Source organism: Diabrotica virgifera, chromosome 5 (assembly GCF_917563875.1).
Source record: "Diabrotica virgifera virgifera chromosome 5, PGI_DIABVI_V3a".
NCBI lineage: Eukaryota > Metazoa > Arthropoda > Insecta > Coleoptera > Chrysomelidae > Diabrotica > Diabrotica virgifera.
Genome location: NC_065447.1, coordinates 129,526,899 through 129,598,987, shown reverse-complemented (window position 1 = coordinate 129,598,987; position 72,089 = coordinate 129,526,899). Strand labels below are relative to the sequence as shown.

General features: G+C 32.0%; 6 protein-coding genes and 1 long non-coding RNA gene across 7 annotated transcripts; 4 read left to right on the top strand and 3 right to left on the bottom strand.

Annotated features, from left to right (window-relative positions):
* The first annotated feature begins 29,023 nt into the window (after window positions 1-29,023).
* Window positions 29,024-32,102, top strand: LOC114335064 (uncharacterized). Its single transcript, XM_028285219.2, has 2 exons — window positions 29,024-29,558; window positions 29,700-32,102. The coding sequence occupies exons 1-2, from the start codon at window positions 29,238-29,240 to the stop codon at window positions 30,783-30,785; spliced, it is 1,407 nt and encodes a 468-aa protein (XP_028141020.2). The 5' UTR covers window positions 29,024-29,237; the 3' UTR covers window positions 30,786-32,102.
* On the bottom strand, window positions 31,599-36,315 carry LOC126884392 (uncharacterized). The gene is made up of 4 exons (XM_050650310.1): window positions 36,077-36,315; window positions 35,746-35,982; window positions 35,363-35,532; window positions 31,599-34,019 (listed from the first exon to the last, which is right to left on the bottom strand). Exons 2-4 carry the CDS (start codon window positions 35,963-35,965, stop codon window positions 32,952-32,954), a joined length of 1,458 nt encoding a protein of 485 aa, XP_050506267.1. The 5' UTR covers window positions 35,966-35,982; window positions 36,077-36,315; the 3' UTR covers window positions 31,599-32,951.
* A 7,631-nt stretch (window positions 36,316-43,946) lies between these two features.
* LOC126884411 (uncharacterized) lies at window positions 43,947-46,077 on the top strand. The gene is made up of 2 exons (XR_007698017.1): window positions 43,947-45,397; window positions 45,887-46,077. It is a non-coding gene; the product is annotated as an uncharacterized LOC126884411 (long non-coding RNA).
* A 6,646-nt stretch (window positions 46,078-52,723) lies between these two features.
* Window positions 52,724-57,279, top strand: LOC126884397 (uncharacterized). Its single transcript, XM_050650317.1, has 4 exons — window positions 52,724-52,829; window positions 52,924-53,160; window positions 53,374-53,543; window positions 54,860-57,279. Exons 2-4 carry the CDS (start codon window positions 52,941-52,943, stop codon window positions 55,718-55,720), a joined length of 1,251 nt encoding a protein of 416 aa, XP_050506274.1. The 5' UTR covers window positions 52,724-52,829; window positions 52,924-52,940; the 3' UTR covers window positions 55,721-57,279.
* LOC126884394 (uncharacterized) lies at window positions 56,776-59,340 on the bottom strand. Its single transcript, XM_050650313.1, has 2 exons — window positions 59,322-59,340; window positions 56,776-59,180 (listed from the first exon to the last, which is right to left on the bottom strand). The coding sequence occupies exon 2, from the start codon at window positions 59,166-59,168 to the stop codon at window positions 57,765-57,767; it is 1,404 nt and encodes a 467-aa protein (XP_050506270.1). The 5' UTR covers window positions 59,169-59,180; window positions 59,322-59,340; the 3' UTR covers window positions 56,776-57,764.
* Window positions 59,341-60,102: 762 nt separating this feature from the next.
* On the top strand, window positions 60,103-64,666 carry LOC126884393 (uncharacterized). Its single transcript, XM_050650312.1, has 4 exons — window positions 60,103-60,271; window positions 60,366-60,602; window positions 60,816-60,985; window positions 62,303-64,666. Exons 2-4 carry the CDS (start codon window positions 60,383-60,385, stop codon window positions 63,368-63,370), a joined length of 1,458 nt encoding a protein of 485 aa, XP_050506269.1. The 5' UTR covers window positions 60,103-60,271; window positions 60,366-60,382; the 3' UTR covers window positions 63,371-64,666.
* On the bottom strand, window positions 64,163-66,955 carry LOC126884390 (uncharacterized). Its single transcript, XM_050650308.1, has 2 exons — window positions 66,710-66,955; window positions 64,163-66,568 (listed from the first exon to the last, which is right to left on the bottom strand). Exons 1-2 carry the CDS (start codon window positions 66,812-66,814, stop codon window positions 65,153-65,155), a joined length of 1,521 nt encoding a protein of 506 aa, XP_050506265.1. The 5' UTR covers window positions 66,815-66,955; the 3' UTR covers window positions 64,163-65,152.
* Window positions 66,956-72,089: the final 5,134 nt, after the last annotated feature.

The following is a 72,089-nucleotide window of genomic DNA, read 5'->3' as shown; positions in this document are numbered from 1 at the left end:
GCAGCCTATACCTGAAAAAACTTCTTTAAATATTTTTTTCACATCAGAGTAATCATTTTTAAATGTAACTTCTCTAGAATTCAAATTATTTTCAATTTTTTCTATAGTATTGATTCTTTTTAAAATATTTAAAGCTTTACATGTAGGAAGACCTAATACCGTTGGTGAATTAATTTCTACCACATAAAACATTATGTTGTACATGTTATCTTTATACTTGCATTCTAAACTACATTTTCCAATGACCCTAAGTGTTTCATCCGAAAATGTCGTTAACCTGCAGTTTGTTTTCTGTAGTTCAACATTAACTTCTAGAGAATTTAACTTATTTATTGATATTACGTTTGCCATTGCCCCTGTATCTAATCTACAGCTTAATTTACGCTTGTTAACTTCAAAATTTATCATGAAATCATCATCAAAACTGCTATTTTTAGTATTTACCAAGCCTATAAACAAATCATCTGATTCTGAATCATCTACATCTACATACTTAATTTGTTTTTGAAAACATTTTTTTGCATAATGCCCTATTTTATTACATAAATTACACTTAGCTTTATATGCTTTGCATGGTTGGCCTCTGTGCTCCATTCCGCACCTACTGCACCCTGAACTGCTTCCAGATTTACCATTGAACTGGCCGTCTTGGGACTTTGAATGAGTTGGATTCACTCTTCTGTCTTCCCACTGTTCTCTATTTACATATTTCTTATTGAAGTTTCTTTCCTTTAAGGCCCCGTCTCACCATCAAATAATTGACAGTTATTTGATCAAACTTGACAGTTAGTGACACAAAGTGACAGTTAGTATGTATAGTTTGTGTCACTAGTCAAGTTTGATCAAATAACTGTCAATTATTTGATGGTGAGACGGGGCCTTTATGTAGTGCACCTCCTCTGACTTCATTTTTTCAGACTGGATTTTCGAACTTTCTATACTTTTACACAGATTGATTGCTTTTTCCAAGCTCATCTCATCTTCTTCTAATAGTCTCTGTCTCATCGTTTCATCTGCTACCCCACAAGTTATGCAAGTCTTAATCAGACTGTCCTCCAAATTCTCTAGCTCACAATTTTTTGCCTTGTTTATAATATCTGTTATAAATTTGTCTACTGACTCACCTTCTTCTTGTTTTCTGGTGAACAGGCAATACCTTGCATTTGACACGTTGCTTTTTGGCCTGAAATGTGCTTCAAATTTTTTTATTAACAGTTCTAACTTGTCTTTTTCTTCTGTTGAGAACTTAAACGTGTTATATATTTTGAATCCTTCGTCCCCTATTAACTGTAATAGATGTGCACACTGGGTTATTTCAGGTTTCTTTGTTAATTCTGTAGCTTGTAAATAGTTTTTGAATCTTTGTATGAAGAATTTCCAATTTTCATACAAGTTACCTGACATTTGCATCGAGTTTATAGCTGCCTTGAATTCCATTGCACTTATATCTTTTCTTAACGTATTCGATCCCTGGTTTCGGCACCATGTAATGTTATAATGTAACACGTGGTAGGGTTCCTAGGTTAACTTTGGAGGATAGGTTATAATGAAACAACTTGTATCTATCGTGTCTAGATTCAGAATGGTTTTATTTCCGTTTCACTGTCCTTGTCACTGTCACGTCACTCTTACAATATTACCAACTTGAGTGCGTTCCGAATACTACCTATTTACATACATCACATACACCATTGACCTCAAGTGTTATTATCCTTATAATACCCTTGGTACCTTAACTATAATCTCACAATCAGCCCATAGAAGGTATCAAACAAATAAAATATTTGGGAATCATACTTGATAATTTATTAACAATTAAACGATTACTTTATTGATTACAGTTAATTTATTAAGTCAAGTCATTTATTCATGTCAATATAACAAAAGTACTTACATACGTCGAAAAATAGTATACAACTTTGGTTCACAGATATAAAATGCAAATATAAAAACACAAGATATAAAACACAAGGCATAATATGAAATAATACACACATCAATTAAGACAGACACTTTCTGGGTTCCTAAGAATAAACAAAGTACAATTCAACAATTCACAACCCAGTTCCAAACATTAAAGTTAAAATTTAAAAATTCATCACTGCTGTAAAATGCCTGGCCTATGAGAAAATTCTTTAGTTGTTTTCTAAATTGTAAAGTTGGCAATTCAGTAATTTCAGTAGGCAACTTGTTGTAGAATGTTAAACCATATGAGTTTGGTCCGTCTCTACTTCTTTGGAGCCTGGTGTAGGGCAGTATTAAGGCATGCTTATTTCTGGTTTCATATTGGTGTACATCCTCATGTCTTTGATGACAATCTATATTTTGTTTCACATGAACAAGACTCTCCAGAATAAATAGCGAAGGCAGAGTCAGTATGTGCAGTGCAACAAATGCTTGCCGACATTCTTTCTGATAGGACAGGCCAGCAATTATCCTTACTATTCTTCTCTGAATACGAAAGACATCTTTGGCTCCAGCACTGTGACCCCATGCCAAAATTGCATAGCTGATGTGTGAATGACACAGTGCAAAATAGGCCTGTTGTAAAGTGAACTGAGATACACACTCGGAAAGTCTTCTAATCAGAAAAGTTGTAGTTCCTAACTTAGCAACAAGGGACCGTGTATGAGCCTTCCAACATAATCCTGCATCCAAGTAAACTCCCAAAAATTTTATTTGTTTGTCTGCATCTCCGGATGGAAGCTGTCTTGTTGAAAAAATCAAAGACTGGGTTTTATTGATGTTTAGAAGCAACATATTTGCTGCAAACCATTGTTCTGCATTATCTTGTGCCTGCTTTGATGCCTCTATTGCTGCCTTACAATCCCAATCTTTGCAGGTAATAGTAGTATCATCAGCAAAAAGAGTAAATGAACTGGTAAGGTCCATCTGTGGAAGATCATTAATATAAATTAGAAACAAAAGTGGTCCCAATATTGAGCCTTGAGGTAATCCAATATTTATAGCTCTCTCTGCCGACCTCACTCTACCCACCTGCACACTCTGCTTTCTATCGGAGAGATAGCTGGAGATCATTGCAATGCTACTATCTCCAAACCCATATCTCTCCAATTTCCTGAGAAGCAGTTCATGTGAAACACAATCAAAAGCTTTGCTCAGGGGCCTGATTCTAATTCATTTCGACAGTCGCAATTTCATTTCGACACCGCCATGACAGCAACTGGGGATATTAACCTTATCATGTTGAGACTGCTCAGAATTTGGGTTGGCGCTTCGGTTTCTTGGATTTTGTTGATAGTCTGGGAAAATTATCGAAAAAATACCATTTTTGGGAAAAATTATTTACCAGCTATTTTATTGCTAAAATCGAATCTTAAGATTGCATATATTAGTAATAAGGGGTATGACAAGTCCGCAGAAAGTGTGTTATTTTATTTAAAAACATATTTAAGTGTATAATTAATAAGAATTAACATAGGAAGCCACAAGGAAGTAAATCTGCACGTAGCTATAGCCCAAAGTAACTCCTGTTATTTATCCAAATCTTTACTAGTCAAACACATTTGTTTTGAAGTTCCAGCAGTTTCTTCTTTTTATACCTTTTAAATATCTGGTGGTTGTTCCTAAAACAAAGACATAAATAAAAATTCTACATTGTGTACCATAAAAAAATCATAAAAATGTGGAAAGTATCACAAGAATAAAGAAAATATATAATTCACTATTAAAATAAAAATAGTAAATAATTATTTAAATCTGACACTTTTCTTATTGGAACTTCTTTCTGGTAACATCCTTAATCTCTGACTTTTACAATTTATAAGACAAGAGATGATGAATAAAGAAAGGGAAAAGGACTCTGCAGTATACAGTTACATTCTGCTTTCATTAATCTAGAAAAAAGATCAGAAAGATAATTCAAAGTCCGAAATTGTAAAAGTCAAAAAGAGATTAAGGATGTTACCAGAAAGGGGTTCCAATAAGAAAAGTTGCAGATTTAAATAATTATTTACTATTTTAATAGTGAATTTTGTATCTGGGACTTTTCTCTATTCTTTAAGAGATATCGCTGAAGCATCCTAATAGTAGATAACTATTTTTGAAATTCCACTTAAATAGACAATTTGATTTCGTTTTGATTCAGAGGTGTGCAGGCAGCTCCACTGGGGATGCCGTAAGGCAGAAACAGCTGTCTGGAGATTGTGTATCGCCTCTGGATCGAAAGGAAACATAAACTGTCTCTTCACTATCACAAGAGTATTTTAATATCTTTATTGAATAAAAGTAGTCAAAAAAAGGACTAGTTGGTGGAGCGAAGAGATAAAAATAGCTGTGAAAGAAAAGAAAGTACCATGGAGAGCTTATCTAGAAAATAACAGTTAATAAGCAAGGAAGCTTGTGAAAGAAAAAGTTAAAAAAGCTAAATTGGAACAGTGGGAGAGATTTGGAGAAAAGATGGAGCAAGACAGTAGTAGGACAAACCAAAAATTGTTCTATAAAGGTCTGAAAAAATGAGAAGTAAATCAGGTAGTACTGTCGTGCAAATAAAAAAAATAAAAATGGAGAAACACTTACCCAACCACAAGATATAGTTAATAGATGGAGTAAATATTTCAAAGAGTTGAGTAATGAAATAACAATGGAAGAATTAACGGAAGCCATTGCAAAAATGAAAAATGGTAAAGTGGCAGGAGTAGATAATATCAAAACACGATTGTTGAAATATATGGGGGAATCTGCATTACACTACTTACACAAATTACTGATAACAATTTGGAAACAGAAACGCATCCCAGAAGATTGGGCAACAGCAGTAATGGCTCTTCTGGTAAAGAAGGGAGGTAAAAAAGTAATGTTCAAATTATCGAGGTATTTTCATGCTAAGTGTACTGGCTAAGATTTATGAATGAACACTGGAGATGAGACTGAGAAAGAAAGTGAAACATCAACTAGACGATGCACAAAAAGGTTTCTGACCGGGCACAGTGTCCAAGATCATATCTTTACTATAAGACAATGGAAAAAGCCTTTGACAAGGTACCCGGACATCACATTTGGAAAGGGCTTGAACTGTTCGATGTTGGAGGAGAACGAGAACTAATTGATGCAAGTAAAATTTATGTACTGGAACATTGTGCGAGCATTAAACTGTGAATCGAACAAATTTGCTAATACACAAGGAGTAAGGCAAGGTGGAGTTTTAAGCTCACTGCTATTCATTATATTATATATATGAATGAACCAATAAAAAAATGCAGTAGAGTCCCGAAAATTAGATTTAGGTTACCATTGATTAAAAATTAAAAAGTATAACTCTGAGTAAATGTGTATTTGCAGATGACATTGCATTGATACCAAGTTCAGAGAAATCTTTACAAAGCAACCTAAATTTATAGACGAGAGAACTTGCAGACAAAGGAATGAAAATAAAATTAGCAAAGACCAAAACTTATTTCCAAGACACTGAGAGAAATCCATATAAACCTAGACGGAAATTTAGTAGAACATATGAACGATTTTGAATATTTATAAACTATAATAGACAAAAAATGCAAAAAAAAAATGAACAACAGAATTGCTAAAACATCACGATTATATCACTCCCTCACTACAGGTTTCATTAGCCAAAGAGAAATTAGTGAGAAGACAAAAGCGACAGTATATTATATACCTCCCTTCTCTGCTTCATGGAAGTGAAACATGGCTGGTTTTCCTAATAATTAAGCTTGAATTATCACATCTTTATTATTATTGTAGACATTTAAAATCCTTATTAATTGAATTACATTAAACTTACCACTTGCAAAATGTTTACTTTTCATATTTTAATTTTAGTTCTGTCATATCTGTTCTTCTTGTGGCTTTTATCCATTGTCCCCGGCTTTGTTTGGATAATTCATTTAAATGTATTGCATCGGGAGCCTTGGGAACAGTACAAAATAAGACGTTTCCCTGTCTGCCCTACTCCCACAATTTACAACAATACAAGTTACATGTATAAGCTTCTCAAGAAAGCCCTTGCTACTTGCAAACTGATAACTGCTATGGACTAATTCAGTTCTGTAGGCGATAAACTACTTTATATTTGATTTGATATCACAATTTCGCTGCACAATCGACAATAAAAAATAAAAACAAACAGGATAATCTTTACAAATGTAAATATTAGGATTAGGTTATGTCGTTATGTTATGTGCCCCCAGTTAGGCCATATTCGGACGAGCCGTTAAATACCGCTATGAATTCCACGATTTTATTGGTTAGAACTACCCACGTGATATCTGTGTTCGTATTGGTCAGAGTGACAATCAGCTGTTAGACATCATTATGTGATGGAATTTTTATTTTAACGTAAATAAATATATTTATTACTGATAATTTGTATAAGTAAAATTATTGTACTGCACCTACAGTGACTCACAGCCTCAATTCTGAAATTATACAGTCGCTACTCAATAAAACTGTAGCTTGTGTCAGTGACTCAATATTAGAAAAAATTACATACTGAAAGTAAGTTTCTAAATAAGTCCTCTAAAATAGCATAAGCTATGTTTTGGGTTTCAGATATACCATATACTTAAATAACAATAATCCTTTAATTATTTTGTGTATGATTTTGATATCAGCTAAAATTAATAAGGAAAACAAAGCTCCTTGTTGCTTATTTCTTTGGCTGATAGATTTATTTCTTGCAGTTCAGCTATGTCGATTATATTATTTTGTAATATCCGTCTAATTGTTTCAGGGTTACATCTTTTTCCAAACTGTCTTTCCACATCATCTCTCAATTTTGGTGCACTTTTTTGGGATTATATGCTATTTCTCTGACAATACATCTTATTGTTCGTCCGCTATAACTTTTCCCATGCGTCACGATTCATTTTCAAGCAAATTAAGTCAAAACATTAAGTGAAACGAATGTCGATGTGTATATACATTTTGTATACTGTATTGGCTCCGTGCGTCTCCCCTCTACGTACAGTCACGTGATACGCTGTCAGATTTTGTAAGGACGTTTTAACATTGAGTCTTATGGGATTATTTTGTTAAACTTGAATATTTTATTTTGTAGTGATAATAACCGAATACAATTGTTAGAATTCATTAGTTATTAATTTATACTGTAATTTATAGTGCAACAAAATATTTTCTTTTTCGTTAATAAATATTTATTGACATAAACTGCAATAGTGAGGTTATGCATACAAAATCAAACTGATAATCAATATTGGAAAGTGAAGAATTTATAGTGCGTTTTTATTTTCTGTTTATATTAATACATAATATCACTAGCGTGACACGACATTTTTTTAAATGTCTCATTTAAACATACACAAAGCGTCCTTATAAAATTTCAAAAAACCGCCACCATGAGCAGGTCGGTCGATTTTGCTTTGACACTTTGTTAACGCTCGGAGCGAATACTATATATTACACACATCAGCGTACGTTTCACTTTATGTTTTGACTTAATTTGTTTGAAAATGAATCATGACACATGGGAAAAGTTGTAACGGACGAACTATAGCTATTAGGACTTTGGAGACGGGTGCTCTGAAAAGTTCGTTTGATGTACATCCGTGCAGCTTATAGCATCTCCCTATGCTTCATTTTCCTTGAATCTTTCCCTGCATAATGAGTTGGAGCAAGTTGTTTTGGCCCATACATGGCAACATTTTTCTTACGAATTTCTAGTTACATACAACCTATCTTTTCATGTTGTAAGGCCAAACCCAGTTATACCAGGAAATTGGCTCAGGCCATAGCATTATTTTCTACATATAAAAACTTAAGAAAGTGTGTCCTTTTACGTGACACAACAGATCAAACACAACAAGCCATGTGTATCTTTTTCGGTACACAGTGTTGAGGACAGTGTGTATCTAAAAGGATACACTGGCACTGGGAGTGTTAATTATTGCATATTTGAAACCCAAAACATAGCTTATGCTATTTTAGAAGACTCATACTAACTTACCTACTTTCAGTATGTAAGTTTTTTCTAATAAATATTGAGCCACTGACACAAGCTAGCTTTATTGAGTAGCGACTGCATCATTTAAGCTGTGAGCCCCTGTATATGTTTATCAGTCGTGGCCTAGCTACACATTAAGGGCCGGTTGTTCGAACGCTAATCAACAATGATCATTATTAAATATTTAATTACTGTCACCAAAACTGTCAATGTCAACTTTGTTTGGGTTACAATTATGAGATTTATTATTAATTATGTTAATAATTATTGTTATATTAATTGATTATAGTCTCAGAATTGTGATTAATTATGTTTTAACAATTGACATTGACACTAATTAATTATTTGATAATGATCATTGTTGATTAGCGTTCGAACAACCGGCCCTAAAATTGTTTCGTTGATCATTCCCTGCTTTGCTTTCTTCAGCGTGCACACTGATTTTTGTACAGCAGCTTTTGTAGCCAATAGTTACTCTTGTTTGTTTTCTAGATTTTTCCTAATCCGGACTTGATTTCTTTTTGGTTAGTTACTGTCTCCCTTCTACAATAGAGAGTTTGGGGCTTATTATTCGTTACAGTGTTGGAATGCTTGTGGGTTTTGATTTTGATATATGTACATACTAATACCACAACTCTCAATACAAAATTTGATCAAACTAAACTGATAGTGTGACCACTAGATTTTTATAATTTGAACAAACTGCAGTTGTGACGTCACTTCCTGAGTTTGCTCAAACTGTTTGATCAAATTATTTGATAGTGAAACCACGACTTTAAGGATTTAAGTAACATCAATTTAATTTGCAATAAAAAAGATCATGAAGATTTGACGATGCTTGTAAATACATACACCCGATTTAAATAATTTAAGTGACAGCAATGTTTAGATTGTCTTGTCAAATGCAACAAATACATGCAACAAAAAGTTTAATCAAAATTTGCATAAAAAAAATTGATGTGTTTTAAAAGTTTCAATATGTAAAAACATTGAACCACAGAAACGGTTTTTCTCCACAAAGAAACAAAAATCGTAGCAACATATTAATAAGTGATACCTTTAAAAATCCAAATGTAAATGAAATATGAAATTTCAGACATTTTAAAAGGACACAAGACACAACATGCCCTATATTTCACAAAATGCCTAAGAAAATCATAATTATATAATATAACATATAATTTCCCCTAAATTACTTTTCCCCATATCCAGTATATTTACTTTTATGTAAATTATCTGTTTTTAATTTTCATGCATTTATAATTTAATTTATAAGATCTATTCTAGTGCTGCTGTGTTTGTATTGAACAACTGAACTTACTATACAATAATTGTTTATATTTTTTATGAGATAAAAGAAATATTTTATTAGACTAGGTACAGTCTAGAAAGAAGACTAGTAGAAACGAATAAATAGTGTTTTTTTAATCAATACTGTTTTTCAATTGATTTTCTACCACACTTTTATTTCTATCACAAAAATTGTCAATTGTAAGATAAACAAGAAATATTTATCCGTTATCCTCGGTCAGCAGACTTGTTTTCTTGAAACGACACTTTGCATACAATATTGGTATTTAAATATCCCGCTCTGTCATTCTTAGGCCCGGTCTTTTCACCTCCGAATAAATATGTATTAGGAAGTTTATCCAACAGATTACATGTAAATCTGTCAAATAAACATCCGAATAACTTTTATTCGGAGGTGAAAAGACCGGGCCTTAATCATTTGACCAATACGAACACAGATATCACGTGGGTAGTTCTAACCAATAAAATCTTGGAATTCATAGCGGCTATTAATATTCGTAAGTTCCTTGTCCCTTTGTTTGATTGGCACACCGATAATTTTCGTTTACTACTGTCCGCCGTCCGCTGTCATGAGCCGCTGTCACATCCGGGGCCTGCGGTGGGATCACGATCAGTAGAATGGTAGAATGCTGACGTCACAAAAATAATTCTACAATCGACAATTTTGGTATCACGTTAACACGCTTGGGAAAGTAGAATGGGTGCTCGGCAATATGGGGGCTATGCTGTATCATTTACGTAAACCGATTACGTACGGTAAACTCGAATTACAGGCTGTAATCTTGTGTGTAAAATCGGTATGCTGTGGGTGCATTCAGCAGACTCAATCGATGACTAATCGCTTAGTGATTTTCTGCTGAATGCCACATAAATTGTCGATTAGTTATCATTCGATGACTTATCGGTCGCCATTTTAAACATCGGTTTTGAAATATGATTACTTAGCAAATCAAAATAAGATTGACGTATGACGTGTGTGTAACACGTATTTTTAAGTTAGGTATCTTTAAAAAAAACATGAATTGAAGGCTGAAAGGCATATAAATCACGCTGATAAATATCTGAGCTGCTTTGTTGGATTATTCGTATGTACCTATGGTTTACCTATGTCGCAAGAAATTCAAGAATTTGAAACTATGTATGAATTAAACGGGGTTATCGATAAATTACCATTTCATAATAATTTTCATTTCTGTTCTTGAGGTGTCTTTCACGTATTTGCAAATCATTTTGAAAAATGTGACAGTTGTCATAACCTATTTCGTATGTACATGAAAGTATACCATTCAGAAGAATCGTTAGCGATTACACATCGCTAAGTAATCGATTAGTCATCGCAGTTTTCTGCTGAATGCAGCCAGATATCCAAGGGGTTGCCTATCTTCGTATGTAATTTCTTTTAGGTAAACGCACGCGTAAACGTAATTTTAAACTTTTCTAAACAAAAATTACTTGCCGTTTAGTTTGGTTATGTGAAAATGTTTATGTTATATTAATAAATATTGTTATTTTTATTTGTGAAACAAAGTTGTTTGTGTGATAGACTTGTATTTGATATTTAGTTTAATTGGTTTAGTGTTTAATTTTTAAGTGATTTTATAGTTGTTTAGTACTTCAATATATTATATCATAAAATGAATTTTTGTTTTTGTTCTAAGTAGCTTTGACTATTTCCTACTAACACTACATCATCAGGATACAGTAAGTACCAGGGAATGTAAAGTTGTGCTCACAACGAGGCGCCGACCCTCGCTCCCTGGTATCCCTCATACCATATCATGGATCGCCAGATGCATTATGTTAAATGCGATGAGATCGTTCACGAAAATGAAGAGTAGTAGAATACTCTGTTCTAGGCGAGGATACCATCCTTTGGTCTCCTTAGTGAGTGCACCCTTACCCTGCTAGGCCTGGATCCCACGTACCAAAAAAAAGTTGATTAATAGCAAGCTGAAAATTTGCTAATAGGGCTTTTCATCAATTGTCATTTGTTTCGAGTTCCTGTCATATGTTATATAATATTAATATAGGGCTTTTCATTCAGTCATTTGTTTCGAGCTTCTGTCATATGTCACATAATATATCTATGTCATCATTATTGGCATATACCAATGATACAAAGACGTAGATATATTAATATAATATGACACATGACAGAAGCTCGAAACAAATGACAATCGATGAAAAGCCCTATACACGGATTATACGGCATATGACAGAAGCTCGAAACAAATGACTGTGAATGAAAAGCCCTATAGCTTAACAAACTTTGATGTACGCAAACACTGGAAGTTTTAATTGTGGAACAGTTTACAAATTTGGAACGTAGATTACTAAAACTCTCGTGTATTTTGTCAGACAGAACATCCAATTGATTTGTTACCCTTTCATTAAACTCTCATGCAAAAATCAGACTGATATTACTAACCAACATGATTCCTGTCATTTGACATGTTCTTCTTGTTCCACTCATTAAAATGCCCAGTTGGTGATAAACACCAGTCTGATTTTTGCATGAGAGTAATGAAATGGAAATAAATCAATTGGAAGTTCTGTCTGACAAAATACATGGAACGTTTTCAAAGTCTGACGTTCCAAATTTTTAACTTATTCCACAATTAATACTTCCCCTGTTCCCATACATCAAAGTTTGTCCGACTAGACACTGTTAATCTATTAACAAATAATTTTCAGCTAGCTATTAATCAACTTTTTTTTGGTATGCATTATCCAGGTCTTTGCAGTTCCCTTGTTTACTGATCCAAAACTAATGAGTATAAATAAGAACTGAGTACTTACTGTGCCTCTCCCATATTTTCATGAAGTGTCTAAGTAGTTTTATGACTCTGTAGTTTGTTCATTATTGTATTTTTGTTTTGTTTTTATAAACGGGTACAAATATACTGCTTCTCCATTCGTTTAGCATTTGTCCAACTTCCATAATTCTATTAAATAAACGTATTAGCCAACTTATTCCTGCCTCTCCTAATGGCTTCCACATTTCCCCAGGAATATCCTCTGATTCCTTTATTTTTTGAAGTGCTTGAACCACTTCCTCATGGTCAGTGCGAGTTGACAGTAAAATCAAGTAGGAAGTATATATCAGCACGTCTCGCAACAAGGATGGAAAAAATACAGTATGTTTAAGATATACTATGTGAAGACAGACACATGTCTCTGACTCATTAGCTATCATCAGTACAGTATAGCCAAGTTAGAATAGGTCTGCGTTAACCTTTCCTTGTTTGAAAAACTCTAAACATTGTTTGAAACATTCCGCATTCCTTTCCTCGGGTAGCTGTAGCTTCCTCCTTGGATGTGTTAGTTGTTGCTCTGGAATCGTTAGGATCTTCTAACATTATTGTCACAAATTGGTTGCATTGCTTCTGTAGTGATCTTTTCCCAAGCTAGCATACACCTCTAGTAAATATAGCGGTATAGCATACAGAAATGTAGATAAACTGATAATGTTGATTTGTAAACAAAACATCTTCACTAAATGGGTGAAAAAGCTGAATTCTTAGTGTTTGTTATCTGTATTTTGATGTTGCAGTCATTAAGTTAAGGGGCAGAATAAAAAAAAACTCTGTAGACACATTAACGGACACACTTCACATGTAGTCACATCTTCTTAAGGAGTGACTTCATATGCAGTTGTGTCAGTGAATGTATTAATATCAAGCTTTCGCAAAATTTATTTGTTTCATCAAGTCTAAAATAAATTTATAATTCTTTTCTCAGTAAATACAATGAAATTAAGACAAAAAAGCATTGTATTAAAGAAGCATAAAAACTTACAACATGAGCTTAGTCCATTAAATTTTAAACATTATCACTAAACATAAAAAATATAAGATTGTTAATCTAGTAGTAATTACAATGTTTTATTTAATTTTATATCACAGTAATAGTTTTTGGCACTGAAATATCTCATAAAAACGGATTACTGGTTGTCTCGTAATCCATCTCGCAACTGAAGTCACTCTAGATTTAAATTATGTCTTTCTGCCACAGCATTTAAGTACATAAATAACCGATTTACAAAATTCATCTTTTCAAAATATAAACATTAAACTTAAAAACAAACAAAAAGTTGGGTTAACATGAATTAACTGACAGTCAGGACAGAACCCTAAATAACATGATACGTAATTTTTTTGATACATCATACCACTTTATACACTTATGTTTTGACGACTGTAATCTGATGTACAGTCCACTTTACATCAACAATAAATTGGACAAGAAATTGACCAAGTTATTCAAGGCCAAATTTGACGTGTAAAAGCACACTTTGACATCTAAGTTTGTTCGTTATAAACTTCACGTGAAGAAATTGACGAAAAAGAAAATTGTTCTATTTTTTCATTTATTTGGCGTGAATTCAGTGTCACCAACCTGTGTCCATTTGGCGGGAAGTGGAAGTAGAGCTGTAGAGCTTTTTGTTTATTATTATTTGTTGAGGTTGAGTCTTTCATGTTCATGACAACCTAAAAATTTTGATTGGAAAATGCATATAAGATAAGGGGGTGGGAAAATGGAAATTAGTGGCTTTTTTGCAGTTCTGTCTGTTAGTTTTGCTCTGGCTGGGTCTCTTTTGTTTAAACAATTATGTAAGTATTATAAAAACGTTTTCAATTTTCTGTATTCTTTAGGAAACGAATTATTTATGCATATTATTACCTGTAAATAGTAGTACCTATTTCCTATTTCTTTTGATTTTTAATTGTAAAGAATAGAAAAATTACCATTCATTTTAATTTTTTAGAATCAGCTGAAAGTGGTCTACAAAAAAACCAGGAAGGAAACGTATTATAGCCTTGTTGTGGCTATGAAAGGCAAAAGAAAGATACCTATAAAAAGTGTATTGACTAGTTGGAAGAAACTCCACATTGTCGATGCATAATAAGATATTACTTTATAAACAAATATCAAGACCTAGGAATGGAACGTGGATAATATAGTCATCAAGAAGATAGCAGGAGGTCATGAGCAACAACAACTTCATAAGTATGAGAATATTGAGGAAATCCAGCTCCTCGATATCTACTACTGGACAAACTAGAAGATTGAAGAGGACAAAGCCTTTTGAACTAGTTTGAGTGATAGGTGATAGTGAAAAGCAGAGCGTAGTGCTTGTGTGCCTGTGTATGTTAGAATAGTGCACGATCTTGTTAGATTAGATAAGAGACGCTATAGGGTAAGCTCTTCATTTTAAGGAACAGTAGTAATTTAGGTTAAATTAAAATTGCTCATTGGTCAGTTATGACCAGATTGTAATTCTCTGATGTTTGGCAAAAAGGGCTGAAGTCAGAATTGCACATCAATAATGTTTTGATGATTTCTGGACCATAAAAAAAGTGTTGCAGACTTAAACTGTATGTACCAATAAAAAGAGCCGATTTTTCTAGTCCAGAAATCATCAAAACATTATCGATGTGCAATTCTGACTTAAGCCCTTTTTCCCAAACATCAGAGAATTGCAATGTACAATTCAATACAAATGAATCATCATCGTAGTGATGATTATGGAAAAAAATATATATATATAGAAATATATATATTTTGTGCAATAAAAATGTTTATATTTATCAAGGATGTATTATTTGGTATGGCCACATATACTTCTGGTATATCGTCGGTGATGTGACAATACCTCCTATCTGCTTTTTCATGAATTTTGTAGGAGACGAAAAACCATTTTTAGGGTCATCTGTTTTCACATGTAAATTTTGACATGTTTTGTAGTAAATAGATAATTGAATTTACTACAAAACATGTCAAAAAATATCATATGAAAACAGGAGGTGACTGTAAAAAAAGTTTTTAGTCTCTCTTACAAAATGGTTAACAGTTAATAGAGAGACAGATAATCGAGGTTCCACTGTATAGTGAAATTTGGACACCCGACACCCCATACAAATTTTATGGGGGTTTTGTTCGTTTAACCCCCCCCCCCCCAAACTTTTGTGTAAGTTACAATTGAATTATTATTGTGGTACTATTAAACACAATGTTTTTAAAACTTTTTTGCCTCTTAGTACTTTTTTGAAGTCAGTTTTTATCGTGATATTTTGAATATTTGTCAAATCCACCACATATTTGTATATGGTTAAGTACGATTGTAGAGACTAATAATATGAAAATTTATTTATGATTTACATTTTTAGGTATATTTTGAACCATTTTAAAAAGAAGCCATATCTTGATAAAAAGAGCTTTATCGAAAAAATAGAAAGAGGTAAAAAAGTTTTAAAAACACAGTGTTTAACTAATGGTACCGCAGAAATAATTTAATTGGAACGTACCCAAAAGTTTGGGGGGGTTAAAGGGAACAAAACCCCCATAAAATTTTTATGGGGTGCACAAATTTCACTATAATTTTTCTTTAAGATGTTACTGCAATAATATTGCTTCATGTCCATTTTCAATAAAAAATCTTTAATAGTTTTCGATATATTCGAAAAAATCGAATTTTCATTTTGTATCTTCAAAGGGCTGTAACTTTTTTTGTGTGCATATTTGTACTAAGGTAAGTTAGGTTCATTCAAATTATTTTTGGTCCCAGAATATGTGATTTAATTTACGACCAATCTTTTCGGGACACCCTGTATAATAAATGGGATTAGCTGGCTTAAAAATTCATAATCTACGTTCTGTAGAAAATATACAGTTTTTGGTTTCTTTTTAACTAGATCTTAATATCTAACCAAGCATTTTAAGACCTTTTTATTATTTTTTCGATGATATATTCATGTTTTTAGTTTGTTCAAAATATTCTAGATGATTGTACACTATAATAGATAGCCAACTAAATAAACACAAAAATTTTATTTTTGTTACAGCCTGTATATAAGTTTACCTATATATACAGTGCATTACGCACCACCTTAAAAATTGGGCATTTTTGATGTCTCGAATTTCCTAAACCTGTTGTCCCATCTAAGTGATTTTTTTATAATAATATAGCCTGAGGCTATAGGTTACTGCCTTATGCTTGTCATGCACGGGGAGCTATACTGTAATATATATTATATCACGTCGCTCTCTATAGTAATGAGTGAGCCTGCACATACGGAACCATTAGTTCCCTGTCTGCAGGCTCACTCATTACTATAGAGAGCGATATGATATACATATATTACAGTATAGCTACCAGTGCATGACAAGCTTAAGGATGTAACCTATAGCCTAGGCTATATTATAAAAAAATCACTCAGATGAGACAACAGGTTTAGAAAATTCGAGACATCAAAAATGCCCTATTTTTAAGGTGGTGCGTTAATTTCTTGGAGAAGTGTATTGTAATTTAATGTAAATAATGTAATATCCAATAATTGTAATTTAATATAAGATGTAATATAAGTTCCTTAAAAATATATTTTTTATTTCCCACCATACATTCTCCACAGGTCTAAATATCGATGCTAGACGTCCACCGGAGGTCCTCTCAGGACGTTAGATGGACGTTCGGCAGCAAGACATTGGACCAAACTGGGACATCCTATGAAGGTCCAATTGACATTCACTGAACGTCCCCTCGGACGTTAGGTGGACGTCCATTGGACGTTTGGCAACGTGGCATTTGGACGTTTGGCAACGTGGCATTTGGACCAAAATAGGACGTCCTGTTAAGGTCCAATTTACGTCCCCTAGGACGTCCGATTAAGGTCCAATGTACGTCCCTTCGGACCTTAAGTGGACGTCCAACAGACATTCGGTAGCGCGACATTTGGACCAAAATAGGACGTTCCTTGGACGAAAACGGACCTCCCTAAAGTCTGTGAAGGACATCCTTGTGCTATTAGGGATGTAGGTATATCTTTATTCTATTATATTCTACTCTATTTCAAACCTATTCTATATAAGTATCTACACATTACACCTATTATCATCATCATCATTCTCTTTGCCTTATCCCTATGCAGTGTCGGCTTCCCTAATTGCATTTCTCCACACAATTCTATCTTGGGTCATATCAATGTTAATCCCCTTTACCAACATGTCCTGCCTTATCGTCTTCTTTGGTCTTCCTCTCCTACTCCTTCCAGGAATCTGCACTTCAGCTATTCTTCGTATTGGGTGATTAACGTCTCGACGTTGAACATGACCAAACCATCTTAACCTATGCTCTCTCATTTTGGCATCAATTGGTGCCACACCTAGACTTCCCCTAATATACTCATTTCTAATTTTATCCTTCTTTGTCACTCCACTCATCCATCTAAGCATTCTCATTTCCGCCACATGCATTCGTTGTTCCGCTTTCTTTTTCACTGCCCAACATTCAGTTCCGTGCATCATAGCCGGTCTTATGGCTGTTTTATAGAATTTTCCCTTCAGCTTCATTGGAATTTTTCTGTCACACAACACACCACTCGCTTCTTTCCACTTCATCCATCCAACCCTAATTCTACTGCATGCGTCTCCATCTATCTCTCCATTACTCTGTAATACCGATCCTAGGTACTTAAAACTATTGCTTTTCACAATCATTTCACCTATTATATTATATTTTACTTTATTCTATACTATATATCTATTCTAATCTATCTATATATTTCATTTAATCTGTTACATTCTACTCTATTCTGTTTTAAATCAAATACTTTATTAGTAAGTATCTACATATATATTACATCTATTCTATTATATTCTACTCTATTCTATTTCAGTTTATTTTATACTATATATCTATTCTAATCTATCTCTCTATTTTATTTATTTTATTAATCTGTTCTATTCTATTCTGTTTCAAATCAAACACTTTACTCAAACAAAGAAACAAACGACATTCAAAAGCTTCTAATAAAAAAATCATTGCATTGGTACTACTGAAAATATTGACATTTTTACAACATTTATTCCAAGTTCCTTCAATTTTTTTGAGGACAAGAAAATTTTGCTTTCAAGAAATTCACGAATTTATTGGCGTCAAGTTAATAACGAACAAACTTGGATGTCAAATTGTGCTTTGAGAACATGTCAAATTTGGCCTTGAATAACTTGGTCAATTTATTGTTCAATTTATTGTTGATGTAAAGTGCACTTACGTAATTCTGAACTTTAAGTGCACTTTACATCAACAATAAATTGAACAATAAATTGACCAAGTTATTCAAGGCCAAATTTGACGTGTTCTCAAAGCACAATTTGACATCCATAATTGTTCGTTATTAACTTGACGTCAATAAATTCGTGAATTTCTTGAAAGCAAAATTTTCTTGTCCTCAAAAAAATTGAAGGAACTTGGAATAAATGTTGTAAAAATGTCAATATTTTCAGTAGTACCAATGCAATGATTTTTTTATTAGAAGCTTTTGAATGTCGTTAGTTTCTTTGTTTGAGTAAAGTGTTTGATTTGAAACAGAATAGAATAGAACAGATTAATAAAATAGAGAGATAGATTAGAATAGATATATAGTATAGAATAAACTTGAAATAGAATAGAGTAGAATATAATAGAATAGATGTAATATATATGTAGATACTTACTAATAAAGTATTTGATTTAAAACAGAATACAGTAGAATGTAACAGATTAAATGAAATATATAGATAGATTAGAATAGATATATAGTATAGAATAAAGTAAAATATAATATAATAGGTGAAATGATTGTGAAAGGCAATAGTTTTAAGTACCTACTATCGGTATTACAGAGTAATGGAGAAATAGATGGAGATGCATGCAGTAGAATTAGGGCTGGATGGATGAAGTGGAAAGAAGCGAGTGGTGTGTTGTGTGACAGAAAAATTCCAATGAAGCTGAAGGGAAAATTCTATAAAACAGCCATAAGACCGGCTATGATGCACGGAACTGAATATGTTGGGCAGTGAAAAAGAAAGCGGAACAACGAATGCATGTGGTGGAAATGAGAATGCTTAGATGGATGAGTGGAGTGACAAAGAAGGATAAAATTAGAAATGAGTATATTAGGGGAAGTCTAGGTGTGGCACCAATTGATGCCAAAATGAGAGAGCATAGGTTAAGATGGTTTGGTCATGTTCAACATCGAGACGTTAATCACCCAATACGAAGAATAGCTGAAGTGCAGATTCCTGGAAGGAGTAGGAGAGGAAGACCAAAGAAGACGATAAGGCAGGACATGTTGGTAAAGGGGATTAACATTGATATGACTCAAGATAGAATTGTGTGGAGAAATGCAATTAGGGAAGCCGACACTGCATAGGGATAAGGCAAAGAGAATGATGATGATGATAATAGGTGTAATGTGTAGATACTTATATAGAATAGGTTTGAAATAGAGTAGAATATAATAGAATAAAGAGACTATATACATCCCTAATAGCACAAGGATGTCCTTCACGGACTTTAGGGAGGTCCGTTTTCGTCCAAGGAACGTCCTATTTTGGTCCAAATGTCGTGCTACCGAATGTCCGTTGGACGTCCACTTAAGGTCCGAAGGGACGTACTTTGGACCTTAACAGGACGTTCTATTTTGGTCCAAATGCCACGTTGCCAAACGTCCAATGGACGTCCACCTAACGTCCGAGGGGACGTTCAGTGAACGTCAATTGGACCTTCATAGGACGTCCCAGTTTGGTCCAATGTCTTGCTGCCGAACGTCCATCTAACGTCCTGAGAGGACCTCCGGTGGACGTCTAGCATCGATATTTAGACCTGTGGAGAATGTATGGTGGGAAATAAAAAATAAATTTTTAAGGAACTTATCCCTAATAGCACACGACGTCCAATGGACGTCCAAAATAGGTCCATTTTTGGTCCTAACGTCCATGGACTATAAATGGACGTCCTTTGGACGTCCCATGTTGGACGTCCTTCGGAAGGAATAAATATGGACGTCCTTTGGACGTCCGACGTTGGACGTCCTTCGGACGGAATAAAAATGGACGTCCTTTGGACGTCCGACGTTGGACGTCCTTCGGAAGGAATAAATATGGACGTCCTTTGGACGTCCGACGTTGGACGTCCTTCGGACGGAATAAAAATGGACGTCCTTTGGACGTCCGACGTTGGACGTCCTTCGGAAGGAATAAATATGGACGTCCGACGTTGGACGTCCTTCGGAAGGAATAAATATGGACGTCCTTTGGACGTCCGACGTTGGACATTCTTCGGACGGAATAAAAATGGACGTCCTTTGGACGTCCGACGTTGGACGTCCTTCGGATGGAATAAATATGGACGTATATATACTGGACGAAATACGGACAATTTATGAACGCTTCTATTGGACACATTATACCAATTACGGGATCAAATAGCAAAATAATTCAATAAAATATTAACTTATTTACGTTAATGAAATACAGTAAAACCTGTCAGTAACGGACACCTGCCAAAATTGGTCACATGTACTAACGGCCAGTTTAAAAATTCCCCAAACCATATCTAGACTACAAAAACTGGCAATACCGGCCACCTTTCTATATCGGCCAATAGTTTTTTCATTTTTAGTGGCCGTTACTGTAAATGGTTTGGGGAATTTTTAAACTGGCCGTTAGTCAGGGACGTCATTTGATAGGGGGCAGGGGGGCATTTGCCCCCCCCCTAACCCTGAAAATTACTGAAATTTACAAAAAATAGATCAATTTTGTATTATGTTTGCATATAAATGTATTGTATATATAATGCTTGCCCCCCCTATCAAAATTTCAAATGACGCTCCTGCCGTTAGTACAGGTGGCCTATGTTGGCAAGTGGCCGGAAACACAGGTTTTGCTTTAGTTTCCCTAATAGCACACGACGTCCTTTGGACGTCCAAAATAGGTCCATTTTTGGTCCTAACGTCCATGGACTATAAACGGACGTCCCATGTTGGACGTCCTTCGGAAGGAATAAAAATGGACGTCCTTTGGACGTCCGACGTTGGACGTCCTTCGGACGGAATAAATATGGACGTCCTTTGGACGTCCGACGTTGAACGTCCTTTGGACGTCCATACTGGACGAAATACGGACGTTTTATGAACGCTTATATTGGACACATTATACCAATTACGGGATCAAATAGCAAAATAATTCAATAAAATATTAACTTGCGTTAACTTTACGTTAATGAAATACAGTCAAACCTGTCACTAACGGCCACTAAAATGAAAGAACTATTGGCCGATATAGAAAAGTGGTCGTTATTGCCAGTTTTTGTAGCCTAGATATACAGTACATTCTGTGTTACTGGCCACCTGTACTAACGGCCAGTTTAAAAATTCCCCAAACCAATTATATCTAGACTACAAAAACTGGCAATACTGGTCACCTTTCTATATCATCCAATAGCTTTTTCATTTTTAGCGGCCGTTACTGACAGGTTTTACTGTAATTAGTGTGGGGAATTTTTAAACTGGCCGTTAGTACAGGTGGCCGGTGTTGGCAGGGGGCCGGTAACACAAGTTTTACTGTAGTTTAAATCGAAAAGATTAAATCTTAATTCAAAATTGTATATTAAATTATTACAATTATAAACTATATAGTTTAATATCCAAAACATGTTTTGATTTCATGTAATGTAATGAAAATCTTATTTGTAAATTATTGGTTACAATGTTTAACAACAGGAAATATTCAAGAATAAATAAAATAAAAGTTTCCCCTAACAACAAAACATTCCAGGAATTCTACTATCAAAGTTCTATTCCGTGAACATCTGATTAAATTATGGCTGGAAAGTTACCACAAGATATTCTATGAAAAGAGTACAATGTCCTCCTGGAGGGGTAAAATTTTCCATACTCTAAAGAGAGGCCATTTACTATTCAATTTGCGTTCATTTTCAAATTTGCCGCGCGAGTATCTATGTAGCGTCGCGTGGTCATTGGTCATCAAGTCATCTTATTTCATTTTCATCATAAGATAACCTAAAAATTTAGTAAAAATTTTGATTGGAAAAAAATGCATCGATAAGGGGGTGAAAAATGGAAATTAGTGGCTTTTTTTTGCTGTACTCAACTGTACTGTTTAGTATGCTAGTTTTGGCTATGGCTGGATCTCTTAAACAATTATGTAAGTATTATAAAATCCGTTTTCAATTTTCTTTATGAAACGAATCATTTATGCATGTATTACCTGTAAATATTTTGATTTTTAATTGTAAAGAATAGAAAAATTACCGTTCATTTTAATTTTTTTTAGAATCAGCTGAAAGTGGTCTACAAAAAACCAGATATAACCAAAATAAAGATATAAAAAGTGTATTGGCTAATTGGAAGAAACTCAACATTGTCCATGCATAATAAGTTATTACTTTATAAACAAATATTAAGACCTAGGAATGGAACCTGGATATAATCATCAAGAAGATAGCAGGAATCCCGACAAACAACAGGAAATCCAGCTCCTGGATACTACTGGGCAAACTAGAAGATTGAAGAGGACAAAGCCTTTTGAACTAGTTTGAGTGATAGGTGATAGTGAAAAGCAGAGCATAGTGCGTGATGTGGCTGTGTATGTTAGAATAGTGCACGATCTTGTTAGATTAGATAAGAGACGCTATCGGGTAAGCTCTTCATTTTAAGAAACAGTAGTAATTTAGGTTAAATTAAAATTGCTCATTGGTCAGTTATGACCAGATTGCTTTTTTTTATGTTTGACAAAAAGGGTGTAAGTCAGAATTGCACATTGCTAATGTTTTGATGATTTCTGGACCAGCAAAAAACTGTTGTAGACGTAAACTGTATGTACCAATAAAAAGAGCCGATTTTTCTGGTCCAGAAATCATCAAAACATTATCGATGTGCATTTCTGACTTAAGCCCTTTTTCCCAAACATCAGAGAATTGCAATGTACAAATTCTCCTATCTGATTTTTCATGAATTTTGTAGGAGACGAAAAACCATTTTTAGGATCATCTCCTGCTTTCACATGTAAATTTTGACATGTCTTTTAGTAAATAGATAGATTTACTACAAAACATGTCAAAAAATATATGAAAACAGGAGGTGACCATAAAAAAAGTTTTTAGTCTCTCTTAAAAAAATTCATGAAAAAACAAATCGGAGGTATGTCACATCAGTGACTATATCCAGGGAATGTCTAAAAAATATACTTTGATGTCCCAAGAACCAAATATAACCTTTATATATATATACAGGGTGTATAACAAAAATACAGGTCATAAATTTAATCCCATATCCTGGGACCAAAAATAGTTTGATTGGACCTAACTTACCTTAGTACAAATGTGCACAAAAGAAAAGTTACAGCCCTTTGAAGTTATATATTAATAGCACCAAGGGCCTTAGAGGCCCATGGCTTGAAAAGTTTGTTTTTTTCTTCATTTTCACGTTTCTTTATGTACTGAGATCTTCTCTGGCTTGATATGTGATTTTTCTCCATTCCTTCCTCTTATTCATTTTTCTTTTCTGACCCTGTAACACCATTCTTTCCAAATCTTTTTCGACCTCTTGCTTCCATCTATTTTCCGGTCTTCCTCTTCTCTTTCTTGAAGCTATAGTGTAGTTTAGTACCCTTTTCGGAGTCCTCGTTTTTGGCATCCTTTCAATGTGACCTCGTGATCTAAGTCTCTGTGCCTTTATCACTCATTTGAAGTTACAAAATGAAAAGTGATTTTTTCCAATGTATCGAAAACAAAGTGCTTTTGTGCACGTTTCAATTTAATTATTATTGTAGTACCTACCATTTAAACAATGTTTTAAAAACTTTTTTGCCTCTTATTGCTTTTTCAAAAAGTCAATTTTTATCGAAATATTTTGAATATTTGTCAAATCCACCACATATTTGTATATGGTTAAGTACGATTATGGAGACTTGGTAATAATATGCAAACTTATTTATGCTTTACATTTTTAGGTATATTTTGAACCATATTAAAAAAGAAGCCAGACTCGATAAAACGTGCCTTATCGAAAAAATACAAAGAGGCAAAAAAGTTTTGAAAACACTCTGTTTAACTAATGGTAGCTCAGTAATAGTTTAATTGGAACATACACAAACATTTGGGGGGTTTAAAGGAACAAAACCCCCATAAAATTTTTATGTGGACATATTAAAAAAGAAGTCGCAACTCGATAAAAACTGCCTTATCTGAAAAATACTAAGAAACAAAAATATTGAATTTAACTGATGGTACCACAATAATAAAATTGAATTGGAACATACACAAAAGTTTGGGAAGATTTAAGGGATCAAAACCCCTATAAAATTTTTATGGGGTGCACAAATTTCACCATAATTTTTCTTTAAGATATTCCTGCCATAATAATGCCACATGTCACATGTCCATTTTCAATAAAAAATCGCTAATAGTTTTCGATATAATCGAAAAAATCGATTTTCATTTTGTAATTTCAAAGGGCTGTAACTTTTTTTTATGTGCATATTTGTACAAGGTAAGTTAGGTTCATTTGAACTATTTTTGGTCCCAGAATATGTGATTTAATTTATGACCTGTATTTTTGTTACACCCTGTAAATACAGCCCATTACGCACCACCTTAAAAATTGGGCATTTTTGATGTCTCGAATTTCCTAAACCTGTTGTTGCATCTAAGTGATTTTTTTATAATATTCTAGCCTAGGCCCTAGAATATGTTACCTCCTTATGCTTGTCATGCACAGGGAGCTATACTGTAATATATATTATATCACATTACTATAGAGAGCGATATGATATAATATACATATATTACAGCATAGCTCCCTGTGCATGACAAGCTTAAGGAGGTAACCTATAGCCTAGGCTATAATATTATAAAAACATCACTTAGATGGGACAACAGGTTTAGGAAATACGAGACATCAAATATACCCCATATTTAAGGTGGTGCGTTAATTTCTTGGAGAAGTGTATTGTAATTTAATGTAAATAATGTAATATCCAATAATTGTAATTTGATATAAGATGAAATATAAGTTCCTTAAAAAATATATTTTTTATTTCCCACAATACATTCTCCACAGGTCTAAATATCGTCGCTAGACGTCCACCGAATGACCTTCCAGGACGTTAGATGGATGTTCAGCAGCAAGACATTGGACCAAACTGGGACATCCTATGAATGCCCAAATGACGTCCACCGAACGTCCCCTCCGACGTTAGGTGGACCTCCATTGGACGTTTGGCAACTTGGCCTTTGGACCAAAATTGGACGTCCTGTTAAGGTCCAATTCACGTCCCCTAGGACGTCCGATTAAGGTCCAATTTACGTCCGATTAAGGTACAATTTACGTCCGCTTAAGGTCCCATTTACGTCCGATTAAGGTCCAATTTACGTCCGATTAAGGTCCAATTTACGTCCGATTAAGGTCCAATTTACGTCCGATTAAGGTCCAATTTACGTCCGATTAAGGTCCAATTTACGTCCGATTAAGGTCCAATTTACGTCCTATTAAGGTCCAATTTATGTCCGATTAAGGTCCAATTTACGTCCGATTAAGGTCCAATTTACGTCCGATTAAGGTCCAATTTACGTCCCCTAGGACGTCCGATTAAGGTCCAATTTATGTCCGATTAAGGTCCAATTTACGTCCGATTAAGGTCCAATTTACGTCCAATTAAGGTCCAATTTACGTCCCCTAGGACGTCCGATTAAGGTCCAATTTACGTCCGATTAAGTTCCAATATACGTCCCCTCGGACCTTAGATGGACGTCCAATGGACGTTCGGTAGCGCGACATTTGGACCAAAATAGGACGTATAAAGGACGTTCCTCGGACGAAAACGGACGTCCAAAGGACGTCCCTAAAGTCCGTGAAGGACGTCCAATGGACGTCCATTGGACGTCCTTGTGCTATTAGGGATATTACATCTTATATTAAATTACAATTATTGGATATTACATTATTTACATTAAATTACAATACACTTCTCCAAGAAATTAACGCACCACCTTAAAAATAGGGCATTTTTGATGTCTCGAATTTTCTAAACCTGTTGTCCCATCTGAGTGATTTTTTTATAATATAGCCTAGGCTATAGTTTACATCCTTAAGCTTGTCATGCACTGGGAGCTATACTGTAATATATGTATATTATATCATATCGCTCTCTATAGTAATGAGTGAGCCTGCAGACAGGGAACTAATGGTTCCGTATGTGCAGGCTCACTCATTACTTATTACTATAGAGAGCGATGTGATATAATATATATTACAGTATAGCTCCCCGTGCATGACAAGCATAAGGCAGTAACCTAAAGCCTCAGGCTATATTATTATAAAAAATCACTTAGATGGGACAACAGGTTTAGGAAATTCGAGACATCAAAAATGCCCAATTTTTAAGGTGGTGCGTAATGCACTGTATATATAGGTAAACTTATATACAGGCTGTAACAAAAATAAAATTTTTGTGTTTATTTAGTTGGCTATCTATTATAGTGTACAATCATCTAGAATATTTTGAACAAACTAAAAACACGAATATATCATCGAAAAATTAATAAAAAGGTCTTAAAATGCTTGGTTAGATATTAAGATCTAGTTAAAAAGAAACCAAAAACTGGATATTTTGTACAGAACGTAGATTATGAATTTTTAAGCCAGCTAATCCCATTTATTATACAGGGTGTCCCGAAAAGATTGGTCGTAAATTAAATCACATATTCTGGGACCAAAAATAATTTGAATGAACCTAACTTACCTTAGTACAAATATGCACACAAAAAAAGTTACAGCCCTTTGAAGATACAAAATAAAAATTGATTTTTTCGAATATATTGAAAACTATTAAAGATTTTTTATTGAAAATGGACATGAAGCAATATTATTGCAGTAACATCTTAAAGAAAAATTATAGTGAAATTTGTGCACCCCATAAAAATTTTATGGGGGTTTTGTTCCCTTTAACCCCCCCAAACTTTTGGGTACGTTCCAATTAAATTATTTCTGTGGTACCATTAGTTAAACACTGTGTTTTTAAAACTTTTTTACCTCTTTCTATTTTTTCGATAAAGCTCTTTTTATCAAGATATGGCTTCTTTTTAAAATGGTTCAAAATATACCTAAAAATGTAAATCATAAATAAATTTTCATATTATTAGTCTCTACAATCGTACTTAACCATATACAAATATGTGGTGGATTTGACGAATATTCAAAATATCACGATAAAAACTGACTTCAAAAAAGTACTAAGAGGCAAAAAAGTTTTAAAAACATTGTGTTTAATAGTACCACAATAATAATTCAATTGTAACTTACACAAAAGTTTGGGGGGGTTTAAACGAACAAAACCCCCATAAAATTTGTATGGGGTGTCGGGTGTCCAAATTTTACTATACAGTGGAACCTTGATTATCTGTCTCTCTATTAACTGTCACCTCTGTTAACCGTTTTGTAAGAGAGACTAAAAACTTTTTTTACAGTCACCTCCTGTTTTCATATGATATTTTTTGACATGTTTTGTAGTAAATTCAATTATCTATTTACTACAAAACATGTCAAAATTTACATGTGAAAACAGAGATGACCCTAAAAATGGTTTTTCGTCTCCTACAAAATTCATGAAAAAGCAGATAGGAGGTATTGTCACATCACCGACGATATACCAGAAGTATATGTGGCCATACCAAATAATACATCCTTGATAAATATAAACATTTTTATTGCACAAAATCTTGTCATATATTTTTTCCATAATCATCACTACGATGATGATTCATTTGTATTGAATTGTACATTGCAATTCTCTGATGTTTGGGAAAAAGGGCTTGAGTCAGAATTGCACATCGATAATGTTTTGATGATTTCTGGACCAGAAAAATCGGCTCTTTTTATTGGTACATACAGTTTAAGTCTGCAACACTTTTTTTATGGTCCAGAAATCATCAAAACATTATTGATGTGCAATTCTGACTTAAGCCCTTTTTGCCAAACATCAGAGAATTACAATCTGGTCATAACTGACCAATGAGCAATTTTAATTTAACCTAAATTACTACTGTTCCTTAAAATGAAGAGCTTACCCCATAGCGTCTCTTATCTAATCTAACAAGATCGTGCACTATTCTAACATACACAGGCACACAAGCACTACGCTCTGCTTTTCACTATCACCTATCACTCAAACTAGTTCAAAAGGCTTTGTCCTCTTCAATCTTCTAGTTTGTCCAGTAGTAGATATGAGGAGCTGGATTTCCTCAATATTCTCATACTTATGAAGTTGTTGTTGCTCATGACTTCCTGCTATCTTCTTGATGACTATATTATCCAGGTTCCATTCCTAGGTCTTGATATTTGTTTATAAAGTAATATCTTATTATGCATCGACAATGTGGAGTTTCTTCCAACTAGTCAATACACTTTTTATAGGTATCTCTCTTTTGCCTTTCATAGCCACAACAAGGCTATAATACGTTTCCTTCCTGGTTTTTTGTAGACCACTTTCAGCTGATTCTAAAAAATTAAAATGAATGGTAATTTTTCTATTCTTTACAATTAAAAATCAAAAGAAATAGGTACTACTATTTACAGGTAATAATATGCATAAATAATTCGTTTCCTAAAGAATACAGAAAATTGAAAACGTTTTTATAATACTTACATAATTGTTTAAACAAAAGAGACCCAGCCAGAGCAAAACGCAAAACTAACAGACAGAACTGCAAAAAAAGCCACTAATTTCCATTTTTCCACCCCCTTATCTTATATGCATTTTCCAATCAAAATTTTTAGGTTGTCATGAACATGAAAGACTCAACCTCAACAAATAATAATAAACAAAAAGCTCTACTTCCACTTCCCGCCAAATGGACACAGGTTGGTGACACTGAATTCACGCCAAATAAAATGAAAAAATAGAACAATTTTCTTTTTCATCAATTAGGCAATCCAAACCACGTGACTATTTTGACGTTTAAATGGCGGTCGTATGGCATGCAGTCGATTTTGCTGGTTTACTTGCATTGTTGCACTTGTGCTTTTCGTTGTAGAGTTGGTGTTAAAATTGTTTTATTTAGTTACTTGTACCCTTTGAAAAACTGTCTTTTTCAAGACAACATTGCAATATTATTTGTGAGAGTCGGACTTTTGTTTTTATTACAAATATGGCTTTAAAAGAAAGTTCGTATTTGGACCAACTAAGAATAAGCTCTCCTGAAGCCGCAGATAGATATTTGGACAAAATCAAACAACTTAACTGTGATCCATATGCTCTAAGTGAAGTCGATTTTGATTATGGACTTACCTATGTGCCACCAATAGCTTCCATGGACATTCTGACCTATATTGTTTTTACTCACAGCTTTTATACCCATGAACAAATGAGAGCTTATAAAAGTTTAGCAGCTTACAAATATTTCAAGTCTGGCTTTGTAGAAAAAGTGGGTTTTAAAGTTATTAATGATCTGGTGCTTTTAATAGGCAAGGTAAGAGTAGTACCTGTATTTCAAATTTTTTAAGAAAAAATACCTGATTTGTTAATAATCAATATTAAAGAGATTACTTTTTAGTCTTAGGGTTTAATATAATTGATTGCCTTGATAATTGATTTAATTTTTTTGTTTCAGGTGCAGCATTCAATGAGAGCTAGAGAAACCAAATTAAGAGTTTGGATTATCGCTGAAACAGGTGGTAGTATTTGTACTGCGCATTGTACTTGCATGGCAGGTCTTGGGGAAGTATGTAGCCATGTTACAGCAGTTTTGTACGCTGCAGAGCATGCAGCATATTTGAAGCAGCAGAAAAATGAAAAGAATGTAGCGTGTACAGATGTCAAATCAACTTGGCCAGTTCCAACGCAAAGTGGTACACATCCAATAGAAGCTGCTTCACTAGACTGGGGGAAAGTGATAGAAGAAAAAAATTATAAGGAAATTCCTCCAATGGATGATAGCGAAATGTTGGACTTGCTGCAAGAATTGCAAAATTCCAATTGTGACGCTGTTTTGATGAGGCATGTAGAGCCATTTGCGTCACAACTGTCAGATGAAAATAATGAAAAAGTTAGTATACCAGTCCTTTTTAATGTGTACCATAAAAAATATGAAAAAATGCCTCTAGATGATCTCATTCAACTAGGTATGAAATGTAAAATGGAGGTAACCCAGAATATACGAAGAGAAATAGAAGATAAGACACAGGACCAAAGGAAATGTGCAGAGTGGTATAGACAAAGGACTGGTAGAGTAACAGCTTCAATTTTTAAAGATGTCTGTAGAACCAATGTGGAGAAACCATCCCTATCTTTGATCAAATCAATATGTTACCCTCGCAAAATTTCTACAAGGGCAATAAGATGGGGGATAAATCACGAACAGCTGGCAATTGATGCTTATAAAAAAGAAACTAGCAGGAATCATAGAGACTTTATAGTGAATACAATTGGCTTGGTAGTGTGCATGAAATGGCCTCAGTTAGGTGCCTCACCTGATGGATTTGTGTATTGTGACTGTTGTGCTGCGGGTACCTTAGAAGTAAAGTGTCCATTTTCTCTTCGAGAAAATGGAAATTTACAGGAGTATGCAAGTCGAAAGGACTCCTGTCTTGAATGTGATAAAACTGGTACAGTAAAAATGAATAAAAAACATAAGTACTATTACCAGGTGCAAGCACAAATATTTATTTGTAAACTTAATTATTGTGACTTTGTCTAGTGTCCTAATTTTATATTTATCGAAAGAGTTTTACCAGACATAAAATTTTGGGAAGAAATTAAAGATAAAGTCCTAAATTTTCATGCAAAAGTAATTATGCCTGAACTTTTAGGACGTTATTACACTTCCAGAGTACCAGGTGGCAATATAACAAAGTGGTGTTTTTGCAATAATGTCGATGATGGCCAACCTATGGTTCAATGCTCATATGAGAATTGTAATATTTTCTGGTTCCATATTGGGTGTGTAAATTTATTAGAAAAACCCAAAACTAGGTGGACATGTTCAATATGCAACCAGAAACTATTTCATGATTATGCCACATAAAATTTTAATGGTTCATGTTTCCATTATTTTCATAATCATTATTGAGTCCATTCACTCTCTTCTTCCATTTCGCACTTTCTGCACCATGGTTCATTCACCTTACTTGTCACCATTTCAGTGACCGTTTTCATCTCTCGTTTATTGAGGTTCATGAAACTGTTTGAGTTTTTTATTAATATTCTTGATTATTTTTTTTTATTTAGTCTAGACTTGAACTTGAGTGGTTCTCCTTTTCTATTGATGATTCTTTATCAGCCATTTCTGAACCTCATTTTTCGTAGCATCATTAGTGATGCCACAGAAAGGTTCTGGACCTTCAAAAGTTTCCCTCGAGCCATGTTTATTCCATATATACATACAAAAGTACAGTGTACCATAGTATACATATACTTTTAAGAGGAAATTTTGAAACTTTGTTTCCTTAATATTTTTACAATTCATTCTACGGTTGATATAGGTCAGTCTCCGAAACATCAAATAAATACATTCTTTTCAGTTTTCATATGATTTATTTTCATTAAAATTGTCACAAATTTTTTATTAATATCAAAATACAAAAACAACCAATGAGGTGTACATAAATAATATACGCTAGCCACAGTCATTATTGTAAGAATGCTACTTAAAGTTAAAATTAAATCATTTGAATGCAAATTATTGTCTGGAATTGTTGAATTCTGGACATTATTTTCGTTCTAGTTGAACACATTTTTTGCAATTTTTTTATGCAATCATTATGTTACTACATGATCTCTTGCTCTTGTATTGGCTTTTAAATTGTTAACTGTACTTAGTTTTTTACAAACTTAATGTCTGTATTTTACATTTCTCAATGGTTCGTTTCACTAGCTGCTTTACTTACAACTTGCTAGTTGCATTGCTTTTTTTCTATGGATGTTTGTTATTTATCAAACTCATTTGTAGATGAACTGGTAATGTTCACTAATTAGTGAACAAAAATGTCTTCAATAAATAGATGAAGTAGCCGAAGTCTTTGTCTTTTATTCTCCACCTTTTGACCAATAAACCTACCACTTTCGAATGATAATATTATGATTTACTATCTTTTAGTAAAGTCGTCCCAGGAACGCAACTCATCAATATTGGCAATATCATTTTAAAGTCTTCTTCATTAAAATGTATAATCCATGTCTGAATTGCTGATATAAATGAGTCAGATTAAATAAATTATTAGAAGAATTTTTTACTAAGCAATAACATTTTTGTTTAATTTAATATTTTGTATTTTGACGACACCCGACTTGGGCGTCGAAACGTTAATAAAATCATTTTTTTGGTAAAATTGTGGCTTATTTCCCATTGAAAATAGTTGATTATAAAGTACTTTACAACATAAAGCAAAATGTTTATTTATTTATAAATCAAACAGACAAAAATGCCCAATTTTGTTTATATTATACCGATTTAACAACAATAGATCATCAGAACTGCAAGCTTCCCCACAACAAAGATTTGTAAAATGATGAATTCAATATTTTTAAAATTATTTAAGTATACAAAAGAGTTTTAATTCTTTAAACAATTAGCGGCCAAATCTGTGAGTAGAACTTTTTACTTTAACATATTTAAAAACCAACAAAAAAAGTTTTAGAAAAATATAAGCTTGTTTGATTTTGTCTGAAACAATGCAAGTTTTCTTGCTGTAGCTATTTATAATTCAAAACTAACTGACAACCTCGACAACATGGCATATATATATCCTAGTTTTGGCCAAAGGTGTCATTGATTGTTTTTCGTAGTGACACTTCAGATGTGTACCAAAAATTATTAAAAGAAATACTAAAAAGGCGACAATCTGGTGAAATAGGTTAAATTTAATTAAATTGGAACAATAGGAGGGCATAAATTAATCAAAACACATGCTATAAAAATTATCTTATCAACTATATTTATACCATCAGTAACATGGGTTAACATAGAAATCGGAAGTGGCTCTGAAAAAATATTAAATTTATTTTTAATGGAGCCAATAACTCTTTCTACGTGGATTCTAACCTGTGCAATGTTTCTAGTTTCTTCCAGCTCTAGTGGAAGCAATTGTTTTTTCCCCTTGGTAAAAGCTGGAATTACTAGCTTTGCTTGTAACACATCTAAAAATTCTTTTATTAAAAAACCTCGATCTGCTATCACAATATCTTGGGGTTCTATTTTATCCAAAAAACCAGAGAGCTCTACTATTTGTTTATCTGATGTTCTTCCTCCCCATGCTTTACTGATATATGAAATACAGCCTTGGGGAGTAATTCCAATAAGGAATTTAACTGTGTTATGATGTTTATAGTTTGACCATGTTTGCTGCTGGGTTAAATAACTAGCTGGTTTTTGGATAAACACCTCAAAGCAATCAATGATAATTGTGGTCTTATCATGAAAGACTTCTCTAAAGCAAGAAGGCATGTTTTTTTTAATAATTTCCCGATCTGGCCATTTTATGCTATTTTTAAATCTTTGATACATTATTGAGATGATGGTATTAAAATAGGTGGAACATGTTGATTGAGAAATGCCAAATTGGTAGGCCAAATATTTAAAATCTAGATTAAGTCTCATTTTCATCAATGTCAACAAATATTGTTGAGAGGGATCTAAAACAGTTACTGAGGATGATGGAATAAATGGTTTAATTCTGTCAAATACTGACTTCAAAACAGAAAAATTTAAACCGGTATAATATAAACATTTCGGATTGTCCGTTTCTAGTGACTCGAAACTTAAAATGGTCTTATTAATTCTGCGAGTCAACTCGTCAATTTTTTTATTTGCAAATTTTAATTGTTGAGCCATCTGTTCAATATCATCTGAGGTTAACTCAGTTTGAGTTTCGGTTCCAGTACTGTCTTCATACATTGCTGTAGTGTTACTTTCACTTACTGTATTGTTTTCATTCTGTAACAAACATAATTGATTATAAATTGGGATCCTTATAGTGGAACCATATGCAAGCTTTAACAGAATTAAGCAAAAATACAACAGTTTTAATTTCAAAATATCAAACTTATGACAGTTTCTTATTATAAAATCATATACTTTACATTTATACGAATCTTGAAGGTTAGTTGTGAGTCAAACTGAATACCTAGATCTTTTATAATGTCTTCACAATCCGATACAACATTGGTAACAGAGTAATTAAGGTTTTTACATGTACTGTCGACTATTATACACTGATCTCTATAATTAAAATTCCCTTTAAGAGTGTAAGCGCAAATATTTTACTGCTATCCCTACCTTTTCTGTCTTTACATGACAAATTATGTGTAGTAAAATTCTCACTGGTATGGATATGTAAACATTAGTTGACAATGTCATCATTAACTTTAAAAATATGGCTTTTGAAAGTTCTTGGATAACTGTTACTTGCATAATGGCTTAAATTATTAATTCAGTTAATTAATATGATAATTTTTTCACTAGCTATGTATTCAGTGATTGTAATAATTTATATATTGTACAACAAAAACTAACACCCAATCGAGCAAAAGTGATTTTTTAATAATATATTGTTACTATAGAACGCTTACAATTTTGAACATCTGTAACAACAAAATACTTGGATCACAGAATATATACTGGTGTATTCCCCGCCTGGATCTTCCATAAATAATAAACAATAAATAACTTTTTATTAAGTTCACGTCTTCAATCAATTATTCATCAAATACACTATCAATATTATTTAATCAATAACTCAAAATATTCCTGATGCCATGTCAAATATTTAAAATTGTCACTGTCTTATCACCATATTCTATTCGACTCAGTGCGTTGTATGATAAAGATAACGAATGTTCGATTTGGAAAATATCACCATTTTTAATCCTGAAAAAACAAATAAATATTATATATTACAAATAAATATTATAAATAAAAAAAAATTTAAACGCAGAATGAAAGACTAAATTGTTATCAAGGGCCGAAAGTCCCTTAGAATAAATAAAAAGTTTTCTTTTGAATGAGATATTTTAAAATAAAAAACACACTACATTTTCTCTTAGTTTTTCACCCCTGTAACTTATTAAAATAAACATAAAAGTTTTCAGGGACTTTCGCCCTCGGTAATAAAGTAATCTTTCATTCTGCATTTAAATTTTTCAAAAATACTTATTAGTTTTCTCAGGTTTTGAAAAGAATGAATCCGATTTAAATAGCATTGTAGCCGAAACTTTGTACGGATCCCCTTAATTCCAAATCAATTTAAAGTTAATGACATTCTCTTTTAATTAGTATACCTCAATAAATGTATCATTGTCCTCTTGTGAAACCTTTGTGGAAGATCTTTTCTTTACTCTTTCCAGTCTTTCAAGGTCCTGCTTTCGTTTTACAGGTCCCCTAGAGTAACCCATATTTTGGGTTGGTATCCAATCAGGATCATTTACATCTTCAAGTTTTGCAGGTTGTCCTAAAACAAAATTATATAACGTAGATACACAGTTAGTAGGCATTCGCATCGGGTAAAATTTTTTGGGAAAATAGCTTAAAACAATGTATATTTTCATATTTTCCAAAAAATTTTACCCGATGCGAATGCCTACTAACTGCCACGGCACCTACAATATTTTATTGAAATATATTAAGATTAATATTATTTCTTTATAGAAAATTATTGACAAACCTTGAATAAAATGTTTGGAACACACTTTTTGATATTTTAATTTTGATTCTGTCAGGTCTGCTCTTCGTATGGCCCTTATCCATTTTTTTCTGCGTTTAACAGTTAATTCATTCAAGTGGATAGCATGTTTAAACTTCAGTGGTTTGGGAATAGCAAAAAAAGATACTTTATCCCTTTTCGACCTGCTTCCACAGTTCACTACAATACATGTTAGTGGCATAGCTGTTACTAACTAACCTAAAATAATAAAATACATAAGTAAAAAATCTATTTTAGGGATGCTTAATATAATTTATTATTAAACTTTGAAATATAAAATTTGTTAACCTACCTTTCTTCAACCTTCCAAATTACTTAGTTAAATAAAACTTTTTAAGTACTTATTCTAGTTTATTGATGTAAACAATATTTTTTATTATGTCACAGAAGTATGTTAGCAATACTTAGGCGGATATAAATATACGAAAATTACTTTAAATACTTAAAAAACAATATTTATCATATGCTTTCAATGTATTGCATGCCAATCGCCAGACATATTGGAATAGTTTGACAGATCGTTGGATTCCCTAATTTCTTCACGTGAAGTTTATAACGAACAAACTTAGATGTCAAAGTGTGCTTTTACACGTCAAATTTGGCCTTGAATAACTTGGTCAATTTCTTGTCCATTTTATTGTTGATGTAAAGTGGACTTTTTACACATGTACGTAATCACTTTACATAAAGGATACAGCATAGCCCCCAATGTTCGGATATTCTACTAGCTGAGTTAAAAATATCGCTTCTTCTTCTTAAAAATATTGCCGTTTGACGTGTGGTTGTCTTTATTTTGTGGTGGTTGTATTCAAAAAGCTAACCTAAAGATTATTATTTGTATTCTTTTTCTCATGATCATCTTTCAGTGCGTCACAGACACGGTTAAACACAGTATAGGTAATAGGTATTTAGTCCATTCCGAAGTTGTAGTTTGTTTTGACATTTCCGTTTTATTTAACCTAACCTATGTTTTGTGTTTTATTGTGTTGTATACAAGGAGTTGTATATTGAAATTGAATTGATTCTTGTTTCATTGAATATAGAGGAGTTGTTCTGTTGCAAGTTGTTCTAGTTTTGTTGTTTTAAAATCTGCGAAAAACTATTTATAGATAATGGTGAACTTAAACAAGAAATGGACATGCAGTTTGCTGATTACTTAATTGTGTACTCACAACACATAGGTACAGGCATTATGCAAATACATACCATTTAGAGGATACTTCATTCAAATTGGAGGACTCTGCGATATTGGGCTTCCTTAATAGTTTACCAGACGTAGACACTGTCTTTTTCTTGGTAGAAAATGACACCTGTTTCACCCTTTCTGAATTTTCTCAAGTCTCATATTTGGATCAACGTGAAATTTGTTGGCTTTCACAGCTTTAATTTGATTAACGGCTGTCATTAAAATATCTTCACTGTTGCATTTTTGACCTAATGCAATTACTTACAGTGCTGAGCAGATAGTATCTCATGTAATTTCTATCTATCCCTCGGTTTTTGATGTGTGCGTAGGTGCTGAAGACTCCAGTTCTTCCCAAATATCACTGCTTGGAACTTAATTATTTAGTGTGACTCATGTAATACAAAGGTAGTGAATGTGCTGGCAAATATTTGATTGAATTAAAGATTTGATTTAATTTAATTTAATAAAATAATCAAGGCAAGTACATGAGTAGGAATGGTAGCATATTTTACATAGTATGTAGCTGAAAAGATAACATACATTAAACAGTTTCTCTGTAACAGTACATATTTTTGAGTTTGTTTTATTTTTAATTATCCATTTTTTAAATTCATCATTTCCTTCCACACTTTCAATATCAAATTTATAATTTGTGGCTACAATTAATGGCAGTCAATCAATCAGTCCTTTTTCCTGAAAGCCACAAAAATGTTGACAAAATTAAATCAAAACATATTTACAAACCTTTTGTTATCTGAATTAGTCTTTCCACTTGTTTATCTCGAGTGTAGTGTGTCAAATTATGCATGCTTTTATCTAGTTGTTTCACCTTTTTATAATACTGTGCATACTCTCCAAGTACATATTTGTATTTGTTAGTAATTCCTTTCTATAACAGTAGAACCCCGACTTAGTATTCAAACTATAATTTTTACTCAGGTACTCATAAAATTTAACAGTACCAGAATCATTCTCCAGTTGGAAAATTCAACAAATCTTTTTAAAAGTTGTTAACTTCTAAAGTACTTTGTATAAATTTCAAGCACTTGTATACATACTTCCATTCTTTTTTCAACTACAGAAATTTTTGTTAGATTAGTTTTCCAGGCACAATCAATGTGCCAGGAACAAAATAATCGATTAGACACAGCTGTCACATTATCACTGCTGTCCATCCGTTATAAAAAGTTTCCATTATATCTCTCATAAACATATCTGTAGTGATATTATTAGGTAGAAATTGTAGTATTCATTCTATTTGAAATCATGTATGTCACAGCAACGCCTTCACCAATATTAGTTCTATAGGTACCATCAATACAAACAATTTTTTTTGCAAATGTCATGACAGCATAACGTTGTACATATATCATTCATAATGATAATGCAGAAATCTGAGCAATCTAAATTATGCTGACTATCCTCAGAGCCTTGAGGTCTGTAGTATAATACACTGGCTACACACTACGTTTTGCCTGAGACCATGTCTGCAGAGACTCATTTGCGCAGGTAAGAGCAGCAAGACGGTATCACATGTAAGCCTCCAAGCGCCGCCTGTACTCTCGTCAACATGCTGAAGATTTTACCTGTGCAGTTTTACTTGAAGTGTGGTCAGAAGTTCAGTCCGGCAAAAGTTTTCAAGGTGGACAGTCGAAATGAGTGATATTAGAAGCATTGCAAACCTATTCTTAATTGAAGAGTTGTACAAATTTTTGAGCTGGCATGCATTATGGAAGGTGAAAAGTAGAGAATGAAGCATACACTTTAATGATTGAAAAATTAAAAGAGGCAATATTTTATTTTTATATTTTTAGTTCATTCTAAAATAGAGAATTCTTTTAAATCATATAAATTTCTTTTACCATTTTAGTATTTAATTTTCCAATATTTAGTCCTGTCGCCAGGGGGGGTACAACGGCCTCGTTAATTCAGATGGACTTAACCAAGTTTTTTTTATGTATTTTGACCCGTAGAACACGAATTTTTTGGGTAACAGTTGATCCGGATGTCGATAAGATTGTTATAGACCAAGAACTTGAGGAATCAAATAACAGCGATTTTTGGCAAAACAAAACAATATTTTGTATTTTTTGGGTCATTTTAAGCAAAAAATATTTCTACAAGTTTTTTAGTAGGATGCACAGTTTTCGAGATAAACGCGGTTGAACTTTCAAAAAATCGAAAAACTGCAATTTTTAAACCCGAATAACTTTTGATTAAAAAATAAAATAGCAATTCTGCTTAGCGCCTTTGAAAGTTCAAGTCATATTATGTCGGTTTTGATTATTTGCATTGCTAAAAATTTATTGTGTTATTGTTAAACAAAGCTACAAACAACTAGTGCGTGAGTGATGTTTCTATGATTTCTCATTTAAAATCGAACGAATAGGTAGAATAGGTACTAGTGCAATCAAGACTATTTCTACGTTACATGCGTTAAAACGCATGTAAAAGCACGGGAAACCGTACGTGTTTATAGCTTTGTTAAACAATAAAAAAATAAATTTTTACCAATGCAAATAATCAAAACCGATATAATTTGACTTAAACTTTCAAATGCGGTAAGCAGACTTGCTATTTTATTTTTTAATCAAAAGTTATTCGGGTTCAAAAATTGCAATTTTTCGATTTTTTTAAAGTTCAACCGCGTTTATCTCGAAAACTGTGCATCCTACGAAAAAACTTGTAGAAATATTTTTTACTTAAAATGGCCCAAAAAATACAAAATATTGTTTTGTTTTGCCAAAAATCGCTGTTATTTGATTCCTCAAGTTCTTGGTCTATAACAATCTTATCGACATCCGGATCAACTGTTACCCAAAAAATTCGTGTTCTACGGGTCAAAATACATAAAAAAAACTTGAGTAAGTCCATCTGAATTAACGAGGCCGTTGTACCCCCCCTGGCGACAGGACTAATTGGGGTACTACTGCCAAAAAAAATTTATATACTTATAATAATAGAATATAATAATTAATCAACTTATGTATTTCTGCTAAGTTCTGACACTGTTTTCTTGTGGCATATTTAATGTAGTATTATGTTCATATGGGATTGAGCCACTGTTGTAGGTGTAAAGAAAATTGCATTTCTTAATTTACTACTGATTGGTGTTTCAATTTCCACTCCGGAAGTCTTTCTACTCTCTACAAAAATTTAAGCAGAATTTTGGGCATGGATGCCAAATTTTTGTCGAAATAAAAGATGCTAATCGAATTTCTAACTGTCTAAGAAATTTCCTGCTATTTCTATTGTTGACACTTGACACACATATTTGTGTTTGTGGAATAATCATATCTACCTGAAAAGGTATTTTGTAAGTTTCTATCAATTAAAAACCATGATTAATTTAAAAAAATTTCTTTATTAAACTATATCTACGTTCACAATATTTAGAACTTGAATTAAATTCTATAATTAAACTATATTATGAATTACACCATGGCTATTTTGTCATGGTACACTACCTTCATTATTGAAATACCATAAAAAAAGTTTATCCTTAGTTTGCTTGGCGTCTCTGGAAATACTTATATAATGTTATCTCTGCATATCAATGAGATTAGAATCTTCTGTTCTTAAACCATTCCTATTGTCAACGTCTAAGCTTCCAATGGGAGTATAGGTTGAAGCATATTTAATTCTCAAAAAGTTATGGAGTACACAATATGTCATGACAATGATATATACAGTTTTTAGATTTAAATTAATAGTGGTATGTAAAATTCAAAATCTGTTAGCTAAAATACCAAAGGCATTTTCTACAACTCGCCTTGTCCTTGACAGGCGGTAATTGAATATTTTGTGTTCATTTGTTAATTCTCTTTGATTAAACGGTTTTAAGAAATGTGGAGCTAAGGCAAAAGCTTCAACACCAATAAACACGTCACTAAGCATTTTATCTGAACCACTGAGGCGATCAAAGACTGGAATTTGTAATGTATTTTCTTTTAATTTGTTGTAAAATATTGTTTGCTCTATAACACCTCCATCACAAATTCTCCCATTCACGCCAAATTCGTATATTATGAACTCATAATTAGCATTTACAACTGCCATCAAAACCATACTATGAAATCCTTTATAGTTATAAAAATAGGAACCTTGCCCATTTGGTAGAATACTCTGCACATATTTGCCGTCAACGGCACCGAAGCAATGGGGAAAGTTCAATCTTGCTTCAAATTCCTTTGCTATATGTTTCCATTATTCTTGTGGCTTTGGAATCTAACAAAAATATTTTTTTAGGATTTCTCTGACACAGTTTCCAGTACAGAACTGCCACAGGAATCTCCAGTGGAGTTGCAACCGCTCTCACGGACGTCCACAAATCAAGTTACAAAACTGTTACATGACTCTATTGGAGTTGCAACCGCAATTGGATAAAAGTGAAATTCGAATAATGCCAGAAAGACTATAACCGTCCAAAGTGATAGTGTGAAATTAAAATCAAATGATTACGTATAAATCATATTTATAATAATTATAAATAGTAGCTGTATTTTTTAAATAAACAGATTTGATAAGTTATATTATTTTTCTACAGTTGGTATGTTTTAATAAATATATTTTAAGACTACTGACAGTATTGTTGGTACTTTGGATCTTTTATTTATAGTAGAGGATCCAATATAATGTCGATCTGCACCGATCTGTTTAATAATGGATTAAAATTATTGGATATGTAATTTAGTATGGTAACAATTATAAAAAACAAGGGGTGCCCGATATAATTTTGTTCTGACTATAATTAACATGCATACATAATCGAAAACCTCTTATACCCGAAGGTGTCGAGGTGTACAAGCTCTCTTAAATTTTTTTCTACAAATGTACACCACTCTTTTCTGTCTCTAGCTAGTTCCTTCGGCTCACTCTATGTCTTCCCTCTTTCTTTGAGAATCTTGCTTATCCTATTGTTCCATGTTTTTCTTGGTCGTCCTGTACAGTGTATGCCAGTAGTACAGTCTATTTACGCATTCAGTATTATTTTCTGTCATCCATGGTTGAAATTTAGCGTATTCCTTGTCATAGATACGTTTATTTGGTAATAGATTCTCAGTCGCTTTATTGGCTTTTTTTCAGAAATATCGAATTTCTCTTGCATTCTGACTTTTTTGACAATTTCACATAGAAAAACTTTGTTTATGTTAATACCAAATTGCTAACCAACATCACTTTTCTACCAACAGTACTAAATACCTGCTGCGATACAGTATTTCTTCTAATTTATTATATTATAAAATTAAAACTTTAACTGACGCAATGAACCGCTATGACATAAAATTTTATATTCACCACATGCATAATTATGTAATTTATAAGCTTGTCGCCCTTAGGGTATAAACATCTATTTAATGCCCTTGATACATAAATAACTGTTTAATATATAAAAAAAGTAATTTTTTAATTATTCATTAATTATAGTCAAAACAAAATTATATCGGGCACCCTTTTTTTATAATTTGTAAACATACTAAATTACATCAAATAATTTTAATCCATTAAACAGATCGGTGCAGATGGACCTTACATCATATCTCATTAGACTATTAAAAGGCTATTAGATTAAATTAGAGGAATTAGGGATGGTGCCAAAAGAATGTGCAGATAAAATTCGATTACAAAAACGTCAAGAATTAAAGAAAATTGGATGCATATGCAGTAGTCATATAATATTAAAAGTAAATAATGTCACAAATGAGGTTTCTATGACATTTCAAAACACATTATTATGGCGTGTTTTGGGCATGATATAGTGTTGAAACATATAGACCATTAGCACTAAAAACATAGGAATAAATCGACTTTTAAATACAGCACCTAGAGACTTTAAACTTTTCGTGTCTAGAGACTTAAACATGTCTATGGTCACGTCACCTTCTGGATGCACTACCTGGTGCCCAAGATCACTGCTAAGACATGTTGTCTTCTGGAGTGTGGAGGATTTTTGAGCACCGGGGGTCATTTCCACCCATTTTTCTATAGTATACCTTTTTTCTGACACCATCCTAAACACAATACAAAAAGTTGCAAATCTCTAGGTGCTGTATTTAAAAATCGATTTATTTTGTGCTAAATGCCCTGCTCTAATATTCGCATTTGGAATTACTGCTAATAATATAATAAATCCCTTTTAATGCACCAATTTAAATAAGACTCCTATTATCATTATAACAAACATCACAAATTTTAAAACAACAAAGCTAGAACAACCTTGGACAGTTTAAAAGTCTCTCTATATTCAGTAAATAAATAAAACAAAAAATCAATTCACAAGTAAGTGTAAAGGCAAAAAAGGCATAATATGCCTGTATATAATATATTATATTATTTTATGATACACATATAGGTTATGTCAGAAGGGAAATGTCAAAACAAAACTACAACTTCGGAATGGACTAAATACCTATTACCTATACTGTGTTTAGCCGCGTCTGTGCGTCACAGTTTTTCGATTTCTCTCTAACGCGTTAAATTGTATGTGACAGAAAAAAAGGCACGTCTGGGAATACTTCGGTAATTATTCTAGTTCGGTGATTATTCTAGTTGTCGATAGATGGCGCCATAATCAAAAAAGAATTATTTATTAAATAAAATAATAATATTATCAATATAATCTGTACAATTTATAAGACTATACAAATGAAAGAAAATACCATTTTATAAATGCAATAGACACAATTGATTTGGTTTTATTCCAAATTGAAAATAAAATTTGACAACTGTCAGATTTAACTAAAATGTCACGTTAGAATAAATGTCATAAATATGTATTATCACGGACTTACCTTTTTTTCTATAATTTGTGACGCACTGAAAAATGTTCATGAAAAGGAGAATATTTGTGATTATTTGCAATTTGTTTATTTTTGTCTTGTGTTGTTTGGAACTATTTTATTAGAAATCACTAAATTTTTGGATTTTACCTGTGACTAGGGAACATTGTTATATAAAGGTATTTTTATGTAGGTATTTTTTCTATAAATTCCTGTTACTGTAAAGGAAAAATAACACATTAATAAGTTGTAGGTTCATATCACTTATTAATTATTATTAATATATTTTGATGTTTATGTGAAATACCGATATAGTTCGACGTTCAGATGCTTCCTGCTCGGATACTTGGTCATATACAAAGAAATGAGCAATTAAGAAACGAAATAAATAGGTATAATATAGAGGAGAATAAAGAGAAGGGAAAGTGATGCATTTACTTTAGGAGTTTGTAGATCTATTTATATTAACAACAGACATGGTGAACTATTTTTTTGAGAGGCTTATACCTCATAATATGTCATAATACGTTCATCCAAGCAGTGTTGAGCCGTCACTGCCAATTTTTGCCTCACTTATTTTTATGCAATAAGTTCCTATCAAAGAGTAGTCGGTCAGAGCTATCAGTTATTTTTCGTCCGCTATAACCTTTCCCATGTGTAGTGATTCATTTTCAAACAAATTAAGTCAAACATAAAGTGAAATGAACGTTGATGTGTATATACATTTTGTATACTAATATACTAAACACATCGGCATACGTTTCACTTTATGTTTTGATTTAATTTGTTTGAAAATGAATCGTGCCCCATGACAAAGATAAAATGGAACTACTATATCAATTGCCCAAAATACTGTTAAGGCCCCCTCTCACCATCAAATAATTGACAGTTATTTGATCAAACTTGACAGTCAAACTTGACTAGTGACACAAACTATACATACTAACTGTCACTTTGTGTCACTAACTGTCAAGTTTGATCAAATAACTGTCAATTATTTGATGGTGAGACGGGGCCTTTAGCAACCGTTTAAATGATGTAACAAATTTAACAATTGAACATCTAAGTGAAGAGTCGATTATCTTTCCTACTACATTCATTCAAAAAGAGAATTTTAAAAGAAAATTTATGCAGAAGTTTAATTTTCCTGGCTGTGTCCTGGATAGTTTGCACACATGTTGCTATAATTGCTCCAACGGAACGGGAACATAACTATCTTAATAGAAAAGTTATCTTTCTAAAAATGTCCAAATTGTAACACTTGTTATATAACACTACTTACTTGTAATATTATATTATGTACTATATGCTGCCAATAATCAATTTATAAAAATAATGTATTATCACATAATATATTATATTGCAAATATCACAAAAATTTGTAGTATTTGTTGATATTTGTGTTGAAAAAACTTTGACTAACAAAATAAATAATAAGTAAAATATTACAATCTTTTAGGCATGTGATCCAGACTTAAAAATTTTAAACATCGATGCTAGATGGGGAGGTGCAACACATGATGCTTCATATGGAGAAACTCAAATGTAAAACTTTTTTGCAGCAGATCGTTTAAAATAGAGATCAAAGCATTTTCCATTTCTATTCTGGCAAAGATTACTTTCACTTCTTAGTTATCTTTGCTGGAAGGTGAACCTTTATATCTTATTATGAAGTATTTTGAACATAAATAAATAAATATCTTAAAGAAATGTTTATTTAAAGTTTCATAATAATTTTTATAAGTAGTTTAATATTATTACTTATTTTTGCACTAGAATTCATAATTGTAAAGCTTCATTGACTAATGGCCAGTTTCACCAAAGATGAATAGTAGTTTATTCGATGAATAAAATTATTCAACTGATAAAACTGACACAACTATGTTTCTCTAACGTCAAATAGTACTTATTTTATTTATTTATCAAATAAATATTTACTCTTCAAATGAATTGACGAGTTAATCTCACTTTAAATATCTATAACAAAGAAAATTCGTCAATTTAATTTTAAATTATCAAACTATTCACTGATTTATTTGCTGTTGGTGAAACTGGCCATAGAGAGTAAAATTGCATTATTTTTCAATTTACATAAATTTGTGGTTTATTTGTGATTTATTCTTTGTTCTCATTTTAGTCTTGGTATGAAACAATGTTAAGACAATACTGTGTGCTTTTTCAGTCCTATGAAAGAAAATGTTTTGGATGTAACAGAGAAGTACTACAACTTTGTTATGAAGATTTGTCTTTATGTTATTTTTATAATGTTCATGGATTATATTTGTTTTTATGTTTTCTTCAGTTTAAATAAAGTTTATGTTTTACCCATTATTGATTTTTATTTCAACCTAAAAATTATAATGATAATAGTAAGAGGATTCTGAGGTTTTTCTGCAGAAACAATGCATTTTTTGAGAAAAAATATTTCACAAAAATTAAGGTTAATTTTGTAAAAGTCAGACTGTCCTCTGTAGTTAATTTACATATATTTTTATATTGTTCTGAAGCTGCTTCTTTGTGATATCGTATCGTATGCAATATACTATTTTATTGTGAAATAATCCACGCTTTAGTTAAAAATAAAATTTATTAACGTTTCAACTTCCAAGTCAGAAATCGTTATTGAAATACAAAATATTAATTAATATTTTAGTACTCATTAATAAGTTAAATTAAAATTTATTATATTATTTTATATTTCGATAACTGCTTCCGAAGTGGAAGTTAAAACGTCAATAAATTTCATTTTTCACTTAAATTGTGGCTTTTTTCCCAATAAAATAGAAAATCATATATTTTTATTAACTAAACTTATGCCTGGTAGCACCAACAAATCTTAAACTCAGCTCAGCTCATAGATATGGCCGCTTTAAGTTTCACTCACGTTGCACCATAATTTTCGATTCTTATCTAAATAAATAATCCATTGTGCCAAGCTGAAAACTGATCTAAGACTCAATGATGCCACACGTACATATATTTCGCAATCTGAGCTTAAGGCACATCTAGAGTTTAAGATCTGTTGGTGCAACCAGGCATTAAACATCTTTATATAGGTAAGCTTTCAGAATACAAATAATGTGTGCAAAAGAATAAGCATTTTAAATTTTATTCAAAAAAATTAAATTCAAACAAATTTTTATAAAAAAACTACAAATAATTTAAATAACTTATTAAAAACAATCACAGTGAAGGTCAAGCTTTTTTTTATCTGCATCAACCACTAGGGTTTATTAAACAAGTGGAGAAAATATTATTTATACCTAATGAATAAATTATATTTACTATAAGTATGGGTTGTTAAACAGTATATAAAATCAAAATGTACCTACAATTATGTAGAAAAAAGTTTTATTCATCTAAGAAACATACAGTGTAAGTAGATACATTCACCAATCTATTTTGAGACAAAATTCTATTCTGTAGAGGTTTAAGGTACCAGTATCACGAAGAAATAAAGTTGATGTCTCCAAATCAAGGAAAGCCAAACATGTTATTTAGGTTTGTTGCTTCGTTATCCTGCTATTAGTTATCTCAAAATAAAAACTAATTGTATTTTTGCAAAACAGTCACTATGAAAAACTACGAGAAACTTTCTTTACATGTCTATGAGGAAAACCCTTGATTGAAATATTATGTAAAACATATTAGTGAACATAAACAATAACAATAGACAAAAATATTCTATGCGGAACCGGGAAAAATAAATATCTGTCATATTGCCATATTGGTTCTGTTTTTGTTTATCAACATGAGAAAGAAAGAGATTAACCGTCCTTTCTACAGCTAAGAAGTGGTAGTTTGAGGATTTTTATTCTACAAGGGTGGGGATAAAATTCGACTGGAAACGACCATTCTATTCATCGTGATACCAAATTCACGCTTGCAGGCGATAATCGACGGTTGCTAGGCAACGTGACGTCAGCATTCTACCGATCGTGATCCCACCGCTGATTCGAAAGGGCCTGATTCTTAGGGAATCCAACGATCTGTCAAACTATTCCAATATGTCTGGCGATTGGCATGCAATACATTGAAAGCATATGATAAATATTGTTTTTTAAGTATTTAAAGTAATTTTCGTATATTTATATCCGCCTAAGTATTGCTAAAGTGCACTTTACATCAACAATAAATTGAACAATAAATTGACCAAGTTATTCAAGGCCAAATTTGACGTGTTCTCAAAGCACAATTTGACATCCATGTTTGTTCGTTATTAACTTGACGCCAATAAATTCGTGAATTTCTTGAAAGCAAAATTTTCTTGTCCTCAAAAAAATTGAAGGAACTTGGAATAAATGTTGTAAAAATGTCAATATTTTCAGTAGTACCAATGCAATGATTTTTTTATTAGAAGCTTTTGAATGTCGTTTGTTTCTTTGTTTGAGTAAAGTGTTTGATTTGAAACAGAATAGAATAGAACAGATTAATAAAATAAATAAAATAGAGAGATAGATTAGAATAGATATATAGTATAAAATAAACTGAAATAGAATAGAGTAGAATATAATAGAATAGATGTAATATATATGTAGATACTTACTAATAAAGTATTTGATTTAAAACAGAATAGAGTAGAATGTAACAGATTAAATGAAATATATAGATAGATTAGAATAGATATATAGTATAGAATAAAGTAAAATATAATATAATAGGTGAAATGATTGTGAAAAGCAATAGTTTTAAGTACCTAGGATCGGTATTACAGAGTAATGGAGAAATAGATGGAGATGCATGCAGTAGAATTAGGGCTGGATGGATGAAGTGGAAAGAAGCGAGTGGTGTGTTGTGACAGAAAAATTCCAATGAAGCTGAAGGGAAAATTCTATAAAACAGCCACAAGACCGGCTATGATGCGCGGAACTGAATGTTGGGCAGTGAAAAAGAAAGCGGAACAATGAATGCATGTGGTGGAAATGAGAATGCTTAGATGGATGAGTGGAGTGACAAAGAAGGATAAAATTAGATATGAGTATATTAGGGGAAGTCTAGGTGTGGCACCAATTGATGCCAAAATGAGAGAGCATAGGTTAAGATGGTTTGGTCATGTTCAACATCGAGACGTTAATCACCCAATACGAAGAATAGCTGAAGTGCAGATTCCTGGAAGGAGTAGGAGAGGAAGACCAAAGAAGACGATAAGGCAGGACATGTTGGTAAAGGGGATTAACATTGATATGACTCAAGATAGAATTGTGTGGAGAAATGCAATTAGGGAAGCCGACACTGCATAGGAATAAGGCAAAGAGAATGATGATGATAATAGGTGTAATGTGTAGATACTTATATAGAATAGGTTTGAAATAGAGTAGAATATAATAGAATAAAGATACTATATACCTACATAGATACATCCCTAATAGCACAAGGATGTCCTTCACAGACTTTAGGGAGGTCCGTTTTCGTCCAAGGAACGTCCTATTTTGGTCCAAATGTCGCGCTACCGAATGTCTGTTGGACGTCCACTTAAGGTCCGAAGGGACGTACATTGGACCTTAATCGGACGTCCTAGGGAACGTAAATTGGACCTTAACAGGACGTCCTATTTTGGTCCAAATGCCACGTTGCCAAACGTCCAATGGACGTCCACCTAACGTCCGAGGGGACGTTCAGTGAATGTCAATTGGACCTTCATAGGATGTCCCAGTTTGGTCCAATGTCTTGCTGCCGAACGTCCATCTAACGTCCTGAGAGGACCTCCGGTGGACGTCTAGCATCGATATTTAGACCTGTGGAGAATGTATGGTGGGAAATAAAAAATATATTTTTAAGGAACTTATATTACATCTTATATTAAATTACAATTATTGGATATTACATTATTTACATTAAATTACAATACACTTCTCCAAGAAATTAACGCACCACCTTAAAAATAGGGCATTTTTGATGTCTCGAATTTTCTAAACCTGTTGTCTCATCTGAGTGATTTTTTTATAATATAGCCTAGGCTATAGGTTACATCCTTAAGCTTGTCATGCACTGGTAGCTATACTGTAATATATGTATATTATATCATATCGCTCTCTATAGTAATGAGTGAGCCTGCAGACAGGGTACTAATGGTTCCGTATGTGCAGGCTCACTCATTACTATAGAGAGCGACGTGATACAATGTATATTACAGTATAGCTCCCCGTGCATGACAAGCATAAGGCAGTAACCTATAGCCTCAGGCTATATTATTATAAAAAAATTACTTAGATGGGACAACAGGTTTAGGAAATTCGAGACATCAAAAATGCCCAATTTTTAAGGTGGTGCGTAATGCACTGTATATATAGGTAAACTTATATACAGGCTGTAACAAAAATAAAATTTTTGTGTTTATTTAGTTGGCTATCTATTATAGTGTACAATCATCTAGAATATTTTGAACAAACTAAAAACATGAATATATCATCGAAAAAATAATAAAAAGGTCTTAAAATGCTTGGTTAGATATTAAGATCTAGTTAAAAAGAAACCAAAAACTGTATATTTTCTACAGAACGTAGATTATGAATTTTTAAGCCAGCTAATCCCATTTATTATACAGGGTGTCCCGAAAAGATTGGTCGTAAATTAAATCACATATTCTGGGACCAAAAATAATTTGAATGAACCTAACTTACCTTAGTACAAATATGCACACAAAAAAAGTTACAGCCCTTTGAAGATACAAAATGAAAATTCGATTTTTTCGAATATATCGAAAACTATTAAAGATTTTTTATTGAAAATGGATATGAAGCAATATTATTGCAGTAACATCTTAAAGAAAAATTATAGTGAAATTTGTGCACCCCATAAAAATTTTATGGGGGTTTTGTTCCCTTTAACCCCCCCAAACTTTTGGGTACGTTCCAATTAAATTATTTCTGCGGTACCATTAGTTAAACACTGTGTTTTTAAAACTTTTTTACCTCTTTCTATTTTTTCGATAAAGCTCTTTTTATCAAGATATGGCTTCTTTTTAAAATGGTTCAAAATATACCTAAAAATGTAAATCATAAATAAATTTTCATATTATTAGTCTCTACAATCGTACTTAACCATATACAAATATGTGGTGGATTTGACAAATATTCAAAATATCACGATAAAAACTGACTTCAAAAAAGTACTAAGAGGCAAAAAAGTTTTAAAAACATTGTGTTTAATAGTACCACAATAATAATTCAATTGTAACTTACACAAAAGTTTGGGGGGGGGGGGGGTTTAAACGAACAAAACCCCCATAAAATTTGTATGGGGTGTCGGGTGTCCAAATTTCACTATACAGTGGAACCTCGATTATCTGTCTCTCTATTAACTGTTAACCATTTTGTAAGAGAGACTAAAAACTTTTTTTACAGTCACCTCCTGTTTTCATATGATATTTTTTGACATGTTTTGTAGTAAATTCAATTATCTATTTACTACAAAACATGTCAAAATTTACATGTGAAAACAGATGACCCTAAAAATGGTTTTTCGTCTCCTACAAAATTCATGAAAAAGCAGATAGGAGGTATTGTCACATCACCGACGATATACCAGAAGTATATGTGGCCATACCAAATAATACATCCTTGATAAATATAAACATTTTTATTGCACAAAATATATATATTTCTATATATATATATATATATATATATATATATATATATATATATATATATTTTTCCATAATCATCACTACGATGATGATTCATTTGTATTGAATTGTACATTGCAATTCTCTGATGTTTGGGAAAAAGGGCTTAAGTCAGAATTGCACATCGATAATGTTTTGATGATTTCTGGACCAGAAAAATCGGCTCTTTTTATTGGTACATACAGTTTAAGTCTGCAACACTTTTTTTATGGTCCAGAAATCATCAAAACATTATTGATGTGCAATTCTGACTTCAGCCCTTTTTGCCAAACATCAGAGAATTACAATCTGGTCATAACTGACCAATGAGCAATTTTAATTTAACCTAAATTACTACTGTTCCTTAAAATGAAGAGCTTACCCTATAGCGTCTCTTATCTAATCTAACAAGATCGTGCACTATTCTAACATACACAGGCACACAAGCACTACGCTCTGCTTTTCACTATCACCTATCACTCAAACTAGTTCAAAAGGCTTTGTCCTCTTCAATCTTCTAGTTTGTCCAGTAGTAGATATCGAGGAGCTGGATTTCCTCAATATTCTCATACTTATGAAGTTGTTGTTGCTCATGACCTCCTGTTATCTTCTTGATGACTATATTATCCAGGTTCCATTCCTAGGTCTTGATATTTGTTTATAAAGTAATATCTTATTATGCATCGACAATGTGGAGTTTCTTCCAACTAGTCAATACACTTTTTATAGGTATCTTTCTTTTGCCTTTCATAGCCACAACAAGGCTATAATACGTTTCCTTCCTGGTTTTTTTGTAGACCACTTTCAGCTGATTCTAAAAAATTAAAATGAATGGTAATTTTTCTATTCTTTACAATTAAAAATCAAAAGAAATAGGAAATAGGTACTACTATTTACAGGTAATAATATGCATAAATAATTCGTTTCCTAAAGAATACAGAAAATTGAAAACGTTTTTATAATACTTACATAATTGTTTAAACAAAAGAGACCCAGCCAGAGCAAAACTAACAGACAGAACTGCAAAAAAGCCACTAATTTCCATTTTCCCACCCCCTTATCTTATATGCATTTTCCAATCAAAATTTTTAGGTTGTCATGAACATGAAAGACTCAACCTCAACAAATAATAATAAACAAAAAGCTCTACAGCTCTACTTCCACTTCCCGCCAAATGGACACAGGTTGGTGACACTGAATTCACGCCAAATAAATGAAAAAATAGAACAATTTTCTTTTTCGTCAATTTCTTCACGTGAAGTTTATAACGAACAAACTTAGATGTCAAAGTGTGCTTTTACACGTCAAATTTGGCCTTGAATAACTTGGTCAATTTCTTGTCCAATTTATTGTTGATGTAAAGTGGACTTAACATACTTCTGTGACATAATAAAAAATATTGTTTACATCAATAAACTAGAATAAGTACTTAAAAAGTTTTATTTAACTAAGTAATTTGGAAGGTTGAAGAAAGGTAGGTTAACAAATTTTATATTTCAAAGTTTAATAATAAATTATATTAAGCATCCCTAAAATAGATTTTTTACTTATGTATTTTATTATTTTAGGTTAGTTAGTAATAGCTATGCCACTAACATGTATTGTAGTGAACTGTGGAAGCAGGTCGAAAAGGGATAAAGTATCTTTTTTTGCTATTCCCAAACCACTGAAGTTTAAACATGCTATCCACTTGAATGAATTAACTGTTAAACGCAGAAAAAAATGGATAAGGGCCATACGAAGAGCAGACCTGACAGAATCAAAATTAAAATATCAAAAAGTGTGTTCCAAACATTTTATTCAAGGTTTGTCAATAATTTTCTATAAAGAAATAATATTAATCTTAATATATTTCAATAAAATATTGTAGGTGCCGTGGCAGTTAGTAGGCATTCGCATCGGGTAAAATTTTTTGGAAAATATGAAAATATACATTGTTTTAAGCTATTTTCCCAAAAAATTTTACCCGATGCGAATGCCTACTAACTGTGTATCTACGTTATATAATTTTGTTTTAGGACAACCTGCAAAACTTGAAGATGTAAATGATCCTGATTGGATACCAACCCAAAATATGGGTTACTCTAGGGGACCTGTAAAACGAAAGCAGGACCTTGAAAGACTGGAAAGAGTAAAGAAAAGATCTTCCACAAAGGTTTCACAAGAGGACAATGATACATTTATTGAGGTATACTAATTAAAAGAGAATGTCATTAACTTTAAATTGATTTGGAATTAAGGGGATCCGTACAAAGTTTCGGCTACAATGCTATTTAAATCGGATTCATTCTTTTCAAAACCTGAGAAAACTAATAAGTATTTTTGAAAAATTTAAATGCAGAATGAAAGATTACTTTATTACCGAGGGCGAAAGTCCCTGAAAACTTTTATGTTTATTTTAATAAGTTACAGGGGTGAAAACTAAGAGAAAATGTAGTGTGTTTTTTATTTTAAAATATCTCATTCAAAAGAAAACTTTTTATTTATTCTAAGGGACTTTCGGCCCTTGATAACAATTTAGTCTTTCATTCTGCATTTAAATTTTTTAAAAATATTTATTTGTTTTTTCAGGATTAAAAATGGTGATATTTTCCAAATCGAACATTCGTTATCTTTATCATACAACGCACTGAGTCGAATAGAATATGGTGATAAGACAGTGACAATTTTAAATATTTGACATGGCATCAGGAATATTTTGAGTTATTGATTAAATAATATTGATAGTGTATTTGATGAATAATTGATTGAAGACGTGAACTTAATAAAAAGTTATTTATTGTTTATTATTTATGGAAGATCCAGGCGGGGAATACACCAGTATATATTCTGTGATCCAAGTATTTTGTTGTTACAGATGTTCAAAATTGTAAGCGTTCTATAGTAACAATATATTATTAAAAAATCACTTTTGCTCGATTGGGTGTTAGTTTTTGTTGTACAATATATAAATTATTACAATCACTGAATACATAGCTAGTGAAAAAATTATCATATTAATTAACTGAATTAATAATTTAAGCCATTATGCAAGTAACAGTTATCCAAGAACTTTCAAAAGCCATATTTTTAAAGTTAATGATGACATTGTCAACTAATGTTTACATATCCATACCAGTGAGAATTTTACTACACATAATTTGTCATGTAAAGACAGAAAAGGTAGGGATAGCAGTAAAATATTTGCGCTTACACTCTTAAAGGGAATTTTAATTATAGAGATCAGTGTATAATAGTCGACAGTACATGTAAAAACCTTAATTACTCTGTTACCAATGTTGTATCGGATTGTGAAGACATTATAAAAGATCTAGGTATTCAGTTTGACTCACAACTAACCTTCAAGATTCGTATAAATGTAAAGTATATGATTTTATAATAAGAAACTGTCATAAGTTTGATATTTTGAAATTAAAACTGTTGTATTTTTGCTTAATTCTGTTAAAGCTTGCATATGGTTCCACTATAAGGATCCCAATTTATAATCAATTATGTTTGTTACAGAATGAAAACAATACAGTAAGTGAAAGTAACACTACAGCAATGTATGAAGACAGTACTGGAACCGAAACTCAAACTGAGTTAACCTCAGATGATATTGAACAGATGGCTCAACAATTAAAATTTGCAAATAAAAAAATTGACGAGTTGACTCGCAGAATTAATAAGACCATTTTAAGTTTCGAGTCACTAGAAACGGACAATCCGAAATGTTTATATTATACCGGTTTAAATTTTTCTGTTTTGAAGTCAGTATTTGACAGAATTAAACCATTTATTCCATCATCCTCAGTAACTGTTTTAGATCCCTCTCAACAATATTTGTTGACATTGATGAAAATGAGACTTAATCTAGATTTTAAATATTTGGCCTACCAATTTGGCATTTCTCAATCAACATGTTCCACCTATTTTAATACCATCATCTCAATAATGTATCAAAGATTTAAAAATAGCATAAAATGGCCAGATCGGGAAATTATTAAAAAAAACATGCCTTCTTGCTTTAGAGAAGTCTTTCATGATAAGACCACAATTATCATTGATTGCTTTGAGGTGTTTATCCAAAAACCAGCTAGTTATTTAACCCAGCAGCAAACATGGTCAAACTATAAACATCATAACACAGTTAAATTCCTTATTGGAATTACTCCCCAAGGCTGTATTTCATATATCAGTAAAGCATGGGGAGGAAGAACATCAGATAAACAAATAGTAGAGCTCTCTGGTTTTTTGGATAAAATAGAACCCCAAGATATTGTGATAGCAGATCGAGGTTTTTTGATAAAAGAATTTTTAGATGTGTTACAAGCAAAGCTAGTAATTCCAGCTTTTACCAAGGGGAAAAACAATTGCTTCCACTAGAGCTGGAAGAAACTAGAAACATTGCACAGGTTAGAATCCACGTAGAAAGAGTTATTGGCTCCATTAAAAATAAATTTAATATTTTTTCAGAGCCACTTCCGATTTCTATGTTAACCCATGTTACTGATGGTATAAATATAGTTGATAAGATAATTTTTATAGCATGTGTTTTGATTAATTTATGCCCTCCTATTGTTCCAATTTAATTAAATTTAACCTATTTCACCAGATTGTCGCCTTTTTAGTATTTCTTTTAATAATTTTTGGTACACATCTGAAGTGTCACTACGAAAAACAATCAATGACACCTTTGGCCAAAACTAGGATATATATATGCCATGTTGTCGAGGTTGTCAGTTAGTTTTGAATTATAAATAGCTACAGCAAGAAAACTTGCATTGTTTCAGACAAAATCAAACAAGCTTATATTTTTCTAAAACTTTTTTTGTTGGTTTTTAAATATGTTAAAGTAAAAAGTTCTACTCACAGATTTGGCCGCTAATTGTTTAAAGAATTAAAACTCTTTTGTATACTTAAATAATTTTAAAAATATTGAATTCATCATTTTACAAATCTTTGTTGTGGGGAAGCTTGCAGTTCTGATGATCTATTGTTGTTAAATCGGTATAATATAAACAAAATTGGGCATTTTTGTCTGTTTGATTTATAAATAAATAAACATTTTGCTTTATGTTGTAAAGTACTTTATAATCAACTATTTTCAATGGGAAATAAGCCACAATTTTACCAAAAAAATGATTTTATTAACGTTTCGACGCCCAAGTCGGGTGTTGTCAAAATACAAAATATTAAATTAAACAAAAATGTTATTGCTTAGTAAAAAATTCTTCTAATAATTTATTTAATCTGACTCATTTATATCAGCAATTCAGACATGGATTATACATTTTAATGAAGAAGACTTTAAAATGATATTGCCAATATTGATGAGTTGCGTTCCTGGGACGACTTTACTAAAAGATAGTAAATCATAATATTATCATTCGAAAGTGGTAGGTTTATTGGTCAAAAGGTGGAGAATAAAAGACAAAGACTTCGGCTACTTCATCTATTTATTGAAGACATTTTTGTTCACTAATTAGTGAACATTACCAGTTCATCTACAAATGAGTTTGATAAATAACAAACATCCATAGAAAAAAAGCAATGCAACTAGCAAGTTGTAAGTAAAGCAGCTAGTGAAACGAACCATTGAGAAATGTAAAATACAGACATTAAGTTTGTAAAAAACTAAGTACAGTTAACAATTTAAAAGCCAATACAAGAGCAAGAGATCATGTAGTAACATAATGATTGCATAAAAAAATTGCAAAAAATGTGTTCAACTAGAACGAAAATAATGTCCAGAATTCAACAATTCCAGACAATAATTTGCATTCAAATGATTTAATTTTAACTTTAAGTAGCATTCTTACAATAATGACTGTGGCTAGCGTATATTATTTATGTACACCTCATTGGTTGTTTTTGTATTTTGATATTAATAAAAAATTTGTGACAATTTTAATGAAAATAAATCATATGAAAACTGAAAAGAATGTATTTATTTGATGTTTCGGAGACTGACCTATATCAACCGTAGAATGAATTGTAAAAATATTAAGGAAACAAAGTTTCAAAATTTCCTCTTAAAAGTATATGTATACTATGGTACACTGTACTTTTGTATGTATATATGGAATAAACATGGCTCGAGGGAAACTTTTGAAGGTCCAGAACCTTTCTGTGGCATCACTAATGATGCTACGAAAAATGAGGTTCAGAAATGGCTGATAAAGAATAATCAATAGAAAAGGAGAACCACTCAAGTTCAAGTCTAGACTAAATAAAAAAAATAATCAAGAATATTAATAAAAAACTCAAACAGTTTCATGAACCTCAATAAACGAGAGATGAAAACGGTCACTGAAATGGTGACAAGTAAGGTGAATGAACCATGGTGCAGAAAGTGCGAAATGGAAGAAGAGAGTGAATGGACTCAATAATGATTATGAAAATAATGGAAACATGAACCATTAAAATTTTATGTGGCATAATCATGAAATAGTTTCTGGTTGCATATTGAACATGTCCACCTAGTTTTGGGTTTTTCTAATAAATTTACACACCCAATATGGAACCAGAAAATATTACAATTCTCATATGAGCATTGAACCATAGGTTGGCCATCATCGACATTATTGCAAAAACACCACTTTGTTATATTGCCACCTGGTACTCTGGAAGTGTAATAACGTCCTAAAAGTTCAGGCATAATTACTTTTGCATGAAAATTTAGGACTTTATCTTTAATTTCTTCCCAAAATTTTATGTCTGGTAAAACTCTTTCGATAAATATAAAATTAGGACACCAGACAACAAAGTCACAATAATTAAGTTTACAAATAAATATTTGTGCTTGCACCTGGTAATAGTACTTATGTTTTTTATTCATTTTTACTGTACCAGTTTTATCACATTCAAGACAGGAGTCCTTTCGACTTGCATACTCCTGTAAATTTCCATTTTCTCGAAGAGAAAATGGACACTTTACTTCTAAGGTACCCGCAGCACAACAGTCACAATACACAAATCCATCAGGTGAGGCACCTAACTGAGGCCATTTCATGCACACTACCAAGCCAATTGTATTCACTATAAAGTCTCTATGATTCCTGCTAGTTTCTTTTTTATAAGCATCAATTGCCAGCTGTTCGTGATTTATCCCCCATCTTATTGCCCTTGTAGAAATTTTGCGAGGGTAACATATTGATTTGATCAAAGATAGGGATGGTTTCTCCACATTGGTTCTACAGACATCTTTAAAAATTGAAGCTGTTACTCTACCAGTCCTTTGTCTATACCACTCTGCACATTTCCTTTGGTCCTGTGTCTTATCTTCTATTTCTCTTCGTATATTCTGGGTTACCTCCATTTTACATTTCATACCTAGTTGAATGAGATCATCTAGAGGCATTTTTTCATATTTTTTATGGTACACATTAAAAAGGACTGGTATACTAACTTTTTCATTATTTTCATCTGACAGTTGTGACGCAAATGGCTCTACATGCCTCATCAAAACAGCGTCACAATTGGAATTTTGCAATTCTTGCAGCAAGTCCAACATTTCGCTATCATCCATTGGAGGAATTTCCTTATAATTTTTTTCTTCTATCACTTTCCCCCAGTCTAGTGAAGCAGCTTCTATTGGATGTGTACCACTTTGCGTTGGAACTGGCCAAGTTGATTTGACATCTGTACACGCTACATTCTTTTCATTTTTCTGCTGCTTCAAATATGCTGCATGCTCTGCAGCGTACAAAACTGCTGTAACATGGCTACATACTTCCCCAAGACCTGCCATGCAAGTACAATGCGCAGTACAAATACTACCACCTGTTTCAGCGATAATCCAAACTCTTAATTTGGTTTCTCTAGCTCTCATTGAATGCTGCACCTGAAACAAAAAAATTAAATCAATTATCAAGGCAATCAATTATATTAAACCCTAAGACTAAAAAGTAGTCTCTTTAATATTGATTATTAACAAATCAGGTATTTTTTCTTAAAAAATTTGAAATACAGGTACTACTCTTACCTTGCCTATTAAAAGCACCAGATCAGTGGTGTCATGGCAAAATTAGCAGTGTGGGAACGCAGTGCCGGAACGCACTGCTAATTTTTGTTTACAAAACCTAAATTCTCTATTATTTTTTTCTTTTCTTAACCAGTGCGGGAACGGCGTTCCCACGCGTTCCCACACCATGACACCACTGCACCAGATCATTAATAACTTTAAAACCCACTTTTTCTACAAAGCCAGACTTGAAATATTTGTAAGCTGCTAAACTTTTATAAGCTCTCATTTGTTCATGGGTATAAAAGCTGTGAGTAAAAACAATATAGGTCAGAATGTCCATGGAAGCTATTGGTGGCACATAGGTAAGTCCATAATCAAAATCGACTTCACTTAGAGCATATGGATCACAGTTAAGTTGTTTGATTTTGTCCAAATATCTATCTGCGGCTTCAGGAGAGCTTATTCTTAGTTGGTCCAAATAGGAACTTTCTTTTAAAGCCATATTTGTAATAAAAACAAAAGTCCGACTCTCACAAATAATATTGCAATGTTGTCTTGAAAAAGACAGTTTTTCAAAGGGTACAAGTAACTAAATAAAACAATTTTAACACCAACTCTACAACGAAAAGCACAAGTGCAACAATGCAAGTAAACCAGCAAAATCGACTGCATGCCATACGACCGCCATTTAAACGTCAAAATAGTCACGTGGTTTGGATTGCCTAATTAGGGAATCCAACGATCTGTCAAACTATTCCAATATGTCTGGCGATTGGCATGCAATACATTGAAGGCATATGATAAATATTGTTTTTTAAGTATTTAAAGTAATTTTCGTATATTTATATCCGCCTAAGTATTGCTAACATACTTCTGTGACATAATAAAAAATATTGTTTACATCAATAAACTAGAATAAGTACTTAAAAAGTTTTATTTAACTAAGTAATTTGGAAGGTTGAAGAAAGGTAGGTTAACAAATTTTATATTTCAAAGTTTAATAATAAATTATATTAAGCATCCCTAAAATAGATTTTTTACTTATGTATTTTATTATTTTAGGTTAGTTAGTAATAGCTATGCCACTAACATGTATTGTAGTGAACTGTGGAAGCAGGTCGAAAAGGGATAAAGTATCTTTTTTTGCTATTCCCAAACCACTGAAGTTTAAACATGCTATCCACTTGAATGAATTAACTGTTAAACGCAGAAAAAAATGGATAAGGGCCATACGAAGAGCAGACCTGACAGAATCAAAATTAAAATATCAAAAAGTGTGTTCCAAACATTTTATTCAAGGTTTGTCAATAATTTTCTATAAAGAAATAATATTAATCTTAATATATTTCAATAAAATATTGTAGGTGCCGTGGCAGTTAGTAGGCATTCGCATCGGGTAAAATTTTTTGGAAAATATGAAAATATACATTGTTTTAAGCTATTTTCCCAAAAAATTTTACCCGATGCGAATGCCTACTAACTGTGTATCTACGTTATATAATTTTGTTTTAGGACAACCTGCAAAACTTGAAGATGTAAATGATCCTGATTGGATACCAACCCAAAATATGGGTTACTCTAGGGGACCTGTAAAACGAAAGCAGGACATTGAAAGACTGGAAAGAGTAAAGAAAAGATCTTCCACAAAGGTTTCACAAGAGGACAATGATACATTTATTGAGGTATACTAATTAAAAGAGAATGTCATTAACTTTAAATTGATTTGGAATTAAGGGGATCCGTACAAAGTTTCGGCTACAATGCTATTTAAATCGGATTCATTCTTTTCAAAACCTGAGAAAACTAATAAGTATTTTTGAAAAATTTAAATGCAGAATGAAAGATTACTTTATTACCGAGGGCGAAAGTCCCTGAAAACTTTTATGTTTATTTTAATAAGTTACAGGGGTGAAAAACTAAGAGAAAATGTAGTGTGTTTTTTATTTTAAAGTATCTCATTCAAAAGAAAACTTTTTATTTATTCTAAGGGACTTTCGGCCCTTGATAACAATTTAGTCTTTCATTCTGCATTTAAATTTTTTAAAAATATTTATTTGTTTTTTCAGGATTAAAAATGGTGATATTTTCCAAATCGAACATTCGTTATCTTTATCATACAACGCACTGAGTCGAATAGAATATGGTGATAAGACAGTGACAATTTTAAATATTTGACATGGCATCAGGAATATTTTGAGTTATTGATTAAATAATATTGATAGTGTATTTGATGAATAATTGATTAAAGACGTGAACTTAATAAAAAGTTATTTATTGTTTATTATTTATGGAAGATCCAGGCGGGGAATACACCAGTATATATTCTGTGATCCAAGTATTTTGTTGTTACAGATGTTCAAAATTGTAAGCGTTCTATAGTAACAATATATTATTAAAAAATCACTTTTGCTCGATTGGGTGTTAGTTTTTGTTGTACAATATATAAATTATTACAATCACTGAATACATAGCTAGTGAAAAAATTATCATATTAATTAACTGAATTAATAATTTAAGCCATTATGCAAGTAACAGTTATCCAAGAACTTTCAAAAGCCATATTTTTAAAGTTAATGATGACATTGTCAACTAATGTTTACATATCCATACCAGTGAGAATTTTACTACACATAATTTGTCATGTAAAGACAGAAAAGGTAGGGATAGCAGTAAAATATTTGCGCTTACACTCTTAAAGGGAATTTTAATTATAGAGATCAGTGTATAATAGTCGACAGTACATGTAAAAACCTTAATTACTCTGTTACCAATGTTGTATCGGATTGTGAAGACATTATAAAAGATCTAGGTATTCAGTTTGACTCACAACTAACCTTCAAGATTCGTATAAATGTAAAGTATATGATTTTATAATAAGAAACTGTCATAAGTTTGATATTTTGAAATTAAAACTGTTGTATTTTTGCTTAATTCTGTTAAAGCTTGCATATGGTTCCACTATAAGGATCCCAATTTATAATCAATTATGTTTGTTACAGAATGAAAACAATACAGTAAGTGAAAGTAACACTACAGCAATGTATGAAGACAGTACTGGAACCGAAACTCAAACTGAGTTAACCTCAGATGATATTGAACAGATGGCTCAACAATTAAAATTTGCAAATAAAAAAATTGACGAGTTGACTCGCAGAATTAATAAGACCATTTTAAGTTTCGAGTCACTAGAAACGGACAATCCGAAATGTTTATATTATACCGGTTTAAATTTTTCTGTTTTGAAGTCAGTATTTGACAGAATTAAACCATTTATTCCATCATCCTCAGTAACTGTTTTAGATCCCTCTCAACAATATTTGTTGACATTGATGAAAATGAGACTTAATCTAGATTTTAAATATTTGGCCTACCAATTTGGCATTTCTCAATCAACATGTTCCACCTATTTTAATACCATCATCTCAATAATGTATCAAAGATTTAAAAATAGCATAAAATGGCCAGATCGGGAAATTATTAAAAAAAACATGCCTTCTTGCTTTAGAGAAGTCTTTCATGATAAGACCACAATTATCATTGATTGCTTTGAGGTGTTTATCCAAAAACCAGCTAGTTATTTAACCCAGCAGCAAACATGGTCAAACTATAAACATCATAACACAGTTAAATTCCTTATTGGAATTACTCCCCAAGGCTGTATTTCATATATCAGTAAAGCATGGGGAGGAAGAACATCAGATAAACAAATAGTAGAGCTCTCTGGTTTTTTGGATAAAATAGAACCCCAAGATATTGTGATAGCAGATCGAGGTTTTTTAATAAAAGAATTTTTAGATGTGTTACAAGCAAAGCTAGTAATTCCAGCTTTTACCAAGGGGAAAAAACAATTGCTTCCACTAGAGCTGGAAGAAACTAGAAACATTGCACAGGTTAGAATCCACGTAGAAAGAGTTATTGGCTCCATTAAAAATAAATTTAATATTTTTTCAGAGCCACTTCCGATTTCTATGTTAACCCATGTTACTGATGGTATAAATATAGTTGATAAGATAATTTTTATAGCATGTGTTTTGATTAATTTATGCCCTCCTATTGTTCCAATTTAATTAAATTTAACCTATTTCACCAGATTGTCGCCTTTTTAGTATTTCTTTTAATAATTTTTGGTACACATCTGAAGTGTCACTACGAAAAACAATCAATGACACCTTTGGCCAAAACTAGGATATATATATGCCATGTTGTCGAGGTTGTCAGTTAGTTTTGAATTATAAATAGCTACAGCAAGAAAACTTGCATTGTTTCAGACAAAATCAAACAAGCTTATATTTTTCTAAAACTTTTTTTGTTGGTTTTTAAATATGTTAAAGTAAAAAGTTCTACTCACAGATTTGGCCGCTAATTGTTTAAAGAATTAAAACTCTTTTGTATACTTAAATAATTTTAAAAATATTGAATTCATCATTTTACAAATCTTTGTTGTGGGGAAGCTTGCAGTTCTGATGATCTATTGTTGTTAAAACATTTTGCTTTATGTTGTAAAGTACTTTATAATCAACTATTTTCAATGGGAAATAAGCCACAATTTTACCAAAAAAATGATTTTATTAACGTTTCGACGCCCAAGTCGGGTGTTGTCAAAATACAAAATATTAAATTAAACAAAAATGTTATTGCTTAGTAAAAAATTCTTCTAATAATTTATTTAATCTGACTCATTTATATCAGCAATTCAGACATGGATTATACATTTTAATGAAGAAGACTTTAAAATGATATTGCCAATATTGATGAGTTGCGTTCCTGGGACGACTTTACTAAAAGATAGTAAATCATAATATTATCATTCGAAAGTGGTAGGTTTATTGGTCAAAAGGTGGAGAATAAAAGACAAAGACTTCGGCTACTTCATCTATTTATTGAAGACATTTTTGTTCACTAATTAGTGAACATTACCAGTTCATCTACAAATGAGTTTGATAAATAACAAACATCCATAGAAAAAAAGCAATGCAACTAGCAAGTTGTAAGTAAAGCAGCTAGTGAAACGAACCATTGAGAAATGTAAAATACAGACATTAAGTTTGTAAAGAACTAAGTACAGTTAACAATTTAAAAGCCAATACAAGAGCAAGAGATCATGTAGTAACATAATGATTGCATAAAAAAATTGCAAAAAATGTGTTCAACTAGAACGAAAATAATGTCCAGAATTCAACAATTCCAGACAATAATTTGCATTCAAATGATTTAATTTTAACTTTAAGTAGCATTCTTACAATAATGACTGTGGCTAGCGTATATTATTTATGTACACCTCATTGGTTGTTTTTGTATTTTGATATTAATAAAAAATTTGTGACAATTTTAATGAAAATAAATCATATGAAAACTGAAAAGAATGTATTTATTTGATGTTTCGGAGACTGACCTATATCAACCGTAGAATGAATTGTAAAAATATTAAGGAAACAAAGTTTCAAAATTTCCTCTTAAAAGTATATGTATACTATGGTACACTGTACTTTTGTATGTATATATGGAATAAACATGGCTCGAGGGAAACTTTTGAAGGTCCAGAACCTTTCTGTGGCATCACTAATGATGCTACGAAAAATGAGGTTCAGAAATGGCTGATAAAGAATCATCAATAGAAAAGGAGAACCACTCAAGTTCAAGTCTAGACTAAATAAAAAAAAATAATCAAGAATATTAATAAAAAACTCAAACAGTTTCATGAACCTCAATAAACGAGAGATGAAAACGGTCACTGAAATGGTGACAAGTAAGGTGAATGAACCATGGTGCAGAAAGTGCGAAATGGAAGAAGAGAGTGAATGGACTCAATAATGATTATGAAAATAATGGAAACATGAACCATTAAAATTTTATGTGGCATAATCATGAAATAGTTTCTGGTTGCATATTGAACATGTCCACCTAGTTTTGGGTTTTTCTAATAAATTTACACACCCAATATGGAACCAGAAAATATTACAATTCTCATATGAGCATTGAACCATAGGTTGGCCATCATCGACATTATTGCAAAAACACCACTTTGTTATATTGCCACCTGGTACTCTGGAAGTGTAATAACGTCCTAAAAGTTCAGGCATAATTACTTTTGCATGAAAATTTAGGACTTTATCTTTAATTTCTTCCCAAAATTTTATGTCTGGTAAAACTCTTTCGATAAATATAAAATTAGGACACCAGACAACAAAGTCACAATAATTAAGTTTACAAATAAATATTTGTGCTTGCACCTGGTAATAGTACTTATGTTTTTTATTCATTTTTACTGTACCAGTTTTATCACATTCAAGACAGGAGTCCTTTCGACTTGCATACTCCTGTAAATTTCCATTTTCTCGAAGAGAAAATGGACACTTTTCTTCTAAGGTACCCGCAGCACAACAGTCACAATACACAAATCCATCAGGTGAGGCACCTAACTGAGGCCATTTCATGCACACTACCAAGCCAATTGTATTCACTATAAAGTCTCTATGATTCCTGCTAGTTTCTTTTTTATAAGCATCAATTGCCAGCTGTTCGTGATTTATCCCCCATCTTATTGCCCTTGTAGAAATTTTGCGAGGGTAACATATTGATTTGATCAAAGATAGGGATGGTTTCTCCACATTGGTTCTACAGACATCTTTAAAAATTGAAGCTGTTACTCTACCAGTCCTTTGTCTATACCACTCTGCACATTTCCTTTGGTCCTGTGTCTTATCTTCTATTTCTCTTCGTATATTCTGGGTTACCTCCATTTTACATTTCATACCTAGTTGAATGAGATCATCTAGAGGCATTTTTTCATATTTTTTATGGTACACATTAAAAAGGACTGGTATACTAACTTTTTCATTATTTTCATCTGACAGTTGTGACGCAAATGGCTCTACATGCCTCATCAAAACAGCGTCACAATTGGAATTTTGCAATTCTTGCAGCAAGTCCAACATTTCGCTATCATCCATTGGAGGAATTTCCTTATAATTTTTTTCTTCTATCACTTTCCCCCAGTCTAGTGAAGCAGCTTCTATTGGATGTGTACCACTTTGCGTTGGAACTGGCCAAGTTGATTTGACATCTGTACACGCTACATTCTTTTCATTTTTCTGCTGCTTCAAATATGCTGCATGCTCTGCAGCGTACAAAACTGCTGTAACATGGCTACATACTTCCCCAAGACCTGCCATGCAAGTACAATGCGCAGTACAAATACTACCACCTGTTTCAGCGATAATCCAAACTCTTAATTTGGTTTCTCTAGCTCTCATTGAATGCTGCACCTGAAACAAAAAAATTAAATCAATTATCAAGGCAATCAATTATATTAAACCCTAAGACTAAAAAGTAATCTCTTTAATATTGATTATTAACAAATCAGGTATTTTTTCTTAAAAAATTTGAAATACAGGTACTACTCTTACCTTGCCTATTAAAAGCACCAGATCATTAATAACTTTAAAACCCACTTTTTCTACAAAGCCAGACTTGAAATATTTGTAAGCTGCTAAACTTTTATAAGCTCTCATTTGTTCATGGGTATAAAAGCTGTGGGCTGTGAGTAAAAACAATATAGGTCAGAATGTCCATGGAAGCTATTGGTGGCACATAGGTAAGTCCATAATCAAAATCGACTTCACTTAGAGCATATGGATCACAGTTAAGTTGTTTGATTTTGTCCAAATATCTATCTGCGGCTTCAGGAGAGCTTATTCTTAGTTGGTCCAAATACGAACTTTCTTTTAAAGCCATATTTGTAATAAAAACAAAAGTCCGACTCTCACAAATAATATTGCAATGTTGTCTTGAAAAAGACAGTTTTTCAAAGGGTACAAGTAACTAAATAAAACAATTTTAACACCAATTCTACAACGAAAAGCACAAGTGCAACAATGCAAGTAAACCAGCAAAATCGACTGCATGCAATACTGCATGCCATACGACCGCCATTTAAACGTCAAAATAGTCACGTGGTTTGGATTGCCTAATTCATTTCGACAGTCGCAATTTCATTTCGACACCGCCATGACAGCCGGAGAGTATAGCGATTCTTGGGGATATTAACCTTATCATGTTGAGACTGCTCAGAATTTGGGTTGGCGCTTCGGTTTCTTGGATTTTGTTGATAGTCTGGGAAAATTATCGAAAAAATACCATTTTTGGGAAAAATTATTTACCAGCTATTTTATTGCTAAAATCGAATCTTAAGATTGCATATATTAGTAATATGGGGTATGACAAGTCCGCAGAAAGTGTGTTATTTTATTTATAAACAAATTAGCACTCCTAAATCTTCTTTTTTTTTCAATTAGTGGTCTGTAACTCCTATAATTTTTCCTTTGAGCCAAAAACACTCAAATAAAAATTCACCGTAATTTAGTTCTGCACAAAGTTATTTTTTTTCCGATTTCCTTCAACAAAAATTTTACTCAGAAAATCCGAGTTTTCCCAAAAAATCTGCCATTTTCAATTAAAATTTTAGGGAAGTACCTAATTATTTATCAATAATTAAATAATTGAAGACATGAAAGATTTATTATAGTAGATTATACAGAGGGGCTAAATTATGGAATAAATTCATTTCTTTAAAACGGACGATTTTGGAGCAAAATCCCGAAAGAGGTCGATTTTTATTTTTAAATTACAATTTTTTGGCATATATTTCATACTAGTGACGTCATCCATCTGAGCGTGATGACGTAATCGATAATTTTGTTAATGGGAATAGGGGTCGTGTGGTAGGTCATTTGAAAGGGCGTTTAATTCTCTATTCAGTAATATAAACATTAATATCATTAGGTATTTATACAGGGTTGCCAAAAAAATTTTTGAATTAAATTAATTGGCGCAAAAAGAAGAATGTATGTAATTTATTTAACTCAAAATACATTGTACTGCTGTCAGAAAATAGAAAAAAAGGTTTATTTCACAAATAAACATTACTTTTCGCTTAAATTAAATCACAAACAGCCTCCCTCCTACCTATTGGCAGTTTGAACTTTTAATTTAAGCTAAAAGCAATGTTTATTTGCAAAATAAACATTTTTTTCTATTTTCTGACAGCAATAGAATGTATTTTGAGTTAAATAAATTACATGCATTCTTCTTCTTGCGTCAATTAATTTAATTCAAAATTTTTTTTGGCCTCCCTGTATAAATAATGATATTAATGTTTATAATACTGAATAGAGCATTGAACGCCTTTGTAAATGAGCTACAACACGAACCCATATTCCTATTTAAAAAAATAATTACGTCATCACGCTCGGATGGATGACGTCACTAGTTTGAAATATATGCCAAGAAATTTAATTTAAAAATAAAAATCGACCTGTTTCGGGATTTTTCTCTAAAATCGTCCATTTTAGAGAAAATGAATTTATTCCATAATTTTATTGAAATGTTAGCTATCCTGATCCCCAAGTATATGTAAATCAGGTTGGCAATCAGGGTTGCCAATTTAGTAGATTTTCTACTAGATCTAGTAGAATTTCTTGTGATTTAGTGGGAAAATTTTAAATCTAGTAGATTTTAGAATCTGGTAAAAAATATAGTAGATTTTAGTAGGTTTTGGTTGTAAGAAAGGAATCTTTTATTTTGACAAATGACAATGACATTAAATATTTTTATTTTTGTAAAAAATTATAAAAATAACCTCTAAAATGTGCTAAAATTCTATTTTTGTTACCTGTAATATATATAAAAAGTAAAAAGATCATGAAAAAGAGTAAAACGTTGAATTTAATTAGTATTTTGTCATTTAAAGAGCAATATAACCCATAATACTCATCCTACAATATTATGGAAGTGCATTTAGAAAAAATACTCTATTTTAGGAGTTGTCAAATACTTTTGCATATTATGGATTATGGGCACATAAAATGGGGAATTTATGGACAATGTATTGTTAGGGAATATCCAGTTCTCAACTACCTATTAATGACACACCATAGCAGAATCTTCGACAGCAGTTGAAGTGCTTTTTAATCAATCATAAATTGCTTCAATTGTTATTGAAAGAAGGTTTGGTATTTTAAAGAGATTTTTCGTATTAATATGTGAAATGAGATGCAATGCAACATACCTTTTGTTCCAATAATAGCAGCTTTACAAATATTGCAGTTGTTTAGAGAAAACATTGAAATATTGGCAACTGAGCCTGCGGTTATTAATTCGAACAAACTGTGGCAGTACCTTTATACATTTTTAACCAGGAGAAAGTCTAGTGCAACTTTTTGTGTAATGTGTGTTTGTTTGTTTTAAAATGTTGCCATTTAAGGCAAATACAGTAAAACCTCCGTTAACCGAAACCTTTTTAACCAAAACATCGTTTAACCGAAATGGCTGACAGTTTCAATAATTTTGTCAATATAAAGGAAATTAATCAAAAAGCAATAAAATCAAGGAAAATGAACATGTTTAGAGTGTTTTTTAAAGAATTCTTCTATTTTCTTTTGTGTTTCCCTTTGACAATGATGTTTTGTAGCTATATCTCTCCAATACTATGTAATTTGCTAAAAGAAGAGTACAAAAACAATGTCATTTTTAACTGAAATTCTTGTTATCCAAAACAGCCTACCCCCAATTATTTTGGTTAACGGAGGTTTTACTGTAAATGGCTAATGTTGATAATATATTATTTTTCTTGGACTGCAGTTTGTTAATAAATTTATAAATACATAGGTACATGATATTGGTGTTTGATTTGAAGTATCATTTAAAGTATGTTATATCACATTCCGTTAAAAGAACTTCCACAGCTAGCAAAAATGTATGAATAAACAAATTGTTTTAAAGGACAAAAAAATAATAAGTAAAGGAATTGGATTTATGGTGTTTTTTTTATAGCACATTTAAATAAACAAATGCTGATGGCATGCAAATGAAAGTGTCATACTTTTGGTCTTAGTTCAAAACTTTATATATTCCAATGCATAAAGCATTAAAATTTAAAAAATAAATACTTAAACCTTTGTTTTATTGTATTAACCTGTTTATATTGTTAATACCATTTATGTTATATATCTGTTGTATTAAACTCCTACTTTTGAATCCAGCATTTTAACAAATTCTAAACTTTTCCACAATGTCTCGTCTCAAGAATGATATTTGTGCATTCAAATTAGTTTACATTGCATCTTAAATACCTTAGATTGCATAATATCAACCAAAGGATAACATGGAACAAACACCTCTAAATGAAATGCAGGCAGTTGGATCTCAAGTTCAGACAAATGTACTGGCTCCTTGGTAGGATATCCAAATTGTCAATTAAATATCAAATTACTACTATACAAAGCCATGTTGAAATCAATTAGGATGTATGGTATCCATCTCTGGGATTGTGCTAAATTAACACACATCACAACCATACAGAGATTTCAATCAAAAGTCCTTAGACCAATTACTGGCGCACCCTGGTATGTCAGTAATCTCACAATGATCTGAATATTCCCTTCGTAATACATGAAATACAGCGTAAAGTGACCAACCATGAAAGTCGAACAAGAAACCAAGACAACGAACTGATCAAACATATCTACCAATGGACGAATACACAGAAGACTCAAGCGAACGTGGCTACAAGATTTAATAAAACAGTGAAATAAACCTATAAGACGAAGCATCATTGGATGCTCCTCCTTCCTTGCTTAAAATTTCATTCAAACTTACTTAAAACGTTTAAGAAATTGATTGTAAATAAAAGTTCATAAGGAGAAAAAAATATATACAAATGTTATTTTAATTCCGATATACCTACCTTTAAAGACATTACAAAAGACAGCAAACATACCATTGTAGGTTTAGAATTAGAGGAAATTGAAAATATTTTAAGTAGTTGAGTAAATGTTGTTTAAGTAAATGAATTTTGTACAAAATATACGATTTGATATTTTTTTGCCTAGAACTTATAGTTGTCTTTTACATGTTTACATATGGATGCCTCAGAAGTCAAACGGTGTAAGTCACATTCTCCCTAAAAATGACTTATGGGATACAACACTTATAATATAATATTATTATTTCCTTGTTTGTATTTATGAATATGTTACCCATATTATAATAAATAGAGACACTTTATTTCATTTTAATAACTACTTATCCTTTCAGTTAAATACAACTTATTTTTACCTACATATTTCTTCTTAGAGAGGATATTTTTGTGATATGTGCAATCAGATGAAATTGCCAATGCTTGCAGACTTGCAACATTTTATCAGTAGGGGTTTATTGAGAGTTAGAAATGAACTCTAATGCACTATTTTTACTGGAAATAAGCTATAATTTTATATTAAAATCAGTTTACAATTCAAAACGTTAAACTAACTTAATTTTGAAGTAAAATTTTTGATAGTAAACTGTGTTAAGCACAAGAAAGTGACGTTAAAAAAATTAAATGTACAAAATGTATTAGAATTTAAAAAAAAAGGGTAGTTCTTAATCAATGGTATTAGTTAAATCAACTTGTTTCTCTTGTTTTCACCACTTTCTCCTAGAGAGGATATACTTTTCTATAGAATAAGTGTTTAACATTTTTTTAATTATTTTTTAGAAGTTTCAATTATGTTGTTTATGTGTGGTTTATGTAAATATAAAAATTATTATATTTTAAATAAACATGGTTTTTGTTGTTTTTAACATATAATAACCTGTCATCTGTCATTTCTTCTTCTTTTTTAGCTGTCATATGTCATTTCTTCTTCTTTTTGGGCTGTCATCTGTCATTTCTTCTTCTTTTTTGGCTGTCAAGTGTCATTTTGTGAGCAAATAATTTAGTAGAATTTTTGGTAGATTTTATCCTCC

Bases quoted from the DNA above. Each gene is read 5' to 3' on its own strand.
- LOC126884394 (XM_050650313.1), bottom strand. From the start codon at position 59,168: ATGAGAGCTAGAGAAACCAAATTAAGAGTTTGGATTATCGCTGAAACA.
- LOC114335064 (XM_028285219.2), top strand. From the start codon at position 29,238: ATGGCTTTAAAAGAAAGTTCGTATTTGGACCAACTAAGAATAAGCTCT. The intron at 29,559-29,699 runs GTAAGAGTAGTA...TTTTTGTTTCAG, and splicing joins TGGTGCTTTTAATAGGCAAG to GTGCAGCATTCAATGAGAGC.
- LOC126884393 (XM_050650312.1), top strand. From the start codon at position 60,383: ATGCCACTAACATGTATTGTAGTGAACTGTGGAAGCAGGTCGAAAAGG. The intron at 60,603-60,815 runs GTTTGTCAATAA...ATTTTGTTTTAG, and splicing joins TTCCAAACATTTTATTCAAG to GACAACCTGCAAAACTTGAA. The intron at 60,986-62,302 runs GTATACTAATTA...TGTTTGTTACAG, and splicing joins ACAATGATACATTTATTGAG to AATGAAAACAATACAGTAAG.
- LOC126884397 (XM_050650317.1), top strand. From the start codon at position 52,941: ATGCCACTAACATGTATTGTAGTGAACTGTGGAAGCAGGTCGAAAAGG. The intron at 53,161-53,373 runs GTTTGTCAATAA...ATTTTGTTTTAG, and splicing joins TTCCAAACATTTTATTCAAG to GACAACCTGCAAAACTTGAA. The intron at 53,544-54,859 runs GTATACTAATTA...TGTTTGTTACAG, and splicing joins ACAATGATACATTTATTGAG to AATGAAAACAATACAGTAAG.
- LOC126884392 (XM_050650310.1), bottom strand. From the start codon at position 35,965: ATGCCACTAACATGTATTGTAGTGAACTGTGGAAGCAGGTCGAAAAGG. The intron at 35,533-35,745 runs GTTTGTCAATAA...ATTTTGTTTTAG, and splicing joins TTCCAAACATTTTATTCAAG to GACAACCTGCAAAACTTGAA. The intron at 34,020-35,362 runs GTATACTAATTA...TGTTTGTTACAG, and splicing joins ACAATGATACATTTATTGAG to AATGAAAACAATACAGTAAG.
- LOC126884390 (XM_050650308.1), bottom strand. From the start codon at position 66,814: ATGAGAGCTTATAAAAGTTTAGCAGCTTACAAATATTTCAAGTCTGGC. The intron at 66,569-66,709 runs GTAAGAGTAGTA...TTTTTGTTTCAG, and splicing joins TGGTGCTTTTAATAGGCAAG to GTGCAGCATTCAATGAGAGC.